Consider the following 67,451-nt stretch of genomic DNA (forward strand, 5'->3'; position numbering starts at 1 on the left):
TTGCAGAAGGCAGTATCAGTGAAGAATATACCAAAATGCTCCCAGTCTAGAAGGCAGGCAGGTGGAAATCTAATTGGGGAATTGTTTGTGATGCAAGAGAAGGGTCATTGTGGAAGTTGCAGTGACTTTAACATCATGTGAACATTTACATATCTTTATATGTACATGCAAAATGACTCAAGCAATATGTGCAAGGAAAAGAGGAGACTATTGCCAGAGGGATGTCTGTGGGTATGCCTGAGGTATAATTCCCATGGGATGTGGGAAGATAAGATGTTCATGGGGATTTGCCACAGCTTTACTGTGGTGGGAGGTGGAAGGATATCTGTGAGGCATGTGCCAGGGGTTATTGTTATGGGAGGTGGAGTGGTTTCTCTGAGAAAACAGAGGCATTATTAAATTGAGATATTCTTGATTTGGAAGGTAATATTTCTCTGTGGGAAGCACCGAAGGGTTACTCTGGTGAGAAGAGGAAAAATTTCTAGTAGAATATCCTCATGCACAATAGGATTTACAGCAATAGTGCAGAGAAACTATATATGACATTTCAACCCATCCAACAAAGAATGTCAGCTCCAGCTTCCAAACAGCTGAATCAGTAAATGTGGAGGCAAGAAAGTGACTATTCTGTGCCTCCCATGTGTTTTTTAATAAATGCAGAGTTCCTATAAAAATCTAGACCCATTGTAGCTGCTACTGGACTCCTGCCAGTTCTGGGTCCCTATCATTTGATTTTCCTGCAACAGGCACCATGACTCCATTCGCAGGACATTTCCATTAGCATGTTGGGCTGATTCAACCTATATCCTGCCTTGTTGTGTCTGACTCATTTTTCCCCATCTCTAGGAGAAGCCTGAAGGAAAGCAGAGGGCCCTTCACATAGATGCTCAAGGTCTAAATCAGATAATAGCTGAAGAAATATTTGCCATGACCGCGCTATGGTCATTTTTTGCCATTCCTTAGTCACTTGGCAGCCAATGGAGGGAAGAGGCGAGAGCAGGGTGGGGGAGAGTAAATGAGACAGAGGGACAAGAACAAAAGATTCCTTTGTGGTGCAGAGAGAGAGAAAAGGGAAAGCATCACCAAATGCCCAGAAGCCATGTTTTTAACAAGAGAACTATTCTCTCAGCTTCTTGGAAAACAACTTGGAGTAAAAGGCCCTGGTTGAATTAACCCTTCATAGAGGCAGCTTACTGAGCATGCAGGAAAGAGGCATGGCGATGGAAGGCATAATCTTTATGGTGAGGTAGTGGTGCTGGCTCTGTAGCAATTTAAAGCAAGGATTGGTTGTCTGGGAAGGGGAGGTGGGGATGATGTTGGATGGTTCAACTATACCAAAGATGTTAAATGTCAGATGTCCTTTCTTAATAGGAGCTTCAGTTTTGGCAAAGCTCTCTGGAGAGGTCTTTGAAGTGTGCAGGAGGACAACTCTTTTCTTGGGGAAATTCTTCTAGGGGTCCTGGCACCAAGGACTTTGCAGAGAGAAAGAAAAGGAAACCACCCCCTTCGCCAAATAGATGTTTTACTGCAGCATAATCATATCGCATGGCAGCCTCCATGAATTCAGTTCCTACTATAGGCCTTCAAAACTCTGCTAAGGTACCTCATTCTCACACATTGCATGCCTCTTGCTTATGTCTTAGACCTCTTCTTAGCTGAGAAGAACAATTTTAGCAGAATTATGGTTTTGCTGTACAAAGAACTGAAGGTAGGCCAAATCCCCCATCCTCAAAGAAACAACCAACTTTATTTTGCCATGAACTCCCTCCCTTAGCCCCCACCTTCTGCTTTCTAAGACGGCTTCCTCTTTTATTGAGTGGATCTTTGGGTGAAACAGGACTTTAGTGATGACAGAATGGGAAAAATAACTGCCCAAGGAAAGAGAATCTGTACCTCTTTGAAGAGCAGATATGGGATATCGGCATATGCCAGTTCAGTTTGTACCTGAGCCTAGTTCTTGGTGCTCTGCAAATTAAAGGAAGTGAAACAATGAAATATGAAATAAAACCTTCTTTTCCCATTGACAGTACAGAAGGGACAGCATCCTGCCACTGGAGCCTCCTCACATAGTGTCAAGCAAAGGGAAGCAAAAGGCAGGTTAGAAGTAGAAAGAGGGTCCTGCTCTCCTCTTCCCCACCTCGCCACGCCAGGAGCAGCGTTCACCCATGGGTCACCTCTCCCCCCCAGCTTGATGACACAGATGGGGAGGATGCAGTGCGTGCCCCTGGAACATACAGTCAGGTGGGCTGCTGAGCGGATGTGAGATGCACACAACACTACGACTGTGCTTTCATAGATAAGCGATCACATGGGACTTGTGTGCGTGTGTAAGAGCAGCGCTTTGAAAACAAGGAAGAAAATCATGTGGCCGCAGAAGTCTGCAGGCTCCTGGCCCTCCTCCACTCCCTAACCTTCTCCTTCCCTTTCGTCTGCTTTCTCTCTCTCTCTCTTACTGGGGTGGTAACCACAAAGGCTGGAGCTGAATTTTGCTCCTGCTAACCTCATCCTAGGTCTTGGGGTGTTTATGTTGGCACCTGGTCTTGGCATCCAGTCTACCTGTGCCACTCAGACCACCTGTGCTGTATGACATTTTGCACAGCCCTGCCAGGGAAATCTTCAAATCCCAAAGGTCTCCAAGAGCTCCTGAAGGACATTTACTCAGAGAGGATGCTAAGTATGATTAAACCCATTACTTGATGGGATTTTCACTATTTCGGTTCTGAGTCCTACAGAGATTGGCTTTCTCTTGGTACTACCCTTTTAATATCTTCCTGGCACTTAGTGGAGTCACTTGTAAGGTCAGAAGAGTGAGTTCTGTGATATGGAGTCTGAAATTCAGGTTGGAAACTAAGAAATTTGAAGTTCTCACCTCTCCAGTCTCCAGAGCTCCCTGATATAACCCATTTGCAGTAGCAGACCAAGGCAGCAGCCTTAGAGCATTCAGACCCCAGCCAAACTAAGAGCAGGTGATCTGTGTAAAACAAGTGCCACCACAACATCAGCAGTATCAGCCTTTCTTTGAGCCTTGTCTCCACTAAGTAAGTGGCTCCTATTGTAACTAAGTTCCTAGATGCTTATGGTTATTCAACCTTGCTGAGCTCAAAGAGCTCAGAGTCAGGAAGGAATTGAGGGATTTAGCAGGCTTTGCCAGGTAGGGCTCAACCTACCCCACTGTCCTATCACTTGTGCTGTGTTGCCAATTGCACCATTTTCTACTGTACATTCATCCAGCTATCATTTTTTCCAAGCTGGCCTTTGCTAGCTTAGAAGGTTGGGGTCTTTGGTCTCCAACCCATGAGGCCTTCACCTTTTCCTGTATCAGATGTTCCCCCAGATGCATTTCTGCTGACTGCAGTCTCTCAATTCTTGATATCTGGCCCAACGCAGACTAAATCTTTCCAACTCCTCTCCTCTTCCCCATCCCAAACCTCTTAAAGCTTTGGCAAACTGAAAGACTTGGCATGTATATTTAAATTAATGCACTCCTCTCTCCTTCCCCTCACTTTCTCTTCCCCTTCCCCTCATTTTCATCTGTTCTTAAGATAGATGGAAGCATTTTGGAACAAAGTGCCTATCTTTCTGTGTATTTGCAAAAGCCCCATCTGTACTTGAGTCAAGAGAAAGTGGAAGAAATGCAGTAAGTAACAATGTGTTGGAGAGGACTGATGAGTGAATGGATCTGTATCAGTGTGGGGGCTTCAGGGGGACCAGAGCTGTTAACCTATTTGAGGCTGAAAGTGCCATGATTTGGTGTTCTTAAAACTATGGTGACCTCTGTACTCCAGGTAAGATTCAGACATTTCTACTTGATAAATCATTTCAAGTGTCTCAGAACTGAGCTTCTGTTGCCTTGCATCCTTCAAAACTGGACATCCTGGTTCATCATCTGACTGGGTTAGACTTTGAGTGCAATCAAACTGGCTAGACTATACTGGTCTCTGAACTGAGCTGTGGCTTGAATTGGGTCAGAAYGGCCTATGTATGGTTGGCTTGGGCTGACTTACTTTGGTGTTGATCCAGTTGAGTTACATCTATATGGACTGAGCACAGTTTGATCTCAGTGGGGTTTGAATCTAGCTCTGAGTTGGCAACTTGTGATAGGCATATTCTGGTTAGGCTAGACTTGGCTGGGTTAGCTGCCTTAGACTGAGTTGTATTTGGAACTAAAAACAAGACTAGTTTGGACTTAATTATGAATATTTAAGGTGGATTGGAGTAGGCTGATGGGAAGAACTGAACTGGAAACAGTGCTGCTGAAATGCGGTGAGTGGCCTGGCAGTGGCTTGTTAAAAAACCTTATTTAGCTTATATCAGAACCAGTCTGGCCCATCTGGGAAGCTGTTTGCTGGAATGGCTTTCCATGGTTAGGAAAAAGATTATTCAGCAAGTGCTGAAATGGGATCCCCGAAAGACTGACAAAAGCCTTTAGTTCTTCAGTGTCCAGCTGCTCCAGGCCAACACCTTCTCCCCACAGCCTGCATGCTTGTGAGCCGTTCACACCAGAATGTCTGCAGCTCCTTCTTGGGCTGCTCCACCGGGTCAAATCCATTCATCACTCACATCCTAATCTTAAAAAGGAACATCCTCCTGTTTGGCCAATTCCCCAACCAGGGATGACTTCCAGTGTTTGAAAGGGAGGAAAGAGGACCTGAAAACTGAGTGCGTGATGTATTTTTTAAAGGTTAGTATTGCTTAATGGTACAAAACCTTGTGCGGTTTAATACGGGTATGTGTAATGCATTACCACAGTGTTGTTCATTGATGGGGATAAATGTGCCTCAAATGTTAACCTTGGAGAAAGGATTAGTCCCCAGATAAAGAAAAATACGAAGTCTCTCCAAATAAATTATTTCTCATAACATAAAAGACTGTACCTGGGTGATCTGGCAAGTCAGCCTATGTGGGGTGACAGTGCTGTCAAATCCCTTCCCTCCTCACTGTTCTGGCTTGGCTTTTAAAAAAAAAACAGGAAGAAATGTGTAGCAATGGGTAGGAGATGGTGTGATCTTAGGAAAAAGCAGAGCCCCTTCTCCTTACACAGCTTGCAGAGAGTGGAGCAGGAGAGCGGAGGATAGCACAGCGCTGTACAGCTGCAGGGCTGCTCACAACAGGGCAGAGCTCTTGGAGAATGTGCTCTTTGTTCCCTGCCTTTAAAGGGTAAGAGAAACACTTATGCATGGCAAATTAGCCCAAAAATGTATTTCTCTAAAACACCCGATTGTCTGGCCAGCTCTGCAGCTGCAGGGAAGTTCCAGGGAGAGAAGGGGGAGGCGGCGGGAAGGAGGATTTTGATTGCTGGTGGGGGGGAAGGCAAGAGGACTTTGAGAACGAGGGAGAAATTCTCATGCCTCAATTCAAACAGAGCAGACGAGTGAGTGAGGGGACCTCTGATGGAGGGGCCACATGGTGGCCGGGGGACGATGGGTGCCCTGTGGTCCCACCATGGTGGGGAGAATGGGGCACATGAAATAGCTCTATCCTGGAGAACAGAGGGGGAGGATGGTGCAGGAGCAGGCCCCTGTGCAGCCGATGGCGCCAGGGTGTCCTGCCCCCTGGCAGGTTCAGCTGTGCCATCTGGGCTGGGATGCTCAGTGAGCAGTGCCATGCTCTTCTAGTCACCGTGCCAGGGGGCAGGGCGCACATCCTCAGGGGTGAGGGTGATTCCTCTTCTCCTGCTTTGGAGTAAACTGCTTAGGGTGTAACTCTCTGTCAGTTATGAGTGATATATACTCCTGCTGCAGATACTGGGCCAGCTAAGAAGTGTGGGGTCTGCACTATGCCCAAGAATGTTTCAAGGCTGTCACTTAGGTTTAAAATGTCCAAAATTGACTTGTTGACTGGGAACTCAGTCTGGGCTCGTTATGAATTTCCAACCTAATGCTAATACTCATTTAAAAACTCCTAGATCATAGCTGGCAGACAAGTGATTCCTTGAACTTCCCTGGAATACAGAGGGCAAAACCTAGCTGTAAGATTTTTGACAACTGCTCAAATCATGCCGGTGCTGTGGACTGAGCACTTAGAGCAAGGAGATTTTCTCCAGGCAGTGTCTGCCAGTGACTGTACTTTATAGCTGTTCATATGGATGCCCAGATTCCCTGGAGAATTTCTGAGCTCTCAAGGGAGCCTGCTATCTATTTTCTCTTTTGAGAATAACAGGAGACTTGTGAACGGGACAAAAACTTTAAAAAGTAGTGGAAGCATCACCATGATACAAAGAAGCTGGACCAAGCTCAGACTGTGAAGTTCATGGAGACTACCACAGTCCTGTCCCTGCCCCAAAGGGCGCCACTGAAACCAGAGCCAGGCCCACCGTGAGCAAAGCTGAGAGCCTGGGCATCCAGGAAGGGTCTCCCACACTGTATCTGGGCAGGGGAAGCAGCTCAGCCTAGCCTTTGCCTTTGAGAGCACGCAGTGGTGCACTTGCCTGCTCTGGATCCAGGCTCTCAGTGCTCAGTCCTTTCTGTGATATGACATGACCAGTTCTGGGCAAACAAGAGCATCTCGGAGCCTTCTGTTGCCTGCTGGGAGGGCTGATGAGTTTGGTAGGCAGCCTTAGGTTAGGTTGAGCTGTCTGTTAGACTGTCCATGAAAAAAATTAAGAGACATGAGAATCTCAGAAGCAGCTTTGGCTTCGAGATATTTCTTTGACTGCCTGGTTCAGGTGCAGGGTAGAATACCATTCGTTCAAGCAGGCACAGTAAAACAGTACTCTATCTCCAAGCTGCTGCTGAATTCATTGTCTGACAAGATTCTTTCATGAAAAACCCTGTAACTCTTCAGGTTCATAATCTAGAAGTCCTATAAAGTCTTCTGTCACTGGACCACAGGAAAGGAAGGGCAGGTGGCCTTGGATATTTTATCTGAGTGAGTAGTGATATAGGCCATTGGTAGGACTTGTTCGTTCCCTCTTGTCAGAGATTAGATGAAGATGATTTGGATGAAACTGGTAGGGATGTACCTGCTGGATATGCAGCAATATCTGACTGGGAGAAGTCAGCACAATGTCTGAGCAGAATTTCCTATAAGGGAGAAGCAGATCAGACATGTACTGGCAGAGAAGTAGCCAGGAGGAGGTGGGGAGCTGAATCACACCACTGAAATGAGGGTTTGGGAAGCCCTTGACAACTGGGCAGTCCTGTTGTCACTACCTGGCCTACCTCTATGTGGCCATTGGGGTGATTCACACTTTAATTTTATGTTTACACAGGAGAATAAGGGAGGAAAAATGTTAACTTCAGTCAAGTCAGCAGTATTTCTCAGCTGTGACATACTTCATTTTCCACTCAGGTGGAAAGGAGCCACTCTTGTGTGCGTTGCCATGCATACCTGTGATAAGGGACAGTCTGCCCTGTCCCTTCCTCTTCTCCACCTCTCCCACAGCTTTAGACCTTTACAGCCCTGCAATCAAACTCCTCATGTATTCCTTGAGAAAAAATCCTCAGCAGCAACAGCATGAATATGTGTGACAGAATTACACAGGTTTAAACCTCAGTTCTTAAGATCGCAAAGCTACAGCTAAGCCAGTGTTGAGTTTTATGCCTGACTTTCAGGGTATGGGAGACACAGATTGACAGCTGACCTGCCTGGCATCTGTGGTGCCCAGGATCACTCGTGGTAAGGTGGGATTTGGGGAAATCCAGAGTATGGACACACTCCAGTATTTTGTAGAGACAGGATTTCAGGGGAATGAAAATGGTTGTAGAGCCGGGTCTAAATCAACAGGCAGTTTTGGCTGGAAAGCAAGTGTGGGAGGGGGATTTTTAAAATATTGAAATGTTTCATTTCAAGACAATCTTCCTGAATTATTCTGTTTTCTAAATGCCAAAATGTTGTGAATGGGCATTTTCAAAGGGAATTTCTGACATTTCATTTCAAATCAGCACTTTGCATTTGAAACTTGACCCAAGTTAAAAGATAAGAGGGCAAACACAAGAGCCTAATAACCACAAAATGAAGCATGCTATTTCATTTCAAGTTCAGCAGAAAGTTTTAATCCCTGAGTTAAGCCATTTAAAAACAAAGTCTCTTTTGGTGCAACCATGGTGATTTCCTCCTGAAGTTTTCAGCTTGGCCTCTGAASCAGAACTTCTATTATTTGCCCAGTCTTCCATGTAGAAATTTTCATTAGTAGTAAGTGTGCTGCGGCAGGCAGAGTCAGAGGAACCAGATTCTTTGTTAAGTGGCAGCTTGCTGCGAGACCAGCATTCAGGACTGGGGTGCTAGCGATGAGTGTTAGTGATCTGAGCTCCTCTCACTCCTCCCTGAGCTCCCTATACCCCAGCCCACCCAACAGAGCTGCTGTGCATGTCCAGATCAATGCACCCATATACGATACATCTGAAATGCTGGAGCAGAAATGGCCTGTGTGGCTGGGATAAAATCAGCCAGGTAGTGCCCTTAAGTTAACTAAAAATGCCCTTGAACATCCCAGACAGAATTTCACTCTTATCTCAATAAGGCTGTTGATGGTGAGGTTTTGGCTGCACGTTTTCTAGTGATGTTTGCATTGGTTTGGCTCTACTAGTAGCAACAGGCAGAGTGACTACTGGCAAAGCCCCTGTGACTGTGGCTTTTTTACCCATGTTGTGATCTAGCTTTAGGCAAGATGGTGACCAAGTGCCATCATCTTCCAGCGCTTTCCCACTGGTCCCTATGAACACCAGTGGAGCTCTCCGAGGGCACATGCCAGTAGGTAGCTGCAGGGTGAAAAATCCTAGCATAAGCAAGGCCTGGGTGCAAGAAAATGTGTGCTGATTTGGGAAGGGACCTTGTTAATTCTCATAAAGGGTGGGTAGGTGGGGGGGACAGGCTGAATGAAAGACACCGCAAGTGCTTTGAGATGCTCTACCCCTGCAACCGCCTCTTCTGTACAAAGGCAAGTTCAGACTCAAGGAAGGTGAAGGATAGCCCTCCTCCCCCTTCTCCACCAGCCCTGGCCCCTCGCGCCCGCCACCCCATCCTCTCCAGCACATGCACATGGTCCCTGCTGGCCATGAATAGAGTTGGCACGGGTGGGCCCAGCCTGAGTCACTGAGGCTAACAGCTCCCAACCTGAATAAACAGCATAAAGGCACAGAGCAGCCCCGTCGCGGCTCCGTCCCGACCCGTCCTCCCCAGCTGCGACAGCATCCGCTGCGGGCCCAGACCAGCCATTCTTACCAAGTCCTTCTGTGCAGTTTGTCTTTCTCTCCGTCTCTCTTCTCCCCTGCCTGCCCTCCCCCCCCTTTTTTATTTAATCCTCTTTTTTGAACATATCATTACAGGAGCAACAAAAAAGATGGGACAATACAGCTATTGATGAACTGCTCTCGTCCTCCCGTCCCGGTCCCCCCCTCTCCCTCCCTCTCCTCCTCTGGTGCGTGCCAACACTCTTTCCACCCGCCCAGGGCTGGAGCCAGCGCCAAACAACCTCTGCTAATAAACAAGAGGAACCAGATAAACCAGGAACACAATAGAAGGATTTGTTGCACTTTAGTGATGGTGGGAACAATGTCAACTCCGTGGCGCAGCTGCACGGACCCCCTCCCATCCTCTCCCCCCACTGCCTTGCGCCCCCCACATACTCACAGCCCAACAGTGTGATTTATGAAAGGCCAAAGGTCACTGTGCATTAAAGGGCTCCTTTCTTGCATCATTTATTAACCCCTCTACGACAAGGGGCGCTTATTGTGGTGGTGGTATGGGGAGTGGGGAGGGGTCAGAGGAGTCTGTCCTGGAGGCATCACACATCCCTTGCAGGATGCTGAGATGCAGAGCTAATGCTTAAACCTGGTTTCACACTGATCTGGTGCGTTCAGGAAGGAGGGGGGCACCCGAGAAACTTTGGTGAGATGCATTTTGGCCGCTGACCATGGGCCAGCAAAAGCAAATCATGCACTCCAGCATGCCTACGGTCTATGGCTTCACSGACCCCTTTGGTGGATGAGAGCAAAAGTTTCCATCCCTCCTCCCACCCCCAGCCAGCTAGACACTTACTGCTGAGGCAGTCAATGTGAAGTCACATTAACATCACTTTTGGTCTGTATTTCTGTGAAATGTATATTTTGGGGGACAAGATTAGGTGGGATACCAGGGCTCAGATATATCACAGTCTGGGGCTTCCTTAGTGCAGGGCTGGGAGAGTACTTGATGCAGGATTTCCTGTGGGCTGTCACTCAGCAGGTCAGACCAGAGGATGGAAAACTGAATCAGGAAAGCACAGGCAAAGTGACAGGATAATTGCATTTCACACAGGTCACCATCTGACAGGTGGCAACCTCTGCTCACTACCAGCATGGTGATGCTGAGCTCACAACGGTTGGTGCTGTGGCAGTGCGCACACCTAGGGTTGGCCAGAAGGGTTGCCCTGAAGACCCCATAGTCCATATGATGATCCTGCAAGACGGCATCACCAGAACCCTAGGACACTTGCGCCACCAGGCATGGTCACACAGGCCACCTGCAATGCAGCCAGGTAGAGAGGAGGCAGGTGAGCCACAGAGCAGGACATACAACTCCAAGGTCCTCTTTTCAGGCCAGTAGAGATACGGCCAAAATCTCTCCTTGTCTCATGAGTGTGAATTGCCACTACAGACAACACTGTAGTGTCACCATGCAGCATTATAAAGCCACATTGTGAGGTTGTGAAGCAATGTCATGAAGCACTGATATGCTAATTTGCTGGTCTGAACTTTTGTTCCAGAAATTGCAATGACCAAAGCCATTTTGGGACAGATGATGTAGCAGCAACGGTTTGACAGTGAACTTTGCAGTCCCTTGAGCTACCCCATATCCCTGGACACCTTTATGGATTCCCCAGAGACCCCTCTCCATGTGTGAGCTTGCTTGGGAGGAAAAAAAATCAATCCTCCCACCTGCCATCTCAGGTTCAGGGTGATGGGTAAGCCATGGAGAGGGGTCTGTCAAAGTTCAAGTGCAGCGTGGAGACAGTGGGGTTGTGCTGGTGTCTGGCAGCCTGGCCCAGCCCTCTCAGCATGGAGGAGGGAGGGCTGTTGTGGTGTGCAGGCTGGGACATCTTTCCCTCTCAAGATGAGGCAGATGAATACTGAGGGACAAAAGGTCTAAAAAATGCCCCTCTACTTACGAGCTGGTCGGAGCTCTCTGAGCTGAAGTATTGGGGCGAGCCCCTGCATGGGGCAGAGGGGATGCAGAGGTTGGGGTTAAGGGAAAGACTGCCCCACAGCCTGAATGCTGGCTGGTCACTCTGGTTACCAGCTGAACTGTTTCTGCCCTGGCTTTGGTGTCTCAGCCTCGGGCCGTGCTTGCTTGCTCTCTCGCTCTCCCTTGCATTCCTCCGGGAGCTGATCAGGGCTTGAATGACACCCCAGATGACTCTTTGCTATTAATTCTTGAGAACAGAATGGGCTCCTTGTTCTCCCATTCCTACTCTCTGGAGGAATTACAGGGGCCAAGGCAGCAGACTGAAGCCTTCCCGACTTAACCCTTCCCCTGACTTCCCAGGAGTCGCCCTGTAGCCAGAGAGTTGGTGGAGAGGAAGATCACCCTATAGCCACCTCAGCCCTGTTGAACAAGCCCACCGTATTCACCTAGTGCTACTACCACCAGAGGATCCATTGAGAGGGTCCCCTTTTCTGGTCGTTCTGCCCAGTCTTATATAATTTTCTTCCTCTCGCTTCCTAGCATCTCTCCTCTGTCATGCAGACCAGAGAACTGAAGAGTACCCAGTTCCCTGCTATATTACATGTGATATTGAAAACTCCATCCAAGAGAGTTGCCCCAGCTCTCCATCCTTTTGATGCTTGCTTTTGGGGGTTTGCTTTTTGGAAGTGCCCTGGCCTCTGCACCTCTCTGGCAGGAGATGAGGGGGTTAACAGCCAGAGAGTCTTTATGCCACCCGCCACCTGTCAAAGCAGGTAGCAGACAGACATGCCCTGCCCCGTTCCTCTTTGATCTTCCCAGACCCTAGTAATGCAGAAAAATTGTCCTGTTTAGCCATTGCAAGTCCTCTTCATGCCTGTAAAATATTAGGCTAGCCAAGATGATGGTCAGGGAGCCACCTGGGGTCTTTGTGATGCTCGGAGGCATTTCTCTCTCTCCTTTCCATGAGAATTCCCTACACCTCCTCCCTGAGGCAGCTGGCACTGAAACCCCCTGCGTCAGATTAAAAATTGCTGCTGAACAAAGTCTCCTGTTTGTCCACAGCAAAGCACATACACTACCAGGAGAAGCAGAGCAGTTTCCTGCATATACGGCCCCCTCAGTAGCCTGCAGTCTTGTCTTGGAGAGAGAATGGGTTTCTCTTGGAGGCCCATTCCAGCTTTGGCATCTCAGGTGAGTCAAACAAATGTGGCAAGGATGCTTTTTCTCTGCAGGGGCAGGGAGAAAGAGGCTGTTATCCCAGCCAGAGATGGCTTAGCTTCCCCTCTTGTTCTGCGATCTCCAGTGCGCAGACAGTCCCTCATTTGGTACATGGCACTTGTCTCCACTGATCCAGAGCTGGGTGGGAATCTGCAACCACGTCCCACTCTCAGACCCTAAGAGGCAATGTGTGAAAAGCTTCTCGAGGACTCCCAGCCCAGCCTTGGGTAATGAGAGCGCAGGGCAGAGCCTCCCAGGCAGTGCTAAGTGCTGACTGGCATCACTGAGGCCTTGTGGTCCCATGGGAAATGATAACCCTGGAGGAGGGCATCCAGCACTAAATTTCTCTTGCTCCTGTGAAGGAAAATTGGTTCGACAAAGCGAAAAAACAATCCTGTCATGTGGTAAACAACTCTAGGCATTATGTGCCTTTCATTTTCCCGAATACCTCATGACAAATATTACTGCAAATGCACTGAGGGAAAAAGACAGCTAACAGTCATGTAACCACACAAACATGCTTCCTGTTGTGATGCTGCTAGAGCCAAAATCTAGAAATGGTTGCAGGCAGCTCTTTGCTTTTTCTGAGTGATCCACATCACTTTCTCCTTGGGCTGTCTTGCTTGCAGTGAGTTCACCGAGGCTTCTGACAGTAGGACCATGACTGAAAGTAAAGAACGAAAACCTGAGTCAATGTAAGAAGAGCTAGGACCAGTATTGGGATCTTCAGCTGCAAGCAATGATGGATGATGTAGACCAGAGTCTGGCAGTGGTTCCCATGCCCAGCTTCCTGTTGTGAGGATGCCTACGGCACAAGGCAAACTGAAGGAATCCCTGAGTCTGCTGGTGACTACAGCTGATCAGATTCTGGGGAGGCTTTCATCCTCGTTTGTCTGCTGGAAAACAAGACTGCAGCATCATAGAGCTCAACATAAACATGGGCTTCAGATGTCTTTTGATTCTCCCATCCATGGAAAGGCCTGTGAAAGCTACTGGCATCCTGGGAACCTGCGAGGGGGAGTTGTGATGTTGGATCAGGGAGGAATTTGGAGAGAAAGACATGAGGAAGTGGTGGAGACAGGGCTGAGCTCAAGTGTGAGGAACTCTTGCGCAGCGTAAGACCTGGTCCTGATCTCACTCAGACAGCCATAAATCAAAGTCTCATGATGTCTCATGAGTGAGACCAGACACAGACCCATAGATTTTCCAAGTGTTATGGTGAAATGGTGGCCTTTTCCTTTGCTCCTCCCTGCTCTTCCTTTGAGTATCACACTCAGGCAACCTTCAGATAAACTGAATAACCTGCTGAAACCTTGTTATTCTTTTCCTGATTCCTTCATAACTTCCCCTTTGAATGGTTCAGATGATCACCTGGCCATCCACGTGTTGCCAAAATCTTTCTTCCACTAGCCTCCATTTTCCCTCAGGATAATTGGAGGGCAGTGCAACTGCTTTCCCAGCCATTTCGTGGCTGTGGTGATGAGGTCTGATGTGGCCCCCACAACATCTTTACACCAAAGGGGACACACAGTCCTCACTGAGGGTATTGGATGCACTACTTCTGGCCAGGGCAGTGAGATTTCAAGCATGTGTTAAYGTTCCTGCCATCCACAACCTTCCCACTGACCATCTGGTCCTCTTCCTTCCTCTCCCTCTTCCTCCTGGGCCACAGGACTGAGCAAATCTAACCATTTAGCTCTCCCCACACCATGGTTGGGGGCTCCTGTCCCCTGTTTCCAACACAAAGGCTGCTCCCTGTTCCTGGCCGTCTGGATCTTGTAGGGCCTAACCCTTCCCTTTCAGCAATGGCAGGATGAGGAAGACTCACCCAGGTGAGGATGCAAATCCCATGTGTTGAGCGGAAGCTGGGGGGGCTGAGGGTTTGGCTTCAGCCATGAGCAGCAACGCAGGAAACCCATCTCCCGCCTCTCCATTAACTGTGCAAGGAGAAGGCGAAACTTCAGTCGAGCTCAGCACCCTGTCTCCCCAGTATGGTGCTGGAAAGGCCATCCTTCATCATTCCTGCAATGTCACCAGGAGCTGTGGGGGGACAGGGACACGCATCTCCTGGAAACCCATGCCAGCCTGCCAAGGAGTAGATGGGCAAGAAGGGAGCAGGGGTAGGAGACCTCCCCGGCCCACCAAAATCCAAAGCCTTCCCCCACCACCACCCCAAGCCCTTGTTTTCCTGCGTGCCAACCTCCACAGGAAGGGGTTTCACAGCGAGATGGCGTGTCTGCTCGTCCGTGCTGGAGGGAAGGGGCCGGCAAGGTGGGATGGGGTCTTGCTGCTGTCCCCAGCCTGGCCCTGCTGTCTGGCCGCTGCTGCCTCTGCTCCTCCTAGCCTGGGTCTCCTCTCCCGTCTTCGGGTCTGAGGCAAGCTGGACGCTCTTAAAAAGCTTTTTATGTGTGTGTGTGTGTGTGTGTGTGTGTGAGTGTGTGTTAATCACATGATTGTCGTTCACCTGTATCGTGAACAAAGACAGCGCACTGTTAAAGGACCAAACAAGAAAGCAGGCAAGAGAAGGAGGGGGGTGTTGGGAAAACTGAAGGGGTTGTTGAGAGAGCGAGCAAGCGCGAGAGAAAATCCTTATCAAACTTCCAATTCATGGGTCTCCCTCTCCCTCAGCACACTGGAGGCATTGTTTGGCTGTTCTGTGTGTATTTTTTCGAACGTCTGTCCCCCCCCCTTCCCCCCAACTCTGACGCGGTTTTACTGTATGGAAAGATTTCATAGGGAACCCCTCCCATTTTCCCAGGCGCTCCTGGGACAATACCAGTGCTGTGCCCTCGAGCTGGGCCTGGGACAAAAGCTGTTCCTGTCTCTCGCGCTTGGGAGCTTGTCGGGGTGCGGCCGCTCAAGATATTTGGGGTACACAGGGGATGCTGCACACACCTTGCCCACTGGAGGCTAACAGCAGACGTGACCTGGGGGACACCAAAAGCTCCCAGTGGGCTTCTTCAGATCTGTTTTTTTGCTCTCAGGTATTATCTGTGCTCTTTCCCATTGCTTTCCTGCAGACAGACTTTCCCCTCTTCATATTCCCCATCTTAATCAAGTCCTCACTCCTCCCTTCCCACCAACACAGTGGATGGGTGTTATCTGGCCAAATACATCCCCAGCAACCTCAGTGGATCCACCTAGGCAGTGGACGTGGGCCTTGGTGTCCCAGCGGCGTGTTCCCCCATTGAAACCCCACTGAGCAGGGAGCCCACATCCTCCTGCAGGCTGCCCCTGTGATGGCGCACCCAACATGCTGAACGCGCAGCCTGGAGCAGGGCACCTTCCCCTTAGTCCTTGAAGCAGTGTGGGAGAAGATGGTGACTGGAGGGCTAGACAGGTTTCCCAGGGAGTTTCCCCCTGCATGGGTGATTTGAGAAGATAAAGGCCAGGGCAACTGGGACCACTGTAATAGCTAGACCAGGAGGGTCTTTGGCTCCCACCAGACCCTTTTCTCTTGCACAGCCAGTAACCCTTAGCGTGACTGTCCCAAGTGCAGCCTGCAGGTTGCACTCCCAGGTGCATCACTGGCATCTGCAGCGATGGGACATCTCCCCTTCCCACCGCAGTTTTACCTGTTGCCCTCCCAACATGCTTTTATGTGTGGAGAGGTGGTATCTTTATGCCTCTGCATATTGGGGATTGAGGCACAATGAAAATATTTCGCCGGAGTAACACAGGAAGCTTGTGGCTTAGCAAGGTCTCCAGCTAATAAACCATCTTGATTGTTAGACCCTTTTTCTGTAGATGAAGGACTATCCCTTTTCATTCATGACCAAATCCTTGCACCTGGGGAGCATCACCTATAGATAAACATATGTTGAAAAGAAGAAATGGAAACCTGCTAAATGAAAACTTCTCCTAATCATAAGGAAATCTTGCATTTAGAAAGATCACTTCTGAAATGCAGTTAGATGCTGTGGCCAGTAGTGGCTCTTGGAAGGTCCTTGTCTCTAAGAAGGGCTCCTAGAGGATACTGGAGGAAGGCACATGCCACCCACAGTGATTCCTGAGATAGAGATGGTCTCTTCTCTGTCATTTCCTCTCTCTGTCTTCTCATGTGAACTGAAGACAAAGTGTCACACTTTTCCCCGTTGCAGCATTCTATGGCTCTCTCCTGTCCTTACCTCTTCATAGTACAAGAAAAAGGACAAAACATGGACAGAAAAGACTTGGAAAAGGGTATACAAGCATTTGCCTGCAGTCAGTCCTGCAAGGAGGGTTGGAAACAGGAATAAAGAGGACTACAGGGAAAGAGAATTCACAGAGAAAGAGGAGGGGTGGCCAAAGGAGGTGAAAAGAAGAAAGAGAGGGAACTAGAAAAAGGCAGAATGAAGGAAAAAAACTTTCTTTGCCATTTAAATATGAGACCTTGAGATTGCATATTGACAGAAACTGTGTAGAAGGTATGCACTGCTTTTGAGTAATGCCCAGCTTTTTTGGTGTGTCCCTGTCAAACTGAGGCACCCACGCCTCTTCTGACAGAAGGCATGATAGGGACCTGGCTTGTGTCTGGCAGGTGGTAGCTGCCTGATGGGGATGGTGAGCAATAGGACAAACAATGGTCCAGAGCCCCCTGGGTTACTGAAATCACTTCTAGGCTTGCTCTCTTTCTTCTGATGTTTGGGAGGGGGGATCAGACACCCTTCTTCTCGCCCAGCTCCCTGGGGCATGCTGACAAAACATGAGTCCCACCACCCACTATCCCACTGGGATCAAGGAGGATATTTCTTTCCCTACAGGTCCTGCCAAGATCCCGCTGTGTTTTGAGGTATGAGCTAACCAGGTGGTGAAACTCCCTCCAGGTGCCCTGAGAGGCTCCCTGTTCACCTTATGTGGATTGTTCTCCATCAAAGTGCTAGCAAGACCTCCAGCCTCTGGCATTTTTCTCCCTACTGCTTGGCATCCTGTATCCCCACTCTGGAGAAGAGTGAGAAATCCCTCCCTCATCACCTCTTTCCCATGGGGTCAGTAAGAACCAGCCACCTGGAGGCAGGGCAAATAAACGCCTTTTTCTGCCTGTTTTCTGTGGTGCCCTTCCCCCACCTCAGGTTGGATGTTGGCTGCAGCCAGAGGAACAATTGGGGCAGTGTTTCTCAGTGGTGGCTATCTCCCCGTGGGACAGGCGATGAACCCTCCCCCTCCCTCCAGCTCTTCCGCTCCTCTGTGGTGATGCCCGCACCCCACACGCAGGCTCCTGCCAGCTTAAGGATGACCCTTGCTGGCTGCGGGAAGATGCAATGAGCTCAGCAACAYTGATGACTCTGCATCCAGTGGGCTGTGGACATCTTTGGCCCCAGTGAAGGAGCAGCCTTGTCCCATTCATTTGCCATGTTCTTCTTTCTGCTGGGCAGGGGTTTAGCCATCAAGCTGCTCCTGTCTGTGCTGTGAGACCCCTCCTTGCGACAATCACAATCCCTGTCTGGAGTTGGGATCTCCTTTTGGTGAGATATAACTTGTCCCCTACTACAAAACCTGAGATTCACCAGCTGCTGCTTTGCCTGAGGAAGCAGGGTCTTGATTTTGCTTTGTGAGGATCTCCATTGGGTTTTCTCAGTGTGTATCAGAAAGGTACCCATATTCTTTTCTTTCAAAGGGAAAAAGGCATGATATAAAGAGGACTATCTGAGCCTCTTTTCTTCTGGGATGGGATAATATGAGCTGAAGAAAGAGAAGAAAAGCAAGAGATGATCCCTTCAGAGGTTTCTTTTGGGCATGCAAAATTGTTCGACAACATYACCTTTAAGCACCTCTGTCTGCCACCTGTTTGATGCCAATGACATGCAGCAGTTCTCACTCTGAACTCAGTTCAGTAAAGACTTCTCACTGGGCTCTAGTGAGGTTTTCCTTGTTGCCACACTAYAGTTTCAGAGCTATATTCACACCAGACAGAGATGCACATGCAGGGAAAATGATCCTACACTGTCAATCAGGTCTGCAATGACAGCAGCCAGCCCCAGGTTTGCTCTGAGTGCTTTAGCTCAGATGCTCAGCACCATCCTTGGGACTGGTTCCGTTATGCTTCATGTGTTGGCAGCCAGTCTGTGCTGGATCTTTCTAACACAGGAGGGCTTCTGGAGAGTGAAGATCTGCTACAGAAGCTGAGTATGTTCTTGAAATCTCTTGAAACTATTTGCCCTGGGTCCCATCCATTCATCTCTTCTGATGTATCACTGAATTGTCTTCAAGTGGGCTCTCCAGTGAGGACTCAGTGGCAGGAGCTAGGTCTGTCTCACTGCTAACTCTGGAGTATCTGGGATGATCAATCTCAGATTTTTTTTTTGTGGGCGACCTTTCGTGGTTAAAGGGTTGGCATTGTTCTTTGCCAGCCCCAGTGAGAAAGGAAACAATGTGAAGAAGGCAACTATCAGAGGACTTGGGAAGGAAAACAAGCTAGAAAGTGAAAGATGTAATGGAAAGCATCCTAAACCATCAAGTGCTGAGATCCTGTATGTGTCCCAGTGCATGAGCAGCAAGGGGTGAACAAGAGTAAGCATGTGTAAGAGTCTTTCTCATCAGGAGAAACTCTCTTCCTCGTAAAAGACTCACCCCATATTTGTTTTCAGGAGCAGTTCGGCTTGTCAAAGGAGCAGAGCCTGGTTGTCTTAGACACAGAGAAGAATATGTTGTGACAAACCCATCTCTAGGGTGCAAAAGTCCTCAGAAGGTTTCAAACTGATACCCACCATCCTGCAGTGCAGTATTTTTCCTGGATCTAGTGTCCTCCATACTCAGGAGACTCCTGAACTCCTCCATCCACTTCCCTACCCCACAGGATCAGGTCTTCAAATCAGGATGCCCTTTTGGGCAGCATATCAACCATGGGGACCCTGGCCAGCTTGTTGCACACGCTTAGGTCCTTATAAGACTCTGTGACTGGGACTGAYGACTCATTGGGAGCATCCAGGGCACCAGGCCCCATAAGAGCAACCGYGCTGGCTGAAGGAAGGAGAGAACACCTGGTCCTGGAGCACATGACCTGACTGACCCTGGATGGGCTCCCTTCCTGAACCCAGCAGCCCCCAAACCCCTGAGTTTAACCCTCTAGCGTCATCACAACTGCAGCCACGATGCTGAGAGCAGCACAATAAGTTGGCTGCAGTTTTCATGAAGAAGCTGGTGCTGGGGAAAGTGAGAAACGTGCATGCACCCGAGGTGGGGTGGGGGGCTGCCCATGTCCCCTCCCTGCCGGCAGCGACTGACYGTATTATGGCTCTGAGGAGTGCTTAGCTCCACCTTCCACCCTTCCCTCCCCCGGTGCTAAGCAGCAAAGCCTGCTAGAGACATCCAGCCGGGGTATTAGTAAAAACCAAGCCTCCCTCTAGGAATGGCACTTGCCTGAGAGCCTCCCCGCGCAGCGCTCCTGTAAGCCACCAGGGCTCAGAGGAGAGAACAGAGGGGCTATTGGGATACAAATTACAGCCCTCGCAGGATTTGCCAGGCATACCAGCCAGCAACGTAAGTTTTCCTACCTGAGCTCACTCGCATGCATGCACACACATTCACTCTCTCTTTTTTTTCCTACTTTCTGTTACTTTTTCAGTGTCTTCAGCAAGGGTCCTTGTCTTCCTCTATAAGTGGAGGGGTAACAGCCCTTGTCCCACATTGGCTCTTTTTCAGCAAAACCAGAGGCATGCTTTTCTAGGACTTTTTTTTCTTTCTTTCTTCTTTTTTATTTCTGGATGGTGGGATAGAGAGGCCTTTATTCTCAGAGTGCGTCTTTTCTGAAATGGGGAACTGCTGCATCACGGCAGGGATTTTTAGAGGTGACTGCAAACAGAGTGAGAGAGGAATGAGTATATGGGGCAGGCAACTCAAATCCTTGGCTTTTCTCAAAGGAAGTTAAACTTTGTATGTATGTATGTATGTATGTGTATATATATATATATATGTGTGTGTGTGTGTGCGTGTGTGTATATATATATATATATATATATACACCCGCATATACATATGTGCATGTTGGGGGGATGTAATCTGGATGTATTTTAAGTGTTGGTTCATGAGCTGCAATGAGGTGGGTGAGGGATGGGTGTCTGTGCAAGGGCACTGTCCTCTGGCCGGGCTCGGGGTTGCTGTATGCCGATTCACGGCACTCACTGGTTTCCCTGTCTCACAGTGCCTCCTGCTCAACTTCCCCTGTAGCTGGAGATAGGTTTGTTCAGGTTTATCAATACGGCTGCTGGCGCTCCCTCTCCCACTACTCCCCTGTGCACCGTGCTAGCATTTCAAGGCAAGTCTTAAAAAGAAAGGGTCACTTCCTGACACAAGTTCTGCAGCTGCTCTCCCCATCTTGCTTCCTGTCCATGTCTCTCTCCTTTTGGGTCCCCAAACCCCCTTATTCTTTCTGTCCTCAGCACACTCGGGCAGCTGCTGCAGGCCCTTCTATACATGTCAGATCTGGACTGTTGCAGAGATAGGGAGATTTCAGTTAATCAATGGCCCCAACCCATCCCCACCCCCATTGATCACGGGTTTTGTGGTGTGAGTGGCAATTGCTTTGCTTGCACTTTTATCAAGTGGCCCCTGTCTCGTGGTCAGCTCTTTGGAGAGTTTGGAGTCCCTTTTAGATTTGGTTTTTGCTCTTCCATTTCTATTTTTTTTCCTCTTTCCTTTCTTTCCTTTGTTTTTGTCTTCCTCCCTCCCCTGCCCAGTGAGAAGAAGGATACTGAGAAGGAAGAGGGAGAAGGCTCAAGAGCGATAATGGCTGATGACCAAGACCTTTCAGAGGTGGAGATGAGCCCAGTGGGCTCTGAAGACCACCACTGTCTCTCACCAGGACCCTCCATGGCATCAGACAACTCTCCTCACCTTGCTGGCTCCGGAAATGGAGAGATGGGCAAGGTCAAGAAGGAACAGCAAGACTCAGAGGCAGATGACGACAAATTCCCTGTGTGCATTCGGGAGGCAGTCAGCCAGGTGCTGAGCGGCTATGACTGGACCCTGGTACCTATGCCTGTTCGGGTCAATGGAAGTAACAAGAGCAAACCCCATGTCAAGCGGCCCATGAACGCCTTCATGGTATGGGCACAAGCTGCCCGCAGGAAATTGGCTGACCAGTACCCACACCTCCACAACGCGGAGCTCAGTAAGACCTTGGGGAAGCTCTGGAGGTAAGAGCAGACAGGGAGACGGGGAGCGCGAGGCTGAGGTGTTGTGGAGAGGACTGTGTGGTCACGTGGACGGATGGAGATTTAATGGGCTTAAGGGGGTGTCCCTCGAAAAAATTTTCTTCCCTGCAGGGAGACCCCTTGCAGGAGGCACATTTGGTGACTGGGGAATGGGGCAAGAATGGTTGTTGGATATAGTGAAAGCTTCCTCAGTAGAGCTCAACTCCATCCTGTGCAGCAGCCCTTATCTTGCTTTTCCACTTTTTTTCCCTCTAACTTTGCCTGGTGTCCTTCCTTCCTGACCCAGTATACTCTAGTTCTGGTCCTTGCCTGGAAATAACTATCTGGCTATCAAGGGAGATCTGATTTTCTTAGCTCACCTTCTTTGTTGGGTGAAGTTGCTCACTAACAGGAACTGGGCTGAGACCCATCAAACTTAAGTCCCTTGTGATTGCCTCAAGCCTGTTTGAACACGGGTCCCACCACTAAAAGGGATTATCTTCTGCACAGTGTCATAGAGAAAGTGGGAAATGAAGTTATGGCAGAGGAGAAAAGTCAGGGGAAGGGAGCAGTGGCTGGAGGAATGCACACGACTTTCCCGCTGGCCCACCGCAGGCCTGGCTGGCTGGTGATCCCAGTTTTGGCAGGCCATGCAGGGGCAGCAAGCGGGGACATCTGTGCAGGAGGAGACCCTGCTAGAAAGGGGTGCTTAAATCTGCTAGAAAGGAAGAGTGGGAAGGAAGACAGGAAAGAGAGAAAGCAGTTTCTCTCCAGGTATATATCCTGGACATGGGCAGTCCTTTATGGCTGAGCAGTGTTGTCAGCAGCGCYGGCAGTCTGGAGGCCTACTGCACTCAACAAACCTGCAGTAGTCCCAGCCTTGGTGGGCTCTTTTGTGACACATTGGTTCAAACTGGACCTGATTTCCCTTTGCCTCTGGAGAGATGCCCTTTCCTTCCTGCCAGTGCGCACACGCGCTCTTCCCTCTGGCCCTACCATTTTTTTAGCACCTGTTTTGATTTTAGCTTTGTGCAGCTTTTCRTGTCCTTTCCATACCCTCCCTCTCTAGTCCACTCCTCTTTTCTCTGGAGGAGTCAGTGCTGGAGGGACTGATGGGATGCCCAGAGAGATTCAGGGGGCCTGCAGGTGTGCATGGAYRTGTGCGTGCAYAGAGACCCATCGCACATGAGCGATGCACGCAGGGCGGCTGCTCCACTTCTTTCCCATCTGATGGTCTCCACAAATAACCCAACAGCCAATTATAAACCTTTTTTGCTGCAAGGCCAGGGTTACCCAGCACCCTCACCCCCTTTGCTTTGCACCAACCAACACAAATCAGGGCCATCAGCCTCATGTGAACAGGCCCTCTYGTTCCCACTCCAGACCTGATGGCCTTTTTTTGGGAGGGAGCCTTCAGCCCTGGATGGGGCAAGAGACATTTCTTCCAAGTAGAAGCAAAATGCACCCTGTTCAGCAGCCAATGCCCAAGTCTCCTTCTGACTTTAAACCTCCTTGCTGACAAGGGAGAAGCAGGTCCTTGGGCATTAGCTTCTCCCTCTACTGTGTCAGCCCATTTACCCCAAGCCATCAGGGTTTAGTGCAACTCAAGCAAGGGATTTCTTTGAAAAGTTGAAGGCAGGGAATGATCACAGTCCTCTCTGCTAATGGCCTTTCCTGCCTTCCTGTTTTGTTCTCTGCTGCCTTCCTTTTTCCTTATCACAGTAGTTATTCCAACCTCAAGCTCTGCCATCAGCACCCAGACCACAGGCGAAACGATGTTCCTTAGTTCTCATCCCACTGACCAGCCTTTTGCCTCCATCTTGATAGGCAGCTGGTTTGCTCTGTCCTCCCCTGTACTTGTTGCCCYCACCTGATAGAGCCATCACCTTCCGGTGTCACCTCACCATCGTCTTTCATTCGTGTCTTTATTAACTAACTATCATCTCCCTTATACTTTGCCCCTTGCTCCTCCACTTCCCAACTCCCCATTTCCCCTTTCCCATGTCTTCATGTCTGAATCTGTGGTAGAAGGGTGTGTGTTGGAGGGGAGAAATCAAATCTTTCTGTTCCCAAAGTGTTGTTTTAAGATATTGTTCCTTTGTTGCAAAATATTTCTGGATTTTATAGCACTGGCTGCCCTTCAAACATTGTATTTCCTGTAAAAATATAATAGAGCAGTAAAATTCTCTATAGCTATTACAGTAACAGCACACAGACACAACACTCTGCCCATGGTGACATTAGAATACCCGACTAGCTCCCTATTCAATGGCATGGCTCCCATTGCAATGTGAATCCACCTCCAGCCTAACGAGACTGAGAGCAGTAGTTCATAGCAGGGGGACGCTGCTGTCAGTAGGCAGTAGAGGTCCCGCAAAGACACCCCCCCCCCCCGGCATTTCTTAGGGCATCGTGTGGCCAGAAAGTGTGTCATGKGGAGAAGCTTGCAGGATCAGATCTGGGGTTGTGACTATTGCATGCTGCTGGATTTTTAACCCAGCTGCTTTTCTTGAACATGTCTCCTTTCTGAGTCACCGTTGTTAGTGCAGATTGCAGCTTTCAGTGCTATGTTGGCCTGTATGGGAAAGCATGGCAGAATAAGCTGGGGTTAGGGTGCAGAGGTCGGGTCGGCATCTGACTTGGGTAGGACTGTATGCGTGTGTCTAGGACTGTGTGCGTGTGTCTTTCTGTGAGCGTGAGGGGGAAAAGCTGAGACCACAAAAGTCCAGAGGAGGTGGCCTAAAAGCTACCAGGATTGTAGCCCTGAGTCAACCTAACATAGCCTTGCAGCCAAGTCGCTGCTGGGTCTTCCTCCTTTGGGTTCCCACTGTCCCTCATCCCACATGCTGTTCTGTCTATGCTGTCCCCAGGGTATAGCTCCTACGTGTTGGCACAAACTGAGAGCAGCCAGATCGAGCTCAATATGGCTTAGTCTCAGATTTATGACCAGAGTCTCTGCAAGGGGCCCTGGCTGTTCACACATCCCCACCCTTCTAAGGTGGCCACACAAACCTCACAGTCCAAATGGCTAGTTGCTTCAGAAAATGTGGGCTCTCTAGATTATATTTCCATGTAGGCTGGGTAAAGAGTGCATCAGAAGTATGTGAGGCAGAGAAATGGGAACTAGAGCTGGTGATCACGGACACTGCCTGGAAACAACCCTTAAACCAAATGTGTATCCAGCAGCTGGTGCTGGGTGGGGATGGCAGAGGCTGGAAAGGGGACTGAAAAATCTTCTTGAAAGGCATCTAGTAGACTGAGGAATAACCCAATGCTGTCTTAACACGCTGCTGTGCAAACCGGACTCAAGCACCACAGGCAGCCGTGTTTGCTCACGGGGCTTGTGGTCTCCGGCCCTGCACTGCAGAAAGCACTGGGGAGCTGCAGTGTATGAAAGGTGCCATTCTGCAGGAGACAGAGGGAGGCAGACAGGGAGCCAGAGGGAGCCGCTGTGGCAGACAGCGCTGCCACATTGCATCAGTGTAGACAGTGTAGACTGTGCATCATATGTAGACAAATGTCCCCTGGGGCGGTTGTAGGGAGGGGAAGGAGCTAGGAGAGGAAGGGGATTTRGCTTCAAACCTCTGTCCTCATCCTCTCCCCCCCCCCCTTCACACGCACTCCCATGCTGGACTCAGATTTGACTTAGAGGAAGCTTGAGAGAAAGGAGCTGCCAGGAGCTGGGGGCTCAAGGGTGAGGGGGCCATCTCCAGCCGCCGGCAAGGAGCACATGGTCACGGCAGCAAGCACCACTGTGGCACATGAGGGAAGGTGGAGAGTTTGCCAGATGCATGGTCGAGACAGCTGACAGCCCCTCCAGCTCCACGCTGCCACCACAATCTCCATGGGCCTAAGTGCTAGGTGAGAAGGGCTGCAAGACATGTCCTGATGGCTATGGTACCTGTCTGGGCCCAAGTGCAAGAGGAGCAGTGCTGGGGGGGGGGGGTGTCCTGTCTGCCCACCCCAATTTGTACACACTTCATGTGTGAGGCAAGCATTCAAGGAACTGAACAAACTAAAATGGAAGTGGATGGTGAGGGAAAGGGGAGGAGAAGAGGAAGAAGAAGAAGGGAGGGTTTCTGTGCTTGATGGTCACTAAAGCTCACCTTGGCAGCTTTCCTTGCCCAGGGTGGGACAGGGAGCAGCTCTCAAATGGAGGCCAGCTGCTGAAAATGTCGGCATGACTCGGAGCCAAAATGCCAACCAGCACCATCTCCAGGGCCGAAAACAAAAGGGACATGGGAAGAAGGGGGCAGTGAGGAGCTGAAGACAGTGTGGGGAGGGGTGAGGGGACCCAATGAAGGAATCTTTGTATCTGGGTGGCAGCACACGCTGTAGTTTCCTGCACCACACCTCACCTAGGCAAAGTGCCCAGGGAATAGGGTCATGCCTGTGAAATCAGGGACTGTGGACGTGCAGGAGAGACCGCCTGGCTGTTTTTCTTCCCAGTCAGCCCTTGCCTTGCATCAGCCATGCTGGGAGATGACCAGCCCCTGCACTGCCACACTGACTCATCAGCAGCTGAGGCCCAGAGAAGAGCCAGGCCTTGGGCCACTATACCCACACTCTGGCATGCAAAGCGGTGGCCTCCCGGTGCAGTGCTGGGCCATAAGAGAGGCTGAAAGAGATGGATGGAAAGATTTTAGCCCTTCTTTCTCCTCCCAAAGCAGGGTGCCTGCAGGTTCCCCCTTTCCCCTCAGTTCAGGGTTGAGCATTCGGTGCTGGGGAGGGTGGAGAAGACTTGRTTAAGCCCTGTCAGAGCTTTGCTCTGTGAGCTATAACTCCTCTGCCCATGTGAGATTCCTTTGCATTATCAACTGGGGAGTGTGGAGGGCAGGAGGGGGAGGGCAGGAAACAAGTGAAATCTAAATCCCCCAAATCTCCTGGCCTTTGCCTGCTCACACCAGTTTCACTTTGCTGAAGCCGATTTGAGCTCTGATCCCAGTGGGAGGGAGGAGGGAGCAGGGAGACTTGGAAAGGAGAAGACAAAGATGCAGGGAGTGGACTTTTTGCTGTCCTGCTGGGGGCACTGCTAATGGGCTGCTATCGAGGGGAGAGGAGGTGAGGACACCAGGCAGAGATCAGAGGGCACAGGATTTGACTCTTGGATAGTCTCAAGTGATTCTGGTTCAGATCATCCACGAGACAGCTCTGGAAGGCTGAGCTTTGGTCTCTTCTGCCAGCCACATTGGGAGCTCTGCTCTATGCTCTCTGCCTGGTGCCTCCCACAGATCAAAGCTGGCTGTGCAGTGTACAGGTCTCTTGCTCCAAGAAACTAAGAGGTTTCTAAGGCAGTATCTTGTTAGTTCTGGCACCATCTGGGTTGGGAGTGTAGACAATCCCAGGCCTGGTTGCTTTGCAGAGAAGTGTCCTGCATTGCAAGGCTGCAGTTTGCCTCTGTTCTCTGGTTTCTCCTCAAAAGAAACCTTTCGCCAACTCCTGTGGAGATCAGGTGTTCTGTAAGGATGAAGGTGGCGCTGAGGCAAGGTTGCCTCCCAGTCCATGATGGCTCCAGGGGCTACAAGATTCTGAGAGTTTGATGGGCTGTCGCCTCAGACCCATTGGAAAGCTGTTTGGAGGAGTGCTGCGTGTGGGATTAGAGCCCTCTGGGACGTGTGAGCCTGGTGTATGGTGGCGGGAGGGAGACAGGAAAGCCAGTGTTGGATTCATGGTGGCTCAGTTGCTCTAATCTCTGGGATTAAGGCAGTGGTGGAATGCAGTCTGCGGCCATGACCTTCTTCGGCTGCCTGGAGTGACCCTGGGTCAGCACTGTAACAGGCTCCAGACCTTGCCACACACCTTCTGGCTACTAGCTGGGAGGATGAGGAAGGAGGAGAGACAAAGTGGGTGCTTAGAAACTCATCAATTGCTTGCTACTGATCCCTTTGATTCTCCTCAGCACTTTTAGCTACACGTTCCTTGAGCCATACGTCCTGTCCCTCTTCAGTTGTTCATTCTTGGCCTATCTTCCACACTGCCCCCAGTTTAGCCTAATTGGTCAAATTAGTGCTAAGAGCTTCAGGAGTACCAAGGTGCTGACATAGCCTAGTTGTGATTGCTTCTCCCCATCCCCAGGCATTTCTTTTGTGGAGGAAAAAAAGGGACAGACATCTCATTAATGGAAAATATTTTGCTGTTTGGGTGCCCTGGCATTTCTAACCACTGTTTGGGTTACAAATCACAGGAAAAGACCGGTTCCTTTTTCAGAGCACTGATTTCTGGCTGAAACCAGGATGACCTTGAGTCATGAGAATATTTGAAAAAAATCATAAAATGAAACCAAAGTGCTTCCAACTGAGAAGCTGTTAAAGGCCTGAGCAATGAGGTCTGATCTCTTCTTCAGGCATCCTGAGCAGTTCTGCCTGCACTTTTCATAATTTCCTTGGAGATCCTATTTTAACTGGAGCAGCCCATAATCTGGCAGGAATACAGAGGAGTTTACATTTCTTTAGTGCTTTTCATCCACAGATCAAAGCTCATCTATTTCTACAAGGCCCAGCAACGTATCAGCTAAATTTTTTACAACTAGTAGGCCATGTTCAAGTAGGGCTGGGCATTTGTGTTTCAGCCTTTCACATTACCCACATCTAGGGTGAGCAGGAGCCCCAGGAGTAGCAAAATAAATTCTCTATTTTTCCCCATCTAAATCTTCTTTAATTCCATTCTAGGATATTGCAAGATGCTTAAAATGCCAGCAAGCTCCATGCAGCAGCKTGGGCCCTGAGGAGCCAACACAAAACGGTGCTATTTGTGCTCAGTAGAACCACAAACTCAGAGCAGAGCCTCTGAAAGCATGGAAGGTTAAACTGGAATAAATACATAATCTGGGAAAGAGTAAGAGGCACACAGGAGACAGCACTCTGGGTAGCAAGGGTGTGCCATACTTCTTTAGTTTGAGGGATGATCCCATCTTCCCTTAATTTGCCCACAGTCTTTGAAAGCAGCTTGCCCAGCCTTATTTTACACCACTATGAAAGGCTGTGCTTGCCTTAGGGGATGAAACTACATGTATGAGAGCACTGAACTTACTGAAGTGAGAATCATAATGCAGCTGGGGAAGGAGGACCCAGTGCTGGCACTGATCAGTGTCAAAGTTTAATAATTAAAAATGACGAGGAAAACATTGCTGTCTCCACTGAAATATTTTCAAGCTCTCCCTATTGTTGTGGGAAACCTCTTAAATGGGGCAACAGCCTGATGCCCATATTTACATGCCATGTCCCGTGATGCTGTTTATAGGTTCTTTTTCTGACGTACCTGCCCCTCTCCTTCCCCTCTTCTCTTCCTTCCCACCTTGGCCTCTGCAGGTTGTTGAACGAAAGTGACAAGCGGCCCTTCATTGAAGAGGCAGAGCGGCTGAGGATGCAGCATAAAAAAGACCATCCTGATTACAAATACCAGCCACGCCGGCGGAAAAATGGCAAGGCCACGCAGGGCGAGGGCGAAGGCCAAGTAGATGGGGAAGCTGGCGGGGCTGCCGCTATCCAGGCCCACTACAAGAGCGCCCACCTGGATCACAGACATCCTGGGGAAGGGTCGCCCATGTCTGATGGGCACCCAGAACACTCCTCAGGTGAGTCCCAGGTCTCCATAGATGTATGGACAGGTTACAGCCAACTCAAAGGCTCAAAAAAACTAAGTCATCACCTTAGTGATGTGGCTCACACCTTGCTCATGACCCAACAAACTTTGTTGGAATCACCAGTTTGGGGCATGCCTGAGTTTCACAGGCATTTGCATTCTTTCAGTCAGCTAGGGAATCATTCTACCCTCCCTCTTCCTCCAGAAGATAATATAAAAAGGTGCCAGTTTGGTTTTGGCTATTTTTCTCTCCCTTCACTGAAGTCTCCAGCTGGACAGTTGCTGGTGTATTGGGAGGAGTGGAGTTGGCACATGTAACTGCCCAGGTATAAAGCAGTAACTCACCTTTTCTCTCTCTTTCCTCTTCAAAATGTTTTTCACATTGCAGGTCAGAGCCATGGGCCCCCTACACCTCCTACCACCCCTAAGACTGAGCTGCAGGCAGGCAAAGCAGACTCCAAACGAGAAGGGCGTTCTCTGGGGGAAGGAGGAAAGCCACACATTGACTTTGGCAATGTGGACATCGGGGAGATCAGCCATGAAGTGATGTCCAACATGGAGACCTTTGATGTCAATGAATTTGACCAATACCTGCCACCCAATGGACATGCTGGCCATCCAGGCCATGTTGGGGGCTACGCAGCAGCCGCGGCTGCTGGCTAYGGCCTAGGGAGTGCCCTGGCTGCAGCCAGTGGACACTCTGCCTGGATCTCCAAGCAACATGGAGTCTCCTTGTCCACTGCCACGTCATCAGTGGTGGACTCCAAAGCGCAGGTGAAAACAGAAGGGTCTGCCCCTGGAGGTCATTACACTGACCAACCCTCCACCTCCCAGATAGCTTACACATCCCTGAGTCTGCCTCACTACGGTTCAGCCTTCCCCTCCATCTCCAGGCCCCAGTTTGACTACCCTGACCACCAACCCTCAGGACCCTACTACAGCCATTCCAGCCAAGCCTCTGGTCTCTATTCTGCCTTCTCCTATATGGGACCTTCCCAACGTCCCCTTTACACTGCCATCTCTGACCCTGCACCCTCCGTGCCACAGTCCCATAGCCCCACACATTGGGAACAGCCTGTGTATACAACTCTCTCCAGACCATAGGGAATGGAGAACAGTGACCAAAACAGCGACAGAAAGGCTCCGAAGAATCAGCACAGGCAGAAGAGCCTCCGAACTCCGAGGTCATTCAGTGTCATCCAGCCACCAGAACCCACTGAGTATCCGGAAGTGCCTTTCTTGACCCCGGCTATCGCTGGCTCACCCGCCTACAGGAAGGTTTTTCGTCCTTTTGCCCTTTACCAATTTCATGCAGGCCATCCAACTGGCTTGCAACACTTTATTGGCCTTCTAGATGAGGAGGATTCTAGACAGTGGTCTGTGGTGGGTTTCGTTGTGTGSACCCTGGACTGTAAGATAAGAGAGACTCTCCTTTTCTTCCCCTCCCCAGACTGCTCCAGTGAGTTAGCAAGCATTTCCAATAGGCCACAATGGCCAACTCTTTGTCACCTCCTGTGGGTGAAGGGTGGTTGCTCGGGCACCTTGGTGAACATGTTATGGGAGGAGGAGTAGGTAGGATAGCACAGCCAGCTTCCTTGAGATCAGTGTTGTGCAGCAGTCCTGCCTAAGATTCACACTTGCATGAATCTTGATCCCCATTGGAAGACCAACTTACGCTTGCTTCCCTGCTGATTTTCACAGCTGCATCCTAGCTTTTCTCCCTGCCACTCCTCTCTATCCTATCCCTGTTTCACCCCACACTCTTTCCTGCATGGAGATTTTAAGGCTTGACTGAACAATGCACTGGACTCAGGAATTGCATTGTTGGTTTTAGCTTTATTCATATCATAGCATGCCTGTGTGTGCACATGTATTTGCGTATGGAGGTGAGGGAGAGGTGGGGAGGGCTTTGTGGCTCGTAAAGGTGCTGTGGGTGAATCCTCCTTTCTTACAATTATTCTGAATTGCTCATTTGTGTCTGGCATTTCTGGCATCCAAGTCCTTTTTTAATCTCTTCAGTGTCCCAAACAACCTCCTGCCAAACTTGGTCCTTGCTCTTCCAATGTCTGACTGTGCCTGTGTGAAATGTGGAGGGAGCAGGGAAGCTATTATTGCATCCAAAACCACAGGCATAAATCTCACCTGTCAACACTCAGAAATGATTCCAGTACCCACTTTGAACCCCCACTCCAATCTCAGACTAATGGGGTGTGCATCTCTGCTTGTTTGTTCATCGTGTATTCCAGTTTGTCAACACCTCCCTCCTACCTTCATTGAGGATGGAAAGATATTTTTGTGGCTTTAAGCAAGGTAGAAATACACACCCACTCTTGGATGACAGTAAAGAAAATAAGCCTATGTGAGGTGCAAAAGAACTTGTTTTCCCCTTTGGGTTTCAAACTGGAAGCATCCAGCTGCCACAGTCAGATCAACCCCTTTTTTCAGCCCAACACCTGAGGACAGTCTGCTTACTTGTCCCTTGTCTTCTCCAGGACTGGGGTGGTTTGTCATGCCAGGGAGCTAATTGGCACAAATATTGCTGCAGGAAAAGATCACTCCCAGCAATTGACTGCAGAGACATGTTGTGGGAACTTCCAATGGATATTCCAGTCTAGAAAAAATACCTTGACCAAACATGGACTGTGATCTGTGCCGTTGTTTCCCTCTGCTGATATGACTGTCAGATGCCCTCCTGCCTCCCTTAGCTATGGATGTCTTCTCCTTGTGGCGTCTGGAAAGATCACATAGAATGTTTGCTCCCTGTATGCATGTAACATGTTCCAGCCCTGTCCCCTTATTTATGCAAGTAGCACCTTCCTCCCCCACATCCCTTTCTCCAGTCTCTATGCTGTCCTAGCACCATTAACTCTGCATTAAACATATGGAATAATAAACTTAAAAGTTTCATTTTCATGTGTCTGGGGTTTTTTGACCTCTTTCCTGAAATTCTCTTTTTTTCCCCCCAATAAGGATAAGATGTGTCTCTATACCACCACACAGACCCTGTACACAGCTTTCCTCTGTCCATCAATGAGAGGATACAGGCAAAATTCTGGCTGACTTACCAGACTCCTTCCTGGAGATGAAATATTCTCCATTCTCACCCCACCTCCAATCATTTCTTCAGTGAGAAATGTAGCAACACTGATCTCTGTTCTTCGGCTAAAATTCAGCCTATGCAATTAAGAGCACTGTTTTGCATGTGCTTCTCTCAAGAATTTCTTAGTGTGATTGCTAACACTCTCCAGAATAGGAGCTTGGATTTTACCTCCTCAGTTCCTCATCTCCAGGTGGTAGATCATACACCTTTAAAAAACCCTTCCCCACATACATGAACACACATATTTTGGAAGCCTTTTGGAAGCAACCATGAATTTCTCTGTAGAAAATCAAAAACTCCTGGCCTTCCACAAGCACAAATTGGAATACACACACACAGAGTGTATTCAAGAATAGATATATATACCCTCTTGTTGAAGAAGACATTCTGTTTGTACTCAGGCTCTGGGAGACTATCTGAGGATGTTTGGAAAAAAAATGTATAGCGTATTTTGCTCTGCTTAAGAACAACATCTCTCAAGGCCAACGGTAGCTAGCTAGGATCCCAGTTAATACAGAGACTCCAAAATAACTAAAAAGATTCCAAAGGTTTCAAAGCAGAGGCATATGATTTATCCAGTGAATCTGTGTTCACTAGATGCTTTATGGGTGAGTAGAGCAAGTAGGATGTCTAGGAACCGTGGAACATGTTCAAAGCTTTTTAAAGCTCACAGCGCTGTTTGGATGAAGTCCTATATAGGGCCAAGAGCATCAGCAGCATAACGGCTTACTGAGCTGTAACGATGGTGATGCCAAGCTAAACAGTTCAATACAAAAGGGAACCGTGGCCATTCATTAGACAGGAGACAAAATCTTAGCCCAAACTACAGGCTGTGGGAAGAGTCCAGAGGACTGTTGCACTGCTGAGCAAGTCAGGAGCACCTGTGGGGGAGCAGGGAAGACATGGTGGCATTAGGGGTAGGAGAGCTGACCACAGGGGTAGGAAAGAGAAGGGATATGGTGTGGATGAACAGAAGAGTGGGAAAAGAAAGTCCCTAACCTGACACAATTACCCTTCTCTAGCTCTTCAAAAAGCAAATTAAGGAAGGGAATGGGTTCTGCCTCAACCATTCTCTAGCAGAAGGGGATGCCTCCTCTTACCTAGGAGTCTCTTCACAACTAAGGCAGGACTGAGAACACCACTGGTAATAGAGGGGTTAACCACTCCTCTTGCAGTCTAGCAGGAGCTGGCCCGGCATCTTTCCCCATCCCTTTAATCGTATCTGATACAGATGCAAGGCTGGGGAGGGGAGGCGGGTAGGAAACAAAGAAGCCATTTAAAAAAAAAAAAAAAAGGACAAGAAAACGACCCCCGCACTCCATGGCGGACGCCAAAACGATTGCACAAAGGCACCATTTCAGGGCTGAAATTTCACCGCACCAACGTGATTAAAGGATTCCACAGAGGGTGGGGGGAGGAGAAGGCTGAAAGCCACAGTGCTGCATATTAACCTTTTCTTGGTAAGGACAGCCTGGACCAGGAAGCACTCGTGTTCCTCAGAGCCAACCCCCTTCCCATACCTGCAAGCAGCTCCACATCTTCTTTGACCTGTCATTTTGTCCAGAGACCCATTCAGCTCTTGCAATCTTGCCTCCAAAACCAGCCCCTCCTGTGCACTTCATATTCCTGTACATAAAAACAGAGATGGACCAGTGCTTTTACAGGGAACACTAAGAATGGCATACATGGCTGGTTACATCAGCTGAGTTCCCAGGCACATGGATATAAACTCTCTTTGGGATGTGAATGCTCATCAGTAGGCACTGAATACACGTACAACATGGAGAACACATGCTACATAACTAAGTACAAGCTTTAACACGACCTAGTTGGAAAGATTCTTTCTGGACCAACATAAAGAGACAGCAGCAGGAGCATAGGCCTGCTTTCTGTTTTTTTCCTCTTTAAAAGAAGAAAACACAAATTACAAGGGCACTTTTAAAAAGATAATTGCTTCTAGAGACATACTCAATGTGTTCTGCCCAAGAGCTCAGGTCTTCCTCCTGAATCTTGGAGTGCATAAAAGATTAAGAAATGAAAACCAGGTAGTTGCTGGCTAGAAGCTCCTGTAGATTTTAACACGTACACCTAACTTTTCTTAATTGCAGCAAAGGGGGCTATAATTTATGCCCTCTGCACATCAACAATTGAGAGTGGAGGTGCTTTAAGGGGACAAATCATTGAACTTTTATCATGCAGTAGATTAAGGAAAGGAACTCTAGAGTTTAACTACTGTTGTGCCATTATAAGATCCACTGGAGTATGTGCAACTGAGATGGTTTGAGAGCACTCACACATCAAGGACCACCAGTGCAACTGAGTATCAGAGAATGGCTACACATGGAGCAAGTGCAGCAACTGAACCTACGGCTGCTGAGCTGGTGGGGACTGCAACTGGCGACCGCGTTTCCGGCTGGGGCAGTGCCACTGAAAGGGGATCCCCACCACTGATAAGCAGCAGGAGCAGGGAAACAATAGGTGACTTGATGGGAACTGCTCTACGATACTCCTGAGAAGCGCCATAGCCAGCTCTGGCCAGAGAGGAAATTGGGGGTTTCCACAGCAACCTGCTCAGGGCACAAAGGCCCAACTGTCTAGAGGGAAGCAATGGAGGTGTCTCGGCACTCCAGCCCCTGTCCATTTTAAGAAAGGATGGGGTGGAGAGCTGGAGTCTCTCTGAAGCCAAAGTACCTGCAAGATCATTTTTGTACAATAGTGGTTTAATTGGCTATTGGTCCTACAAGTGGGGAGGGGTAGTGGTGGAAGAGGAAGTAGTTACTGCAGTCTTTAGTCTAGCTGAAAGGTATGGGCTTCTCAGACAAAAAATTGCAAGAAAGGCATGGCACTTTGCTTTCTAAGCTTATTAATATAGCCCACGTAGACTGACATAGAAGGAAAAAATAGTAAACAAGCTGGTAGAGAGAAGTAAGAAACTCTTCTCTTGGGCATGTAGGACTGAGATGAGAAAGAAGGGGAAAAAACACGTTCAGCTTAAAATAGGGAAGTTTACAATTTATTTACACAAATATAAACAAAAATAGAAACATCTGCTGTGGAAGGAAGAACCAAAAGCAATAGCTTTCCAGGCTGATCAGTCTGTGATAATTAACTCGTCCACACCCCAGTCTTCATAGCTCCCGTCTGGCAGATATCGGCGGATGATTATGGGGATCTTGCGTGCTCTGAAGAGAGGACAGAGAGGTGAATGGAAATGCCAAAGCCTTCACTGTACCATTTTGGCAAGCAACAGGAATTAAGCTGGCATCTTAGAGGCTTCAGGAAACTCATCAGGTTTAACTGGAAGATGTGTAGCACCAGTGTTTTGTATTATATAACAGGGAAGACYCCAACAACCCTCTCTTGTAGGTGCAAAGCACTGAGCACCCTTAAGGTCCAAAATAATCACAGACCTGCAGAAGGTCAGCGCTCCACTGCTAATGCAGAAATCAAGCCCTGTGATCTGAACCCACTATAAGCCAACACCAAACATCTAATGAGGATATGGGGGAGGGGAGGGAGAGGGAAAAGGAGGGACTCAAAGTATAAATCCACTATTTGTTTGATGGAAAACCCAGTGAAGACTTTTTCCTCACAAGCCACTACAGAAGTGGCAGAATTCCAAGAACATGCATTAAAAAAATGACATTTACAGTGGGTTTTACACTCTAGGCATCCAAAGCATCAATTACATTTTAAGAAGGATACATGAAATAGGTACTATTCAGCCACCAAAACGAGCTACAATGTGGGTGGAACACAGCATCTGCTAATGGCATTTCCAATTAAAGAGCAAAAAAATGCTGAATGCAATTTAACTTACTGGAGGCGGATTTAAGTCAGCAGAATGTAATTAGGCAGTTTGGAATCTAACCAGGGCATCAGGTTTACAACCATATCAGTCTTGAAAAGTAATACAGCATCTTTAATGATCACAAACATTCAGCAATTGCTTCTCTCTTATGCCAAGTATTATGACTGAATTTTGGCACTGAACAGGATGCCCCTGTATTTCCTGCCATGCCCTAACTGCTTTCCAGAGCTCACACTCAGACAGCAACCAGAACCAGCTCAGACTGAGCTTGGAGATCTGACAGAAAACAGGGCCTAAGGAGGTTTTGGCAATGAAAAAGGAGCTGTAATAAGGATGTAAAGTCTGCAAGAGCAACTGCAATGCACTGAAAAATTGTGGGAGCAGAGGGACAATTCAGTTCAAGAATAGGGACTTAATCAGTAAAGGAGTCTAGCTACTCTGCTTGGAGAATACCTGCACGTGATCTAGTAGGTCACTGACCGTATTGGTGAACTGTGGACCAGCAGGGAGCTTTGCTGTGGAAAGGTGGGCCTGTAAACAGTCATCCAGAAGCTGCCTCTGCTACAGTCAGAAAGTCTATGACTGTGTTTATTTCATCTCTGTGTAATGCATCTTGGTAACCAGATAAAATTTCCCTTTCTAACATGGAGACAGGAAGCAGGGATGTGTCTTTTGCAATCACAATAAGCCAAGCATGGAAAGGTGCAGGAAAAGAACATTAACAGGGTCTCCACATCACAAACCTGACCTTTGTTTTATTTTTGCCAGCATTTCATTTGAACACAGGTTTGTTCAGATGGCTGCTTTGTATCAGTTCCTTTCAGGGAATTAAATTGATTCCAGAAAGATTGAGACTTGGGTTCTCATAGGAATAAAAACCACTTGGACTCCCAAGTAAAAGATGTCAGAGTACTGCTCATAATCAGTACTTTGCAAGAGCTCCTAGGATGGGACAGAGCAATGCCCAAGCTACCCGCAGCTGGGGAGAGGTCCCAACATGGAAAAGGAGACAGTGACTGTAATGCTCACTGTTAGAGTGAGCACACAACCTGCACAGAATAAGCTGCTAAATGCTAGGATGAGAAGGAGGACTGCTTGATGGGTACACTCACTGCCAAAATCTGAGACTTACTTAAGTTCTTTCATGGCAATCAGCAAGGGGTCTGTCTCTCCTTCCAGCTCCACCATCACAGGGGCACACATCCTGAGTGGAAATAGTAACAATCAAATAGAGAACATGCAGAGATGGAAGAGGGAGAACTAAGCACGTGCCTATGTCTCTCACCCAAAGTTCAGCAATGTAGGAGGGTGGAACACCACCTTGGCAAATCCAATTTGCACTTTTATCCACTTTGGGAAGAAGTTTCCCCCCCTCTGACCTTGTTGTGGCAGGACCAGTTTCACTAGATGTAAGTGGCTACGGACTGAGCATTTACTTGAATGTTCTTCTTGGCCTGTCCTTCAGCTGCAGCTGGGGCTTTACAGTTAGTTAAATCCACAACCTCCTGGAGTCACCCTGGACTGTATGTAAATGTGAGGAAGGAAAGAGCAATTCTAAAATTAATCCAATAAAGAGGGTGGAAACACTATAAAATGGGCATGCCATCTACAATTCCACCACAGCTCTTACTTCCTGACCTGATCGTATTTTCCAGGCTTTACCCGGGGAAAAGTAAAGGGCTGGTTTTATGATGCACAATCTCCAGGAAAAAAATAAAGCGTTTTGCAGGGAGTTTAATAGCAGAGCCAGCATGGCTGACTATTATCTGTCCTATTAAGCAACAGCAGGAAAAAAAGCTCACGTTATGTGTGGATAAGGCCACTGGGGGCTGCTGCTGGCCTAGATTCAGTGTTGAAGGCAGAATATGTAGCGAAGCAGAACCAGGCGCCAGAGTGAATGGATTAAAGGCCTGGCACAGACCCACCTCATCTCTCCCATTTTTCTGGCCTTCCACCAGCTGAAGGACTGTGCACAAAATAGCTTCACAGAGTGAAAGGCAAAGTGAGGACTAAGGAAAGATCTGATCACCACTTACAAGCTTCTAAATGATATGAAGGAGAAGCATTATTCTGAGAGTGGATATAACTAGGATAAAACTGAGATGTGTTTTCAGACAGACTTTACCACAGCCTAACAATCTCACTTGTGGGGCAGTCTTCTGACATGCATTATTCAAACAGACCTGGAAAGGTAAATGGAAGATGTCGAGAGCAGCCAGCCTTAGTAGCACTTAAAACAGGATTTAAATACCATTACATATTATAAATGGGGCCCCACTCATCCAAATACTTTAGAAACATATTGCTTGCTGCAATACAACTGCACTCTAAAAAGAAGTTGAGATTGTTACTCTTAATCCCTACAGCCCCATGGTATCAACTAAAGACATTCTGGAACATTCCTCCCTCAAATCTTGGCTTTTGCAAACAGGTTCTAAGCTTTCCAGCCCAGACTCACTCATCTTATGAAAGGCAGAAATCAGGATCAGACTGTCACATGCCCTTTCTTTTAGCTATCACATAGGAAGGCGTATTACAGCTGCTGAATGCCTTCCTTTCTAGGCACAAGTACCATAACCTTAGCCAGGGAGAGATACAGAGATTTCACATGTGACTAAGGGCTCAACAGCTTTGCTTTTCACTGTTGACAGAGATGGTCCACAAGCTCAGAGATCACATAAGGAACTTCCACAGCTCCAGAATACTTCCAGGAAGGAAGAAAGCAACTTAAACAAGAACGGGAGACCCTACGAGCCCACAGTCCAGCCATGGCAACACCTGGTATACAGAGCAAAACACTTACGCTATCTGGAGGGCACGAGTGCCCAGGACTCTGGCTCGCTCATACTTGGTCATGTAGGGGGTTGTAATCCGCTTCTGGTTTGCCTGCTGACGCTCTCCAGATGGAAGGATTTCTACATTTTCCTGCCCYTCCTGGGAAAAACAAACGAGCACAGCAGCGTTACTGCATCTGAAGAGCAATGCGGCCAGGTGTTGGGAAAACCTATGATGCCTTTACAGCCCAAAAAGTGGGCTAACCAAGGATTTGGCCCGTCGGGGCCCAGCGGCTCCAGGCTGCATGGCCGGTGGCGGGCGGCAGCCCCGGGGCGCTGCTGCCGCGCCTGCACCCACCTCCTCGGCGTTTTCCAGGTCCTCCAGCCCCTCGTCCTCCTCCACATCGTCGAAGTCATCGCCGTCAAAGCTGCGGACGGACACGGACTTCGCACAGCGCCCCGGCCCGCCCCCGCCCGGCCCCGGCCTCCCCCCGGCGGGGCCCCCTGGGCCCTAGGCCCCGGCCCCAGCCCCAGCCCCTGCTCCCGCTCCTGCCCCCCAGGCCCGGCACCGCCGGTCCCGCTCTCACTTATCCTCGTTGTCAGACATGCTGCCGCGCCTCCTTCCAGGAAGTGGCAACCACTTCCGGCGGCCCGCCGTGACGTTAAGGAAGTTATCCGACGGCCCCGTTGCCGTGGCGACGAGCCGCCGCGCTGCCCGCCCCGCCCCGCCTCGCCCCGCGCGTCACCTCCCTCGCGCCCCGATCCGGGGCCGCCCCGCCCGCGCGTCGCCATGGAGACAGGAAGATTTTATTTATTTATTTGTTTGTTTACTTTAATTGGCTCCGTGGGCTTCTTCTCCTGTGACGTCAGGCGGGTCACGCCTCGGAGGGAAGGTGAGCAGGGAGCCTGAGGGCCCGGTGGGGTGGGGGAGCCTCGGGGGCAGCGCCTGTGACGTCACACGTCACCACAGTCCCTGGAAGGGCAGCGCCTGTGACGTCACTTGTTGCCGTGGCTCCTGGGATGCTGCCAGAGTCCCCCGGGGTGCAGAGCATAGCGGGTTGCAGGTGCCACAGGTGTGGGTGGGTATTTGGGCAGCAGAGGCCGTGCGATGGGATACTGAACGGCTGGGGCCAGCAGCAAGTTGATGCCGTTGGGGGTTGGGTTGGGCCACGAGCCATGGGGGACATTTGGTGGCTTTGTCTCGCTGCTGTTCTCAGGGCTTCACAATGTCGTCCCAAGAAGGAAGAAGGTCAGCACCAGCTGCGGCCAAAGGAGCTCACTTCTGGCACCCTCCCGGGACAGCTCAGTACAGCCGGGAAACCCAGGAGCTGCTGAAAGGTAACGAGGGGCCTGAAAGAAGTGAAGAACTGGAGTAAGCACCAGCACCCTACGCCTCCTGCTGCGCTTCCTGTCTCTCCAGCTTCTGTCCTGACTTTGTGTGCCACACACATCACTGTAGCATTTGGCTCTGGTTATTACTGCTTCTATATAGCAACTGTGTGGCCAGTTTCGAAAAGAAAATCTTTCCTGAAATAAAACACTACACCTAGTTCTTCCCCGGAGGGAGAGCTGAGAGAGAACCACACAGAGCAGATGCTAGACATGTCACTGAACATATCTACATTTGAATGTCCTGGTGCGATGTTTCTGAAATTGCAAAATAATTTGATCTCCCCCTTTTGGATTTTGATTTGTAAGTAGAGATTTTCCCCAGGGCTGATTTACCAAGCCAGTCCACCTGTCCTAGCTGCTAAAGGTGAATAGTGGAGCCCTCTCAGGCTGTGGTCTTCACAGATACACTGTGTTTTTCAGCAATGATGGATGAGTCCAAGCTTACAAGTTTCCAGAGGAGGCACCTGATGGACTGCGTGAAACGTGAGTAATATCCATCTTGATCTCCACCCTTTGCTGTTGAGTTTGTGTTGCTTACCATGAGACAGAGAGCATTGGCCTACAGACTACTTGGATGGTCAAGAAACAAATGAATGGGCAGTACCTGGGAGGAAATCATGTTCTTGTCAGCATTGGGTCCCACCTAACTCTCCTGATCTCTGTTTTCATACATTGTAGTGGAAACTGTTCTCATACAGAAAACTGTCCAACCTCCGCCTGCCTCTTCCTCTCACTGCCTTACTTTTGCCTTTAAAATAGCGGTATAGCTGCCTCTGACGTTGTACTGGGCGAGGTGTCCCCAAGGGTCTATCCAGGGAATGAAACATAATGGTGGGACTTCAACCAGTCTTTCTCGTGTCAGTATGAACCAATAACCAGGTAAGACATCTATGGTACCTGGGATCTTTGCTCACTGTACTCCAGTGGATCACTAGACAGACCTTCTGCTGGTCCAGGGCCGTCAAGCCATAGGCTCCTCTGTGTTTGACTTAGCAATATTTTCCCTTTGATCTCCAGGAGGAGATACCCTGCCCCTCCAGTGCAACCCCACATGCAGCAAACACCCACAGCCTGCAGAGACTGCCTTCTCTCCCCCAAAGCTTTGTCTGCCAGGCAGGCTTCCAGCTAAACCACATCTTCGACCTGCCAAGATCTGCCAGGCAGGAGATGCCTATACCCGAGAGAAATTCAAGCCACAGGCAAGGCGTAAGTCAGAAAACATCACTAATAAATAAATCCTGCTGCCCAGTCCCTTACATCCATGTGCTGTTTGCAATCTCAGCAACCTTTGGGGGATTTCTTAATTGCTCTTCATCCTCACACTGTCTCCAAAGATGCATAAAAAGAGAGCTCTGAGGGAACATCTCCTGTAAATGCTCATTGACTTCTGCCTGCTGGCTAGGAGAATGATAGGTGATAGGAACTCATGTAATCCTTGCCTAAGAAGGGAGTACTATGTATTTTTCTAGTTTATAAATGTTAATCAGACCTTTGATGTCAGTTTGGTTTACTCTTCACCACAAGTACATCTGTGTAGTGCTGTGCGATTCAGTCTGGGGATGAGCTATCATTAACATAATGCTTCTTCTGCCATCATTTGGAGAGAAGCAATGTGGCCAGTCTCCTTCCTGAGGAGAAAGGCTGCTAATGATTTTCTTTTCTTTGGCATTCACAGGAGATTTGGAAAAGGAGAAGCAAAGGCTCCAAAATATCTTGGCGACAGGGAAGGATGTGGTGGAGCACAAAGTGAAGCAGACACTGGTTCAGACAAAGGAAGAGGAGACACCTGAGGTTGACCGGTTTGAAGAATGTATGTAAAGGATGCTAGAGTGAGGCACATGGGGAAGCCTGGGAACTCAGCAGCCTCTAAGAGCTGGGGTAGCAGACCGTGTAGCCAGTAATCTGAAGCCCATTGTGGAAGGAGGCACAAAGCCCATTTTCCAAGGGAAAGGACTTTTTGCTGTGATGCTGATCTAGCTTTCCTAGCAGAGTTTATATTGCAAAGATTTGCTGGCAGATTCAAGCTCTCTGGATTGCCCATACAAAATCTACTCTGTTGGCACAGGAATGCCTTAGTGGTTTGCAGGGGTAACCTCGGCAGAAAGCCCAGGTACTGTGGATCCTTTTTCCAACCAGTGTAGCTCCATGTAGACTAGGACTTTTGCCAGCCTGAGTGTGGTTTGGGCTCTGTTTTCTTTCACTCCCAAGTCAGTGCAGTTACACTAGCAAAGCTTAAATATAGAGAAGAATTTTAGGTAGTGATGTACTTTGGCTTACAGAGTCTTCTGGGGTGGCAAAACCCTGCCTTATAACTCTGTGTGCCTGAAACTTCAATGCACGTGTGTACCCCAGCTAGCTCTTCCTTAACAAGGGCAGCACAAAGAATGACAACACTCAAATAATGCGTTTGCAAGGGGTGGTTTGGTCTCTGATGCAGGGAAACCAGTGTGGTTGGCTTCACATATGCTTTGGCTGCTATAAAACTTGTCTCAGACTCACTGTTGTCCTTGACACATCTAAAGTACTCATGTGCTGTGCTGTGTCAGGTGTTGGTCCAGGAACTGGCTGCAGGTCTGTGCTGCAAAAAAGCAGCTAAAGTGCTTCTGTGCTTGAGCTAGTCCTGCGACCAAATATGGTTGTGGTTACTTGGTGCTGCACTTCAACTAATGAACATCAACAGATTCAAGCAGATTGTCTCCATGCACAGACTGGATAAAATGCCTGCAAGCAACAGTGTTGTCTGTATGAAGAAAACTAGAAAGTTACTGTTCTGGCAAGGTGGAGAAAGGGGCTAGGGGCATGGGGGAAGTATTCCTGTTACGTAAAGGACTGCTGAGATATTTTGGTGACATGGGCAAGATAATTGTTAGAGCAGATATCACCCTTCCCCTGGTGGGACCTCCATTGCAGTGAAGCTAGTAAGTTGGGGGTTCAGAGCTAAACAGAAAGGTGTTTGCTTGCCTTTTGGCTGAATCCTGTTTGCACAGCATTTTCTCTTCTCCTTGGGCTTAGTGGTGAACGAAGTTCAGGAGAGGAAGGAGTTCCTGGCAGAGATGGAAGCTTTAGGACAGGGCAAGAAGTATCGAGGGATTGTCCTCACTGAAATCTCGCAGGTACGTGAGGGCCCTGGGGACATTGGCAATACAGCATGTCGAGGGACTCCCTGGTGTTAGAAATCTTAGCCCTCTGATAAGCAAGTGGGGAGGGAGGGGCAGAGAGCTGAGTGTTCTCTTTCATGGCATGGGACAGGAGTGAATTTAGGGGATGGGAGGAAGAGAAGGTTTCACCTTTTCTTTCCATGTCTGCATGTAACTTAATCTAGGGAAGAAGAACCTTTGTTCTTGGGTTTGGCAAAAAAAAGTAAGTGCTCCTGGCATTCTCACCACTCAGCCCTTTCCCTTTGCGCTTTGCAGAAACTGTGGGAGATGGAGATGATTGACAAGAAGAGAAGTGAGGAAATGAGAGAGATCACAACAAAAGACTTTCCCATTGGGAACAAATCTGATTCCCATGGCTAGGCCCAGAAAAAACACCAGAACAATTTGGTCCCACCTCTTCTTCCCTTACCATCAGAGTCTCAAGGGCTGGTCTGTGCTTGTTCATTTCTCAAGGATCCCCTTGAAGAGGGGGCAGTACCACCTGCTGCCTAAAGCCAGAAGGCAGGAACAATTTATGCACAGCTGGTGACAGAAGAAAGTTGTTGTAAAATCCTACCCACGCACCAGATCCCTTCTGCAAGGGGAAGTCTTGCTCAACAATATTAAGGAGATGAAAACATACAGGAGTAGACTTTATGACAAAGCAGAGCCTCCTTTTGGCTGTGCAATGCTGCAGAGCACAACAATTCACAGAGAAAAAAATGTCACGCCTTTTTTCCATTCAACCCAAAGCCTGGAGGTTTCTAGTTACAGTAAGATGCTAACATGAGTGTTACTGTCTACATCTATGACCTACTTCTGTCTGCATGTCTCTGGGAATGGCTGTGCTGGCAGGTGGCAGGGAAGAAGATGCACTGAGTGGCCTCACACAAACACAATACACAGCTTCTAATATTACTGTACTTCAGAGTGATTGTGTGCATCAGCAAACTACTCAGCAACAGTTAAAATAGGCAGGTGCTCAGGAACACAGCTGCGCTGAGAAGGGAGAGGCAATTTCAGCTCAGGGCTTTCTGCTCTTGCTATGTGCAGGCTCGCTGTGGTTTTCTTGGTTTTATCTGCTTTTTAGTAATACTTTGTCAACCACTCCCCAAAGCCAGGCAGCACACCCTGTCCCTGCAACAGCGTGAGTGCAGAAAGGAATAAAAACCTAAGCCATGATCAGTTTTTAACTCCAAGGTTTCTTTTATTTCTGCTCAGGTGAATGGAAATCACAGAGTTAGTACAGTGTAACTTACAAATCAAAGTTCTGACCAGGAGCGAGGCCAAGGGGGATCAGGTTGCAGCAATCCCGATGGCCTTTGGCAACGGTGACATGACAGCAGGCTCCGAAGCGAATTTGCTTCTTGGAGAAGACTTGTGCTTTGGGATCTCTCCTTCCCTACCACTGCTCCTGATCAGCTAGCTGGGGTATGGCAAGAGTGAAATGGCATCACCAGCGTGGGGCTGAGCTTGCCAGCTCCCACCCATCAGGGCCACGCTGGGACTGAGGTGAAGTTCAGGTCCCTCAGGTTTGGGGAAACAGGGATCCCTTTCTAGAATGCTACACCAGCCATGCTGCAAGGCACTGCTCTAAGGGAGAGTGTTTTGGATAAAGCCTGTTGGATTTTTAGAAGGGACTGCAGCAGTTTGCTCGGGGCTGGTATTTCTAATTTGCTAACGAGAAGGCATGACAAACAGCTGACCAAACAAACAGCCATGAAACTCAGTGTCTAATTCAGACTGATTGAACAACTCAATAAATAGCTCCTCGCCTTGGAGGAGAAGGCAGGAAACAAAAGAAAAAGGAAGGAAGAAGGGATGGCTGGAAGAATACCATTCCCCCATTCCTTCCTCCAACATACACACACACACGTGCGCGCACGCACACACACATGACAAATAAAATAAGGGTTTAAAAAATTTTGGGTGGGTTTGAATTCATCTAGTAAAGGAGGTGTAAAAAATAACCAGCCAACCCCTTGTTGCACACCTTTAAAGTATATACAGACAAAGCTGGGGAAAGGACAGTTGTGACCCGTGACCCTTTCCCCAGCTGCTCAAGGGTGGCAATGGTGAGCAGGGGCACAAGCTGCCCCTTGCCGGCACTAAGTAAATCTTGCGCTTTTCTGCCCTTTTCTGGAAAAGGAATGTTCCTCCCTCCCCATAAAGGCAGCAGAGTCAGTCTGTTTAGCAGCAGCAGGGGGGGGTAAGATGTCCTGAGTAGGGTGTATAGGCCACATCCTAGCAGAAGTACATTATCCCCTTGGGTCCTCTTAGCCTTCTAATGGAGTTTGCMCAGCCCTGGCACTGGAGGGAGAAAAATCTTCAGTGGGAGGGGAAATCTCAAAATAAATAGGGCACCAGTTTGTTTTTTTTTTGGCTATGTCTCTAGGACCTTGTGATGTGGGAGTGTTTTTTTTAACATTTTAGTTTAGGCCAGTAAAACCCAAAGAATCCTGCTTCTAAGGTCAGAGTTTTCTCCTAAAGTTAAAATTGGGACAGGAAAGAGACAAGAGCGGGAGGGCAAGGAGGGACAGTCAGGCCCAGTTCCCTCCTGGTGGGGGTTGGAGGCACATAGAACTGTCACAGTTAGAGCGGAGGAAAGGGAGGGGGGCAGTTAGTGCAAGTTTTCCCACAAACACCAAACTCCTTGGCTTACTTCTCAGTTAATAACAGAAACACACAACAGGGTAACATTTCTGAAAAGCTAATCCATCTTCTCCCCACCTTGTTAGCAAGGCTTTGCAGAGGGGAAGGAGCACTGTCACTCTCCTCCGCTGGACCCCTCCACAGCCTCAGAAAGGGGAGCACTGTGGTCAGACTCCCCTGCTCCGGGCAGAGGGCTGGTGGCTCCCCGGGGAGGCGTCAGCTCCGGTGCCTAGGGAGGGAGCGATGGGGGAGAGGCGCAGCTTCTGGAGAGATGTGAGGAGAGTGGAGGGACACAAGCCCTTCCTGACAGGTCTCCCAGCCAGCTGCAGGGACCGCAGGGCAGTCGGACAGCACATCCCTCCCACTGCTGGCATTCCCCTGCTCTAGCTCTTCTCCTTGGACGACTTGCTCTTGGAGTCATGCTTGTTGCCCAGCAGCTTAAGCACCTTCATGGGCTTGAATTTGCCTTTCTTCTTGCTCTCAGCCTCAGTCTCCTTGTGAAATTCTGGGGTTGCAAAATGGGGTTGTTACTATGTGATGCTGATGGTTGTACACACACACATACATGACAACAGAGGCAGAGGTGAAAGCAATGAATCAAAGCTCTCCACTGCATGCACACTTGTTTCTGTGACAACAGGACTGCAYAGCATGACTGTGCCCCAAAACTTAATGGCCCTACAGGAAAGGCTCCAGAGGCTGCAGAGCACAATCTCTCCTTCTGCACAAAATCTGATGAATGGTTAATGCTGCCCCTCGCTGGGGTCTGCAGCAAAATCATAACTAAAACCTTCCTGATCATTTCTTACCTTTCTTTTTAATCATGGCTTCTAGCATTTTATCTTCCTCCTCTTCCCTGAAAGAAACAGTGGGAAATAGGTCAGCAATTCTGCCCTAAAAACAGCTGCTGTATTGTTTAAAGCTAGAGAACCTCCTACTTATAAGCCACAGAGGGGCGGATCCACTACTGTCTCGCGAGCCTTTGCTGCTATGAAGGTCAATCCCACATACTGTAAATGCTGCCCTGTCTTTCCCACACAAGCCATTCAAAGAGAAAAAGACTGGGAAGCCTGGGAAAGACCTGTCAGCAACAGGGACATTTTGGGACACCCCCTGCGAAGGTGTGCTCTCTCCCCCTCAACCTGACCTCCCCATAAACAGCACGTAGACAGGGGCTAATTGAGCATGCGCCAACTAAGACCTGTCTAGCATGCAAATGTGACTATGAGTCAATCATCTCCCCCCCATAAATAGGGGGCAGCCCAGAGCCCATTGAGCTCTTCTGCACAGCAGCAGGCTGCACTGCAGAACCTCCTCTTGAGCAGGGACGCCTTTCAAGGTTACTCCTCGAGATTGAGAGATTCCTTACCCACGACAGATCCTCAGTAAGTGATGAATAGCATGCTGAAACTTTGCAAACTTCATGAAACTTTGCTAAATTATATCTCTGATTGATTGTGCACATAATCCCTCAGACATAAACCGTTGACCAAGTCTGAGACTAGGATCGGATCCAGCCACACCTAGCCTCCTTGCAGGAGGAGTTCGGAAAGCAAGTGGGTCCATTCTGAACCTCATGACTCAATGGGAGGGTCTCCTTTGCACTTGCATCTGACCCTGTCCTTCATGCAGTAAATAACCGAGTGAACCTCGCCAATTGAATCTCATTAAATCATTCTTATTTATGGCTGAACTTTGTTAAGTCACTATCTTAAGTCACTGCAGTAAACATAGTGCTGCTTCTCTCTTACAAATGAAGTGCATCACTCATCTGCGACACCCCCACATGCAGCTCAAGTGGCACAGGGTCAGAAGGGCCATTCCCTTCCCCTCTTCCCCAGCTCATCTCACTCCTCACCTCTGCCGGTCCTCATCCAGGCAGTTCACGATGGCATTCCTCTGCTCAATGATGGTCACCAGCTCCTGCATCAGCACCTTCTCCCTCACTCGGTCCTCATCAGTCCAGTCTTTCTCTACCCACCCGAGCCCCCAAAGAAGGACAGGCAATTAAATGACTGAAGGAGCTCTGAATTTGGCACTGGCGCTTGAGCCAGTCACCTGCAAAAGCAATCCCCTTCTATTCTATCGTGCTGCAGGGCCAGCTGGGCTAGGGGTGGTGTGAAGGGACAACCCAGTACTTGGCATCCATGGGGCAAAGGGAACATCTCCCTGCCCAGGGCTGTGGCAGGTGATCAGATGGGGCAGTGTCTCCAAAGTCAGCTGAATGCACTGGCCTCCCTAAAGATCTGGCTCTCTCCTCCAGAGACCTGCCACAACAGAAGGGAGATGAAGTTCCAGGGAAAAATGGGGATAACTACACCCAGAATGATGCTTTACCTGGCTTGTTCAGGAGGCAACGCAGTTCATACTCCACATCTGACTGCCGCTGCTCCAGGTTCTGCTGCTTGAAGCTGCAAGGGAAGGGGACACTGCTGGGAAGCCGTTGCAAGGCTCCAGAGGAGCAGAACATCATCCCACAATACAAGGCGGGCTAGCAAAGAACCACCAAGATCCTGGTCTTATCCTGTATAGCACAAGGGCCAAGCACCCAGGGAGCCTAGCCCCAGCAGGTACCAATCCCAGCTGCTCAAGGCCTTCCTGGAGGAGATGCTGCAGGTGCTCTGGCCATCAGTGACTTGCAGTGTGTCAGTTCTGTTTGGAGACAGAGCAAAGCCTGCCTGCTTGCCCTCTACCCCCAAGTTCTCCAGGCAAGGAGGCCATGTCAGACCCTCCACTGGAAGCATGATTTTGGGAGGGCTGAGATGGGGCTCCCAGCAGCAGGGTCAGCGCCTCCCCCCATGCACACACACACTCACATGTAGATGAGCTCCGATTCGTGGCGCACCAGCATGTGCTTCTCATGGATGAGTTTGAACCAGTCCACCAGCAGGCTGTCCTCAGGACTGTCTGCCAAGCAAAGGGACAATTCAGAGCCATCCCTAGCCCCATATGATCCTGGCACCATGCAGCAGGCTGGGCTCTGCCAAGCCGAGGCAGCCACCTAGAATCAACCCGACCTCAGCTGGCTTCTGAGCCCAAAGAGACCTTCCCTCCTCGCCACYCCCCTTATCATTTCCTCTTGTTTTAGGGAAATTTTCATGTCAAGGGTATGGCTGTGAACTTCCTGGAGCCCAGTGCAGCCACTTGTGCTCCCCTATCCCCAGCATCAACAGGGAGCAAGTCACGGCTGCAATCTGCCCTGCTGGAGACAGGACAGCCCTAGGGTCCATCCTGTCCCACAGTCAAAGGACAGCACAGCCCACGTACCATTCTCGGCACTGCGAAGTTTCTCCTCCAAGGCCACACCGCGGTGCTCCAGCTGGTCCAGCTGGTGTTCAATGGCATCCATCTCCCCATAGATGTCTTCCTCAGGGATGTACTGATCTGTTTGCACCTGCCGAGCCACACAGCAGAGACCTCCTTTCACCATCAACCTCCAGTTTCTAGGGGTAACCCTAAGGCTGGTCTATACTGAGTGGGGGACAAAGGACACTCCACCTAAGAGATGATCGCAAACACCACCCGACCCTGAAATAAAGGGAGACCAGGATGCTGCCATCAATGGAGTCTAGCCTAGACGTCACCCTCCCCACATACAGTTTCATGCTGTGGTCCCTACCTGCTCATGCATCAGTAGGGCACCTATACATCTGCCCCCCCAATGCTGGCTGCATGCCAAGAGGGCAACTCAGGGCTTAGCAACCAGATCTGCAGCCCTGGGGGATGGTATAGAGCTGGCTTTTGCCACCCTGCTCCTGAGGGCCTTTTTACCTTGCGTTTGATCAGTGGGAAACCGTGACCTGGTGCAGGAGGACGCACTGGCTTGGAGCCCTTGGGAGGTTTCTTTGCGGAGGGAGAGGTAGCAGGTGATGGCTTCCGGTTGAAGGGGTTCTCTTTGCAGGAAGACTGGAGCAAGGGACAAAGGGAGATATATGAGGCTCCAGAAAAGCAAAGGGATACAGTATCCCAAGGCTAGGACTCGGCAGACAGCTTCTAGGACGAATATAGCATTGACCTTCATCAGCATCCTAGTCATGGGGCTGTGAGCTGCTGTCCTCCCAGTTTGTTCACTGGACAACAACAAAGCCAGCAGGTCACAACTGTCAGAGGGATGCACCTTCCCCCAAAAGTTCCTCTCTAAAATAGGCATGGCTTTCCATCATCATCATGCACCCCCAAGACAAAGATTTACAGCCCTTGCCACTGAAGCTTATCCCATGTCACTATAGATGCTTGTCCTTGCGTTTGCGATTGCTCCCTCTCTTTCCTAGCTGTGCTAACCTCTCTGGCCTCAGTAATGTTAGTTGACAGCAAGTTCTCCAGCCTCTCTCTCCAGCATGCTGAATTATTTTCCTTCATGGTTCCCTTCCTATTTGCTCTGATTCCACAGCATCCTGCCTCTTCTTTAGCACATGGGGCAAGCAGAGTAAGCTCGGCCACCATTTAACTAGCACACGCCTGCAGGTTGCTTTCAGGGGGTCACATATCAAACCTATGAAGGGCAAGCCCAGCCTTGTGCTCCACACTGTGACCAAGGGATGAAGGGAGGTGAAAAGGACGCAGATATGGATGGGAGGAAAGTCACCATCTCACCTTCAGCTGTGGCTTGGGTGAGAAGGGTGGCTGAGGACTCGCGGCACCCCTATCTGAAGCCAAGAGGATCGGTGTAGGGCTAGCCCCAGCAGGAGGCTTGGGAGGCAGCCGGCTGGGGCTGGTCTTTAAATTGCCAGCAGAGGCACTCCTGTTTGCGTGTGGGGCGCTGGGCTGTGCTTCACCGCTGAAGCTGGTCAGTTCGCTGGAGGAGGAGAAGGAGGAGTTGGTGGAGAGGCTGCCTGGGGCAGCAGGGCTTTCGCTGGAAGAGACACTGGCCAGCGGGGTTTCAGTGCTAGAGGTCTTGGCAGCCGTCGGCGTATGGACAGTGGGCTCGGAGGAGCTTTTGGGCACTGAGGCCTCATCAGCGTCACCCAGCACCTTGGCTGAACTCTCAGAGTTGATGCTCTCGAGGCTGAGGGCTGGAGATGGGGTGGAGGATGATGGCTCGGAGTGCGACAGTCTGGAGATGGGGTGGTGAGCTGCAAAGCAAAGGGAGAGCTCAGGGAGGAAGGGGGCAGCTGGGAGAGAAGGGCAAGTATGTGTTGGAGGTGGGGTGGTGAGCACAAAGGGAACCAGCATCTGGCTTTCTCTTCAGAGAGGGCAGAAGGGACCCTCCAGAGCAAAGGTCTTACCTACAGACCCTCGGTGCTCCAGTGGGGGAGAGAGGATGTGTTTAGCACAAGGCCCAGCACAATTGTCACTGCATAAATGCCTGGCCCACCAGTGTAAGGCAGAGGCTTCTGGGAAGCAGGAGCTCAAAGGGGCTGCACTGGGTTTGAGGAGGTGGGGGCAAGGTTACGTAGGGGTGAGGGTGGGGAAGCTCACCTAGTGGGGAAGCACTGGGGGCTTGTGGAGCTGGTCGCTTCTTCGCCTTTGGGCTGCTGGTGGGGGTGATGCCATACCAGGGGTGGAGGGGCCTGGCAGCAGTCTCACTCTGCTCCTGCTCAGGAGTGCTCTTTTGGGTGGCAGCATTCTCTTCTTCCCTGTCATCCTCCTCCTCAAAGGGATTGTATGGTTTGGGCTCTGCAGCATTAGACCTGCTTTCCTCACTCTTGGCTTTCCCCACCTCTTCCCCATCCTCCTCCTCTGAAGTCCTGCTTGGAGTCTCATGGCTGCTGCCAGGGGGAGGAGGGGGAGCTGGCTTCTTCTTGGGCTCTGCTTGCACTAGGGCCATCCATGGTGGGTCCTTGGCTCTCGCAGCAGCTCCAGTGCTGGGAGAACAACAGAGAGAGAAAGAGAGAGGTGTCAGGGAGCAGAGATGAGCAGGGAGGTCAAGACATGGGAGAAGGACTTAGTCCTCAAGGGAAAGGATGGAGGTAGCAGGATGTCTCCCATATAGGAGCAGGATTCTCATTTGAGGCTGGCCATAGTCTTCTCCAGACACAAACTGCCTTGTTCTCTGTGGTGGGTTGAGGACAAATCTAAGGGCTTGAGGGAAAGGCAGCCCATGTCACTCACACACTGGGCCAAGCACTTTGGTTTCTAAATATTAGTCTCCATCTGCTAAGCAGCAGTAAAGGCTGAGCTTTATGGGGACAGCTGTTCTTCTCTCCCCAACACAGTCTTCCCCAGCAGCAAGGTGACACCATTCACAGACCCAGCTCTGCTCAGCAGGTTGTGAATGGAGTCAGAGCCAAGATTAGATATCTGCCCTCTGCTGTCACATTCACTTCCTACACTTCAAAGGGCCATTTATCACCTTATTGTCCACATCTCCAAGGGACAGATCCTTCTTTGCTAACTCCTGCAGCTGGAAGCACTGTTGCTCCTTTGGGGGCACAGTCCATGGCAAGCAACCCTGTCCCATGGCACAGTGAATCACCGCTCATCAGGAAAGCTGCGGTTACTTTCTGKGTACACCCACTCCTTGGTCACTGCAAACACAAGGTGCAGTGTGTTTGTGCAACCTCTGCCCCAAGAACAGGCAAGAATGAGATCAACACCAGTCCCTGCAGGTTCCTAAGTAACAGCCAGATAGGTGTAAAGGATCCTAATTGTAGCCAAATACCCACAAAGTCCTTGCACTGGATGTTTCCCTGGACAAACCCTCCACAAGGCAGTTGAGTGTCCCCTTTTCAGCAGCCACTGACAGGGCCACTGCAGAAGACACTTGGCAGTCCGTACGCACCCCAGAAACACATTTCCAAAAGTCCCCAAGCTCTTTACAAACCCTAAGGGACAAAGTCTCTCAGAGGTATGGACAAACACAAGTCAGGGAAAAGATCTGATCATGGCCTACACCCTCCCAAGAGGCAGAGACTGGTGGAGGTGGGAAAGTAGTCCACAGCTGAGCTGTCCTCACAGCCCTACCTCACTATGGAGTTTCCAGGTGATCTGCAAACAGAAGGACGTACCGATCAGAGGAGCAGGGTCTCCCTCGGGGTTTTGGGACAGGGGGACTGGGTTCAGGTACCCTACCTAGAAAGACACAGGGTCAGACTGTCACAACACAGAAAGGACATTAGGAAAGAGGTTAAATCAACACAAGGCGCCTCTTACATATCTCCCTGCAGAAGGTGCTGGCTGTTCTCACTCCCTGAAAATCTTGTGGCATTTCCCCCACAGTCGGGGCAATCAGTCTCCTCCAAATACCCCCTTTGTCTTTTTTCCCCACCCCACCCTTGGAGTTGCACCTGGAGAACCAACATGCTCCTCTGCCCCCACTCCTGAAAACTGCTTGAGCACTGCCACCTTCCCTCCACACTGGCCGCACCCTCTGGAAATCTCCACAGAAATACAGGGGAGCAGGCAGGTGTGAAACCTTATGCTGCTCTGTCTGCTCCAGGGACAACTGGTAGATGAAGGCTCAGTGACTGAGCCTGAGATTAATTGGAGGCAGAAGGGTGTCAGGCTGCAGAGAAGGAAAGAAACTCATCCAACCTGCAGCTGACTGCCTTGGCTGCTGTGGAAGTGGGCAATACCCCTGTGCTGCCATTGTGCTCTCTCACCGTTCACCATGCCAGGCCCACACTCGCTGGCCTCGCTCTGGATGGTGGATCTGGGCCGTGGGACAGGGTGAGAGGTTGGAGGGGAGAGGGTTGACGGATCCGTGGCCCTCCTTGGGGCAGGGATTGGCCGAGTGTCTTTGAGTTGTCCATCCAGCGAGCTGGCTTTGTCCTGGCTGGGCACTGAGGGCTTGCTGGGAAGAGGAGGTTTTGGAGGAATTTGGGAGATGGATGTCCCACTTCCTGTGTGGGCAGGAGGCATCCATGTCTCTGCTTTGCTGGGTGAGCTGTCCTTTTCCGCCGCCATCCCCTCTGCAGCCACCTGGGTCTCTGCAGTGTTCTCTGCGGAGTCACTGATGTCCTTCCCCACCTCCGCTCCTATGGGGATTGTGTCCTCACCCACGCTGCCAGCCCCAAATTCAGTTCTTAGCTCTGGCGACTGCCGGTCTGGGCTGGGCCTTCCATCTGCCTTCCTGCTCACAGCCAATTTACCACGATGCYGCATGCACACAAAAGTCCCCGCCTCCGGCCCAGGCTTGTACGACCCTGGGAGCAACGTGCTGGAGCACTCCTTACACCTGCCAACAAGAAGTCAGAGCCCTGTGAGACGAGGGATGCCATCCTGCCTTAAGGGAAAACAAGAGGGCTAAGAAGAAATGCTTGGACTGGCATTTGGGCAATCCCTGTGGGGTGATGAGGGTTAATTCCCACCTCTGTTACTAAATCCTAGCACGATCTTGGGAAAGTCATTCAGGAAAGGAGAGAAACATAAAAACATCACTATGCCACTGTATGAGCCCATGGTGAGCTCATAATTCAAACACTGCGTGCATTTGGGTCCCTCTCTCAGCTCAGAAAGGATATAGTAGACACGGAAGGGCAACAGCTATTATCAGAGCTATGGAGAGGTTTCTGGCCTGAGTAGAATGGGATTTGACTGGCTGGAAAAGACATAGCTGGTGGAGGATATGAGAGAGCACTACGAAATCACAGGCAGCCCTGAGAGCAGGGGAAGGGACTGACCATTCACAGACAAGAACTAGGGAGCACCAACTGAAGTTAGGAAGCAGTTGTTTCAGAACTAGTACAGGCAGGTACTCCCCCTGCAAAGCACAGGAAGGCTACTGGGCTACTTGCTATGATCTTGTGGTGGCCAAGGGTCCAGATAGGTTCAAAAAACTGGCAGATGTATTTGGAAAAAAAAATCCACTGAGAACTAAATAAAATGATAACATTTCTGACTCAAGAACTCCCTCAGCTGGATGCTTGAAGAGCAGTCAAGAGAAGTATTATACATGCCTAGGCTGTTCTTATGCTCACCCTCACAGGTATTGATCATTGGCCCCTATCAAAGACAGGGCTTTAGGCTGGAAGGACCCAGGAATGATCCAGTATGGCCCTTCTTGCACTTACTGTGCCTTGACTATTGAAATGGGGTTAATAACTTTCCCATCCTTCTTCCTCTGCCACATGTTCTTGGATCATCTACAGTTTCCCCACCGAGCCTTTGACTCCTCCCTAATGCAGCCCTCAGATGCCACTGTAACACACAACGCTAGCAACCAAGTCAGCCCTTTTCCACCTGGGAAGGGGGAAAGATAGTATATGTGCAGCAGAGCTGAGGGCAAGGGGCCAATCAAGCACTCCCATGAAAACCAAGATTGTTTCTTCTTGTCTGAATACCTGGCGCTCATAGCAGCTGGCTGCCCTACACTGCAATCAGATAATTTGGGTGAGGAATTCTGCTCTGGATGTCCAGTTGACTGGTATTTACTTTGAAATGCAGAGCAGTAATGTGACGACACAGTGAGGATGAGGAGGAGGGGCATGATGAAACAAAGAGGTAACAAGTTTGGACAAGGGGAAAAAGAGGTTTGTTTTGGTTTTATCTCAGTCAACCCACAGAACGTGCTGCCACAGGACGTTCCCAAGCAAACAGTGCCCATGAATCAGCAGAAAAAAGACAAGGAAAGCACAAGGAGACAAAACATTCAGAATAAAATTACAGGGATCTCGCTGCTAAGTCTGAAAGGCCATGAGCTGTGCCAAGAAACACACTGCACTTCTCCTATTCCTGGCTTATGAGTGTTGTTACACCCACATGCCAAAGCTCCTGCTTTTGACCCAGCTGCAGAGGGAAAGTGTGACAGGCCCCAGCTCAGCACYCATTTTTGATGCTGTGTTTCTATGACACACCCCAGGTTGGCATCACCACAGCAAGGAAAGCAAAGTGAAATGACTTCGCAAGTGCTGCAGGTAAAAACCTGCACCCAGGGAGTAACCACAGAGCAGATAATGTCTAATCTCTTGTTTCTCAGTTTGGTAACAGCTTGCAGCTCTCCACATGCTCCCCTGAGAGCTCAGCATCACCCCAGGCAGTGCTGGAACCTGTATATCCAGTTGAGGCCATGGAGCGTGGGAGGAAGGGGCTCTGCGGGTCTAAGGTCCTGGCTTGGACCTCATGGGAAGAGGAGGGTGCTTGGTAGGAAGGTGGAAGAGCAAAGAGGCAGAACATCCTGGTTATGAGGGTGGGAGAAGCACAAGGGGCTGGGAATCCAGCTCAGTGAAGTGCAGTAGAGCAGGGGAGGCAGGGAGCATGGGGGAGGCAAGAGGCACATGGCTGGACATGAGGAGCTAGTAAGATCCATGGGACAAGGTGCTGGTAGGATGCAGGCAGGCAAATGTACCCTCTTCAGTCTCATTTTGAGGACTGTCATTGAATCCCCTTCCCTTGATGCTCCACATTGTCTAAGGACACGGACACACAAAGATGGGGTCTGGCTGGCTGTGGGCCATGCCAGTTTGCCTGGCAGCGCTGAGGAGAGCAGTCATCCCACCAGGCCTGGCCGCAACATACCTGAAGCATTGGCGGTGGTAGAGCTTGCCCTCTGCCAGGTAGCGCTGGACCAGATGGACGTGCTGCTGGCAGGCCGTGCAGGTACTGCTGAGTGTGGTACGCTGAGACCGCTCTGCTGGGTCCAAGGTGGCATCATCCTGAGACGCAACACAAGGGGAGCTCAGCATAGGGGGCTGCAATCGGCTCCCCGGCCGCCTGCCACAGGGAGCTGTGGGCTCCTCCAGAGCAGCTGCTCTCCCGTGCAAGGCCTGCCTCTGAGCACTTGTGGCACAGCTCAGGAGCTGACCTTGGGGTCTAACAATGCACACACAGCACAGCTGCCCTCGAGTCCAGGCACAGGCAGGCCGCCTCTTCCCAAATTAGAAGGGATCACCTTGATACCCTGTGTATCCCTCCAGAAGGTGCCTTGCCCCTAACTAGAGGCAGGACTGAAGGGATGCAGAAGGACTACGCTAAACCCCAGGCAGCAGGGACCTGAGGGGGAAACCCTCTCTCTTCACAAGACAGGCCAACCCAGATACCTGCTAAACCCTGAATTAAAGGGCTGAGGAGGAAAAAGGCATCTCCTCTGCTCATCTAATCCCACAGCCTGCATTCCTGCTCCCTTCCTCACCCACAGGGTTATTCTCCCTTAGCAGGAGGGCGTTTGTGCCCTCCTTGTGCTCAGGGAACCTTCCAGCACCAATCCCCTCACCCTCTTGCCTGCCACAGACCAATTTTGGTCCACAGACCCCTGGAAAGAAAGTGCTCTCTCAGCTGGGTCCCCCAAGCCACCGATACTAAAAACACCTCTCCTACCTTAAAACACATGGTCAGCCCCCTGTACAGAGCCATCCCACTGTCTCTCTCACCTCCTCAGCCACAGCATGGGGAGGACTGCTGCCTCAGGCTAGCTTTGAATCAAGAAATTAGGTACCTGTGGTGCCGGGGGACTCTCGACCGCAGCCACAGGCTTCTTGTGGGACAGTAGAGGAGGTGACACAGCAGCAGCTGGGCGCTTCATAGGCGGAGGGACTCTGGCTGGAGACAGAGACAGAATGCAAGGAGGATCAGGCACGGACAAGAACGGTGACTCATGCAATGCATGTGGGGGAAGGGGAGGAAAAAAAAATCATCCAGCCTTATGACACAGGACGGGACTTGCCGCTCCTCACACTTCAGTGCCTATTTTAGGGGGAAGAGACACACACGATCTAATAACGGGTTGGCCACGAGGCTGACAGAGAGTCTGGTCCTACTGTAGAACCCCTGCTGTCCTAGGGACACCAGTCTGTCACTGTGATTTAATTTACCCATCGAATGCCACTTGGTTTCCTCATAAATAACTCCCTAAGTAACACTTAAAGTCCAGAGTGCCCTGGCTGGCTGCTACAGTATCACTGTTGCTCACTGGGCCCCAGGGCCCCTGGGGGCTGACAGCAGGTCTGTGAAGCATCCCTTGCCCCTGTCAGGGCTGGCACTCACACACACCAGTCCCCAAAGGGAGTCCTCAGTTGGGCGGTGAGCCTTATTGGAGAAGTGCTTGTGTATAAGTGTGTGGAAGAGGTTTATTTGATGCTGTGGTTGACGTGGTATAACTGGGGAGCACAGCAGAGGAGAGATGAGTTGATTTAAGACGCTCCACTCCTGTTCCCCTCCCCTTATCCTTCAGCCACTTTGAACTTACCAATGCGATAAAAACTACCTGCGGGAGGGGAGTTGCCTACCTAGCTTTCTCCCATTTTAGTGAGTTAAAGCAGATCACAGAGGGGTCTGATACGTTGCAGAGGTGACCAAACCCAAGTGGCAGGAATGCAGCGTGGAGGGAGGAGAAACAAGGTGTTCCTCTTTCAGCGGCACTGAGCTGTTCAGTCATTCCCTACCTCTCGTGAAACCTCACCCTACCCCACTCACCATCTAGGCCCTCCCCAGCAGGATCAGTGAGATCCAGGAGACGCGGCTGCTACCCAGTCCTCTCCCCTTCCCCCCAGACACAGGCAGCTCCAGTTTCCCCACAGAAAGCAGAGAGCATGGGTGCTCTCTCTGTTCACTGACTCCAGAGCCATGAGCCTTTGGACATCTGCCCTCCAAGTTGTGGGTAAATGCTGCTGAACTCCAAAACCACAACACAGAGCTCCTTCCTAGATGCCAGTCTCTCCTCCCACAAAGCCTGATATCTGAACGCAGTGCACTCCATGCACAGAAAAGGAAGCTCTGTAGTGGGAAAAGGAAACTCTGATAAATTCAATGCCCTGGGGATGGAGGGAATACAGTAGACTTCTGTCAGCACATGGCACTGCTGGCTTTCCCTTACAGCCAAATGGGAGCAAGCTGGAAGCCACAGGGGTGGAAGGACACTCACCTTGGCTGGGGTTGTTGAAATGGTTGTAGTACTGAGACACGTAAGTCATGATGCTGAGGCAGTCGGGGACTTTCATGGAGACCATGTCACTGGGATCTAGGAGGGCTGGGATGCCCAGCTCCCGCTCTGCCAATTCAAAGGCCTGCAGGAATGGCAGAGAAAAGTAATAAGGAGAAAAAAATGATGCCCTCTGAAAAATCACATAGAAATCAAGCTGTAAGGCCCTGGGGAAGATTAAGATGTGAACCTAGGGCTTCCCTGACAGACAGAGGCTCCCAGACGTGCTGCCTGACTGTGAAGAAGGCATCAAAGCAAGAGAGCAAATTACTACATTTGCCCTTTCCTCAAAGTCATTTCAGCTGCCTGTGCCCTGCAGCTCCTACTCAAGTGATCTTGGCATTCCGCACCAGGATGGGGAAGGTGACTCTCAGCAGGTCTCAGCACTGAAAAGGCAGTGTCTTTTCAACCTGTGAATTGGGCACAATACCAGAGCCCTCAAGCAACAGCCTGGCAGAGCCTTGGCTAGCACTGTGAAGGGGCCAGGGCTGGCAGGTACTTCCAGGTGTTGGCAGTTGACCTGCTCCAGCAGTATGGTCAAACACCAGCTTTGCTAAGCAGTGTCCTTGCCTACCCCAAATGCTGAGCCCACAGAAACCCAGACCCTGCTTGACCTTTCAGGCTCTGGGGTGCCAGGTCCTCCCCTCCTGCCATTAATGCCAAGGGGACTCCAAGCATCCCTGCTCAAGAACCAGCAGCTTGCCACACACAAGACACTTTATGCTTCTTGTCACAAGGTTACTGTCATTTCTGCTTGCTGAGACACAGGAGGGCAACACAAGTCCTGCAATTACATGCATGACTGCTTGGGAGGAAGGAGTTTGGGAAGAAAATAGCAGTTTAAGTGCTTCCTACTTAGCAGTGTATGTGGGTTATTGGCAACACAAAAACACTGACCATCCTTTGGTTGTGCTGAGGGCAGTGTACCCAACCACAGTGATCTCTGAGGGAGGGGGGCAGTGAGATTGTGGCAGGGACTGAGGAGAAAGTGAGGTAGGAGGGGACAGGAGTGGTGTAAATGGCAGGATATCAGATGCAGGACACTTTGGTAGTAGGTGAAGACCAAAGGCCTCCAGGGCACAGGATGCTGTGCAGGGTGTGGGATGTAAAGAAAGTGAATGTTAGGGATATGCAGTAATTGGGGGTGTAAATGCCCACTGTGGACACCCAGCTGTGCCCAGCCTGACTTTGAGCAGGTCGCTTGGACAAGCCTTTCTGGTCACAAGACTGCAAATGGCAAGGAGCAATGAGTGACCCCAGCATAGGCAAGAAATCATTGTGTGGCTCTCGAACAGGAAAAGATAGCTGCTAACAGTTGAAAGGGGCCAACTGATCACTGAAAGGACCCACATGGAAAGCCCTAAACCTGAAAACCCAAATGACCTAGCTCAGCTTCCCCTGGGAAGGTGGGCCTGCTGAAGATGACCTAAGTCTCTCCACTGAGTCCCAGATGGAGATGGGGCAATTAGGTCTTTCTTTCAGCAAAGAAAGAGGCAACTGCTGCTTTATCCCACTCTTAGCCCCTGGTCTTGGGTGTCTTCCTAGTCTCTGCTGCCTGCTTATGCTGTTGGCTCCAACTGCCCCAACCAGCAGGGGAACATCACAGACCAGCTGAGGTTCAGTGCCACCTTCCTTTCTGCTTGGGCCTGGAGTCACATTAGCTTCCTGCTTCCACTGCCTGGCAAGTGCGGAACAGCTGAGATCAAGATGTTGCACCATTTTAACCTTCCTTTGAGATGTCGTCTTGGCAACTACCAGGATAACCACCTTATCTTCTCTTCAGTGCAGGCTGGAAGCTGATGTTTCAGATTCCCTCATGTTTCCAGAGAAGTTCCTGCCTGTCACTTACAAACATAGATTTTTTCTCACCCTCTTCCCACTGTCAAGTCCTCCCACATCACATGACCTCCATCATTTCATTTCTCATGTCCCTCTTCCCTTCTCTGCATGGTACAACAGGAACTTACCAAGCGGTTGTTCTCATAGACATCATCCTTGGAGAGAGAATCAAAGTCTCTGGAGAGAAAGCACAGACAAGCAACATGAGATGGGGAGGAAGAGTGTCACACACACACAGGGTCTCAGGACAGCCAACCTTCCTGGGGGGTTGCAACAACTCAATATGTAAGATCCTAGATAATCAAAACCTTGGTAAAATAGATTTCAGACTGTAAAGGGGCAAAGAAACCAAAGGGAAATAATAATTAAAAAAAAAGAAAGCCAGGTCCATACAGGTGGTGGCCAGGAAATTAAAACATCATTCTCAGCTCTCATAACCTACTTATATTGCCCTCATGGTTAAAGGCTGCAGAAATACCAGGGCCACACTGTGATTAGCACCACACATTGCTGCACTAAAGGGCTTACAAATACCGCTCAACATCATCCCAAACTCAGCCCTCTAAGGCCACTGGCACCAAAAAGGGAGGAGGAAGGGGAACAGGAACCCTCATCTTGAGTGAAAAAGCTGACTGCACTAAATTTCTTCCACCGCAAGTGTCCTTGGACCTCCCCCCTACTACCTCAAGGGATTTGATATCACCCCCAAGATGTGGGGGGAACCCAGGAACCTGCTCCCCTCACATGGTTCCTGCTCTTTCCTCCGAGTGATGGAGATCCTCCCTGCACGCTTCCATCTATGAGCAACTTGGACCAATCCCTCTCACTTCAAAATGTCCTGCCTGCACTACTGCGAATGGCTATGCAGAAGAAGACACCTTAAACCGCACTTCTGTCCTCAATTCCCCACCCCACAACACTCTCAATACTATCTTCTGCCACAAACTTTACAGTTAGACAGCTTTTTGAAAGCAAGGTGCTTGGCTGTGGGGCACAGAGAGTAACCTGGACACTTCTCAACCCTGACAGAGTCTGGCATTTCAGCTGCCCCCTAAGATTCCTTCAGGGAATCATTTAAGCCCAGCCATAGGGATCAACTAGCTGCCTTTGTCGGAGGGGCTGACTGCAGTGGGGGTCAGAGGGCTAAAATGCTCTGCGGGTTTTCAGTAGTGGGGGGAAAGTACAGGAAGGAGTTAGCTGCGTCTGTTGCATGTATGTGTTGGTATGTGTGAAGACAGCACCACACTGCACCAGTTATATAGCCTCTTCCTGTCAAGGATGTCAGCTTTGTTATGAAAAAAACATCATGCAGCAGCTTGGTGTGCCTGTGAGCTAGATTCACAGGCGAGGAGACAGCCCAGACAGGTTCAGGGCTGGATGAAATGAATCCAGAGACAGTTGCCAAAGCTTGAGAGACTGACCCAGAAAGAAACTGAGATCAAATTTGCCAAGTTAATATCATGTCAAAGGGCTGAATGATGTGGTCTGTGCCTTCTTCCTCCTTTAGGGAAGCTGGGGTTTCCCTCTTGTTCATGAGGACGTGGCTGGGGGGGGGGGGGTCACAGATCCCCCAGGGCTCAGTTTCAAGGGCTGTGATCTTCTCAGCTGTATCTACATCACACCTGCTTGACTGATACCTCCCACTGCTGTTAGCCTCATATTGGACTCTGTAGGGATGCCGGGCACTGTATTCTTTAGGGATTAGACAATTCAGATTAGTGGGGATATGTAGATACCTCAAAGACTACAATAACATACCCCTGTGCATGCAGGATTTGGGAGAGACGGTGAATCCTCAGTTGTATTTCTGCTGAGAGTTGTTCGAGGACTCTGGGTCCCACCCTTCCTCCACCTCCATTTGGATTTTATTGCATTTTCCTGCAACACCTACCAAACCTGTTCAGGCGCTGTGGCTCTCGGACTCTTCCTGCAACTCCAGGAACTCCCCTAGTCTCCCTGGGAGCCTGCAGAGCAGAGCCCTGGTGCTGCACGGCAAGGCAACTGGCCCCCCCTCAGGGTCACTCGTGTGACTTTCCCAATGCTGCAGAGGAAGCCCGTGACTGAGCTCAAAAAGATTTTCCCAGCTGCCACTGACACCATAAAATTATACTTCCTCTCTTCAAAAGCAATAGGCTGCTGGTGCTGTTTCCTCCAAGATAAACGAAACAGAAAATCCAGTTGCTGCTGCAAGAGCAAATGCAGCAGATAGGCCAAAGATGGGCTGGACATGCAGCTTTATGTTAAGCACTACCACCTTTCTGAAAGCACATGCAAATACAAGCACAGAACTAAGCCTATTTGAAATATTGCAACTTTTCCTTCTCTACACACTTGTGAGCAAAGTGAAGACTGAATCTGAAACCTTTTATGTAAATACTAGTGTCCTTTTGTATTTATAACTAGTTTCCACTGGGACACATTGTTTCCCCTGCATCTTTTTTTTTTTTTTTGCCTGGAGAACTCCCTTAACCTTGCTGTATTTATTTTTTTTCTTTTAAAGAAAACAGCAGCTTGGAAACACAGGAGAAGTGATGACAGCAATGTTATATATCAACTGCTCTCTAAAAAGTAACAACCTTCATTTTGAATGCTCTTGCTTTCAGGATATGGGAGTGGTTCAGATTTGCCTGAAGCTTGAAGATGCCTTGGTGGCCTGGGCCGGGATAGTATTTTTTGACAGACAAAAACATATGTCCATTCCATTCTGCCCCAGCAAACCAGGGCCATTTTAGTAAACCAGCTCAAATCTGCCTGAGAAAGTGGATGGCAGCTGCAAGGATAAGAATCTCAAGATGTAACAGGAGGGCTCCTAAGCAGTGAGGGAATACAAGGATATTCTTTCCACTAAAGCAAGGTAGAAGACTCTCAGCTTTTATCCTAGCTATTAAATTCCATCAGTACGAGGCCTTGGGGGGTCATAGTTTATTCAGTTCCTCTCTGCTGCCTTTTCCAACTCTCTCCCTCTATGAATCAAACAGGGAGCAGGCTTGATCTCCATCACCTCCGACATGAGCACTCCCATTTGCTGCTCTGTCGAGCCACATCCCCATGGCTCCAGGCATGTTTCCCATGATGGTGAGTACTGAGGAGCAAGGAGTGCAGCCTCTCAGGCATGCAGAGAAAGTCAACAGAAACATAGCCCTTTCCTCTCCATATGCTGCCTCCTGTGCAGAAAGACCTCACATCTCACAACTCTGTGACATGTGGCTGCACGTCACTTTATTTCTTTGCCCTGATTTCAGCACCCTTTCATCTGGTCCTGCTCAAGCTCATCTCCTGTCTTGACAAAATACCAGTCCAAAGGATCAGATTTAAGAATAGGAGAAACTCTGGATATCCCAGTTGAACAACTGTCTTGACTCAGCAAACCCCAGCGTTGTAGCATATCCTGGAGTAATATTTCCATGCAAATAGCATCCCAAGTGCTCAGCTAATTAGATACACACAGAGCCACTGAGCACTCTAGGGTTTAGGGCAGCTGCCAGCAAGCACAGCAGACTCAGGGAAGGGGGAAGGGTGTTCTGTACAGCTAAAACCAGAGCAAATTCCTAGATTCCTCAAATATAAATCATGAGCTCTTTAATGGCAACACCGCATAATGAGGCCTTCAGCTTTCCAGACCTTGTCAGGGAAACGCAGGCAGTACACAGGAGGGAACAAATCAGATTTGTGATCCTGCCTGTAACTGAACCCATGACTCCTGGGACACAAAATACCATTTCTAGTGCACGGCCCTCATCTCCTATTTTCTTCAAGTTTCTGGCTCTCTCAGCACTCAAAAGGCATGTGCCGTGCTGTCTTCTTCTTCTTCTTCTCATTCCTGAATGCCAAGTACCTCCCCTAAGCTCTAGAAGGCTGCACGGCTGAGGACACTAGCAGATGCATTTTGCTTCACTAAGCTGCAACAAATGCCTCATAAACATTAATTTCATGCTTTTAGATTTCTAAAGCACTAAACAAACAAACTCATTAAGCCCCACAGTCTACTGTCAAGTTTGCTTAGACACTTCCAGCTTAATTGACAAGGGAAAAGAAGAGATTAAATGTCTCACCCCAAGAACACACAGTCAAAAGTAGAGTCAGGGAGTAAATCCAGGTTTCCTGGGTTGTGCTCAAGGCAACAAGTTTGCCAAAAGAGTGCCTTTATTGCTCTCATTTTACAGATAGGGAGAGAGAGGCAGTGAAATCAAGTGAGGCACGCACAGTTGTGGAGCTACAGTCAGTATGGCCCAAATTCAGGCTTTCAGTCTCCCAGTTAAATATACAGGCCCCCGAAGCATGCAACCTGTCCTTCATGGCCAGTTCAGGACACCTTCGACTGGATACAGCAGACACGGATTACCTCCAGCTTTAGTTGCTTCTTTCAAAAAAACAGTAATCCTAGTGTCTTCAAGAGCCCTGTACAAGTTGCTCTGAAGCTCTCCAAAATAGCATCCTTCTGATGCCATCTGCCTCATTCTAAGGGGATTGTGTTTGAAACAGGAGTTACACTGAAAACTATTCTCAGCCTCACTTATGGATGTTCATATGGCCTCTCCTTCCTTTCATGACACTCTCTTCCTCAGTGTTTCACACACCAGCACAGACACATCCGGAGAGCGCCTGCAGCACAGGTGAGGCATCCAGGCAGGTTCAGACAACCAGGATGGGCACAAACAGCCACAACAGCAGCGAAAGAAAGCCCTATGGAGCTGGGTGCTGGAGAAGCAGTATCACATAGGTACACGAGGGAGCTCCAGTCCAGCTCAGCTCTTGCATGTGACAGGGTGGAAAGTGAGCAAGGAAATGGGGAAGCAGCTGAATACAGATGAACTTCAGCCCCTTTGACTCAAGCCACTGGGAGCAGTGTGGTTGACTCACAGGGGCTAGAAGAACCCATCACAAAAGAAGACCATGCAAAGTCAGAAAAGTATTTGCAGATCCCTGCCAAGTCCCACTACTGAGCTGACTGAAAGCATTTTAGAAGAAAAGGAAGGCGACCAGTTTTCCTCTGCCATCAGATTTACTGCTTCTGATCCAAACTTCCCACTTCCAAAACAGGACAGGCTGAAGAAGCTGGAATCAGATGAAATGATGCTACTCCTGATCATCCTCTGAAAATCCTTCCACAACATGCCATGTCCTTGTAAGGCCCTGGGTTTTGCCTTTACAATACAGCTCATGCAGAGTAACTGTGAAGCATTTAGTTAGGACATCTGTCAGGAATAGATTTAAGCCCACTGACAACTTAATAGCAGTGGCTGCTGCTTAATGGAATGGTAAATATGGTTAATAGGAAACCATCAGGTGGTTTTAGTGGTGCTTATTGGAAGTTTTTGCTGATCCTTCTTGTTTGATCCTTGTTCTTTTTCAGTTGTCAGTTGCTGTGGCACTCCCCAAAAGTCAGAAACATAGGAGGTACTGGTAATCCTGTCCTTTAACTTGCCCATTCCTCTCAAGCAGCCCAGGCTGAGGCACACAGCAGACTCAAGGCTGGCAACATTTTCAGAGGCTCTGTCCTACCTAGTCAGAACAAACTACACCACACAGGAGCTGCTGTGACACAAGACCACTCAGCTACCTTAAGACCCAGAAGGAAGCAAACACGTTGGATGCCTTGGCTCTCAGTGGTTCCTAACTACCACACCGAGGATTCTGTGGTGACCGCTTGAAACATGTCAGACAGCAGTTTGATTTCTAGCCCACTTGTTCAGCTTCTGCCTGTAAGAATACAATCCTGCTTTGCCCTCTCATGGCACCACGGCTCCACAGCAGCAACACTGCTGACCCTCGTCCTGCTATAGATTGCCCATCTTTATTACCTGTGATAAAAGGCCACTCAGGAGCTGCCTCAGAAAAGAGGATTTGGTCAATCCAGGAAACCTTGGACAATGGCAGGAAGAAGAACCAGTCAAGGAGCAGAACATGAGAGGAAATATGATGCCATTTATGGGATGTGAAGGCCTTGCAAACAGGTGAGGAGCATGCCTGCGTACCGGGGGCATGGGAAGTGTGTGGTGAAGCCTAGCTGGATTGCTAGGGCTACCAAAGATTAGGGCAGAGAAGAGGTGGATTTCCAGCAGCATCAGGGCACGCAGGGTTACAGTGGCAGGTTGGAGCAGATTCCTTCCATCTGCTTAACCAGTTTCTCCAGGATGGCGGTATGCCCCCTAGCAATCCCAAACTCACCAGCCTCATTAAACTCCCATTCCCTCATGTCTCAGAGCCACCCCCCAAAAGGAAGATGGACAGAGGAAACTGAATTCTAGTCACTTCTTGGCAGAGGCCATCAGGACTTCATATCCCTGCTGGTATTCCCTATTTCTTACTTGCACTGCAGCTTTCATGGAAAACAGCCCAGAAGCAACTGCAAGAAGCAGCCTGGTTCCTGGACCAGCAACTTATGGCTTGGCTGGCAGAGACCATGCAGGTGGACTCTCATTAGCAGGGCTGAGAGCCTCAGCAACCTGGGAAAAGGTCCCTGGGAGAGCCTCCCTCATATCGATGTGAAGTCTCCCCCCCATCATCCCTCTTCTCTTAGGGCACCACTTCCAGCTGAGTTTACAGCCGCGTATTATCACCTCTAACTGGAGGCAAGGCCTAGGACTAGGCTTCACCACAGGCTTTCCACGCTCTCCCTGCCTTAAATCTCATCATGCTCCATGTTAACGCTGGCCTCAGCCCTTCTCTGGGCTCAGATCAGAAAGTCGCTCGCTGAAACATCTCATCCTTCTTCCTGGTATGGAGCGACTTCGGCGGGTGGCAAACGCAGCACCACCGCCGCCGGGGAGCCCCACATAGGTGCCCAGTCGGGGAGGATCCCACCGGGGCCATTCCTCCCTCCCAGCCCAGCCCTTACAGAGCGCTTCCCTACGGCTCTGCGCGCCCTTCCCGAGCGGCTCAGGAGGAGCCCCGCACCGGCACCCCCGCCACGGCCTCCCGGGCCAGAGCCCCGGCCCGGG

General features: G+C 49.8%; 4 protein-coding genes across 13 annotated transcripts; 2 read left to right on the top strand and 2 right to left on the bottom strand.

Moving 5' to 3' along the window:
• Window positions 1-12,788: 12,788 nt before the first annotated feature.
• On the bottom strand, window positions 12,789-39,367 carry POLR2F (RNA polymerase II subunit F). Of its 7 annotated transcripts, XR_003254700.1 has the most exons (7): window positions 39,285-39,367; window positions 39,056-39,125; window positions 38,727-38,857; window positions 37,056-37,127; window positions 33,633-33,738; window positions 31,637-32,993; window positions 31,006-31,088 (listed from the first exon to the last, which is right to left on the bottom strand). XR_003254700.1 is itself a non-coding variant. In XM_026072570.1 (6 exons), exons 1-6 carry the CDS (start codon window positions 39,302-39,304, stop codon window positions 12,956-12,958), a joined length of 429 nt encoding a protein of 142 aa, XP_025928355.1. In that variant the 5' UTR covers window positions 39,305-39,367; the 3' UTR covers window positions 12,789-12,955. The 7 variants fall into 7 exon arrangements, 6 of the variants coding, with proteins under 6 accessions (XP_025928355.1, XP_025928357.1, XP_025928352.1 ...); XM_026072570.1 differs by lacking the exons at window positions 31,006-31,088; window positions 31,637-32,993 and adding an exon at window positions 12,789-12,985; XM_026072567.1 differs by lacking the exon at window positions 31,637-32,993 and having other exon boundaries at window positions 30,854-31,088.
• SOX10 (SRY-box 10) lies at window positions 19,749-30,116 on the top strand. The gene is made up of 4 exons (XM_026072566.1): window positions 19,749-19,779; window positions 20,976-21,434; window positions 28,739-29,004; window positions 29,401-30,116. The coding sequence occupies exons 2-4, from the start codon at window positions 21,025-21,027 to the stop codon at window positions 30,114-30,116; spliced, it is 1,392 nt and encodes a 463-aa protein (XP_025928351.1). The 5' UTR covers window positions 19,749-19,779; window positions 20,976-21,024.
• Window positions 39,368-39,538: 171 nt separating the features above from the next.
• Window positions 39,539-44,345, top strand: CUNH22orf23 (chromosome unknown C22orf23 homolog). The gene is made up of 7 exons (XM_026072470.1): window positions 39,539-39,590; window positions 39,915-40,035; window positions 40,510-40,572; window positions 41,107-41,295; window positions 41,765-41,899; window positions 43,102-43,202; window positions 43,503-44,345. The coding sequence occupies exons 2-7, from the start codon at window positions 39,924-39,926 to the stop codon at window positions 43,605-43,607; spliced, it is 705 nt and encodes a 234-aa protein (XP_025928255.1). The 5' UTR covers window positions 39,539-39,590; window positions 39,915-39,923; the 3' UTR covers window positions 43,608-44,345.
• A 63-nt stretch (window positions 44,346-44,408) lies between these two features.
• On the bottom strand, window positions 44,409-60,687 carry MICALL1 (MICAL like 1). Of its 4 annotated transcripts, XM_026072465.1 has the most exons (16): window positions 60,639-60,679; window positions 60,439-60,515; window positions 58,615-58,756; window positions 57,190-57,293; window positions 56,274-56,410; window positions 53,420-53,994; window positions 52,826-52,889; window positions 51,297-51,682; window positions 50,472-50,950; window positions 49,650-49,784; window positions 49,146-49,272; window positions 48,695-48,785; window positions 48,216-48,289; window positions 47,737-47,851; window positions 46,688-46,734; window positions 44,409-46,383 (listed from the first exon to the last, which is right to left on the bottom strand). In XM_026072465.1, the coding sequence occupies exons 3-16, from the start codon at window positions 58,697-58,699 to the stop codon at window positions 46,262-46,264; spliced, it is 2,541 nt and encodes an 846-aa protein (XP_025928250.1). In that variant the 5' UTR covers window positions 58,700-58,756; window positions 60,439-60,515; window positions 60,639-60,679; the 3' UTR covers window positions 44,409-46,261. The 4 variants fall into 4 exon arrangements, with proteins under 4 accessions (XP_025928250.1, XP_025928249.1, XP_025928253.1 ...); XM_026072464.1 differs by lacking the exon at window positions 60,439-60,515 and having other exon boundaries at window positions 60,639-60,687; XM_026072468.1 differs by lacking the exons at window positions 52,826-52,889; window positions 53,420-53,994; window positions 60,439-60,515 and having other exon boundaries at window positions 60,639-60,687.
• Window positions 60,688-67,451: the final 6,764 nt, after the last annotated feature.

Source organism: Apteryx rowi, unplaced genomic scaffold (assembly GCF_003343035.1).
Source record: "Apteryx rowi isolate R43461 unplaced genomic scaffold, aptRow1 scaffold_343, whole genome shotgun sequence".
Classification (NCBI taxonomy): Eukaryota; Metazoa; Chordata; class Aves; order Apterygiformes; family Apterygidae; genus Apteryx; species Apteryx rowi.

Coding starts and splice junctions, on each gene's coding strand:
- CUNH22orf23 (XM_026072470.1), top strand. CDS start 39,924: ATGTCGTCCCAAGAAGGAAGAAGGTCAGCACCAGCTGCGGCCAAAGGA. Junction 40,036..40,509: donor AACCCAGGAGCTGCTGAAAG/GTAACGAGGGGC, acceptor TGTGTTTTTCAG/CAATGATGGATGAGTCCAAG. Junction 41,296..41,764: donor ATTCAAGCCACAGGCAAGGC/GTAAGTCAGAAA, acceptor TGGCATTCACAG/GAGATTTGGAAAAGGAGAAG.